This window comes from Tauraco erythrolophus, chromosome 1 (assembly GCF_009769465.1).
Source record: "Tauraco erythrolophus isolate bTauEry1 chromosome 1, bTauEry1.pri, whole genome shotgun sequence".
Classification (NCBI taxonomy): Eukaryota; Metazoa; Chordata; class Aves; order Musophagiformes; family Musophagidae; genus Tauraco; species Tauraco erythrolophus.
Window position 1 is genome coordinate 50,416,218 of NC_141465.1, and position 72,089 is coordinate 50,488,306.

At 41.2% G+C, this 72,089-nt stretch overlaps 2 protein-coding genes across 2 annotated transcripts; both read left to right on the forward strand.

The window, feature by feature from the left end:
- The first annotated feature begins 17,620 nt into the window (after nucleotides 1-17,620).
- VEGFD (vascular endothelial growth factor D) lies at nucleotides 17,621-47,328 on the forward strand. Its single transcript, XM_009989649.2, has 7 exons — nucleotides 17,621-17,710; nucleotides 35,425-35,635; nucleotides 39,135-39,325; nucleotides 41,646-41,794; nucleotides 43,064-43,161; nucleotides 45,513-45,708; nucleotides 47,202-47,328. Exons 1-7 carry the CDS (start codon nucleotides 17,621-17,623, stop codon nucleotides 47,326-47,328), a joined length of 1,062 nt encoding a protein of 353 aa, XP_009987951.1.
- Nucleotides 47,329-60,596: 13,268 nt separating this feature from the next.
- PIGA (phosphatidylinositol glycan anchor biosynthesis class A) lies at nucleotides 60,597-67,081 on the forward strand. The gene is made up of 5 exons (XM_086609259.1): nucleotides 60,597-61,221; nucleotides 61,786-61,918; nucleotides 63,056-63,188; nucleotides 64,832-65,038; nucleotides 66,771-67,081. Exons 1-5 carry the CDS (start codon nucleotides 60,612-60,614, stop codon nucleotides 67,029-67,031), a joined length of 1,344 nt encoding a protein of 447 aa, XP_086465385.1. The 5' UTR covers nucleotides 60,597-60,611; the 3' UTR covers nucleotides 67,032-67,081.
- Nucleotides 67,082-72,089: the final 5,008 nt, after the last annotated feature.

Genomic DNA, 72,089 nt, shown 5'->3' on the forward strand with positions numbered 1-72,089 from the left:
TGTTTGAAAAAAGCTCAGTGAGAACTGGTGCAATGTCTCACTTTAGCAAAGCCTGAAAAGAGAGTAAGGTTTGATTTAGCTGATAGTTTCTTATGAGATCTTTTTGCATATTTTAGCTAAAAATATTGTTATTTTGGTTGCAATGTCTTAAAAAGAAGTTGTATCCCAATTGTTCTTTGCATTGCAACTTTGCAGCATGGTGATTTTTTTTGTGTGTGTATTTAGTCTAAGTTTTCCCTGGGTGTTTTATCACTCTTGCAGTACTTTTGACACATTTGTTACTTTTGATGGTGGACCTGGTGTATTGAAGGGGAGAAGCATTTTGCTTTCCATTTGCCACAAACACTCTTCAGTGAACAATGTCCTGTAATTTCTAGTTCCAGGATTTGAGAGATTTCAAAAATAATTTCCTGAAATACCTAAAAGCACTGAACATGCTCTCATAAATTTAAAAAATTATGATGAGAAGACTTTCCTACCTCTTTGCAGTCAAAATATCATAGTTTGCAGTTAACTTATGATGATTTAAGATTGCAAATAACAAAAACACAAGTAAAAGCAAAACCAGATAAGGCTGATTTATTGTCATTGCTCAAGGTGAGAGAAATTCAAAACCATTAAGCAATCCCATGCAAAACAAGTATGTCAAGTCCTTTCAGTTTTCATAATCGACAGTGCTGTTCATTTGATAGGGAAGTTGGAATATGTTTCTTTAACCTGAAGTACCTTTCTAAGAATAAATCTTTTGGGAGGATGCGATACTGTTCTCTAGGGTAACACCATCCTTGGAGATCTGAGCTGACTTAACATTCTTCAGTCACTCTGGAGAATGGTATCAGCCAACTATACCAAGCCAAAACCAACAGTCTGCAGTTTGGCTTGAGGAGCAGATTATGTGGCATCCAAAGTCAATTTGTAAGGTAAGCATGAAAGAAGCGGGTGAGACCTGGTGTGAACAGATGTTCATAAATGAGGGGCTGGGTGAGGGATATAAAGTCTGTAGTGTTATTTAGGAATCAAGCCTTGATTTAGGAGCTAACTGCAGATGGAGATGTTATTTTGAAAGGGTCATGGAGGTTCCCCTAGTTATGTCTTTCTAGCCTTACAAGTATGAGAGTTGAAAAAGAACCCCATAAAATTACTGAGGTATACCCTTCATTTTTATAAGTTATTGAGTGGAAGCATAAAAGAATGGATGGAAGGGCTAAAAATAGGGATTTGGAAGGTACAGAATCAAAGAGATGACATTTGTGAGAATTTCAGAACTGAAGTACTTCACCTCTCTCCCCGCTGTCAGAGGTGATCACCAAGAACCAAACAATTCCTTGCACACAACAAGTGAAGAGAATGTAGAAAATGTGGTCAGTGTAATTTAGCAGGATTCCTATCAGCTGATTTACTGCAGATATACTCCTGATACAGTAGCTGCTCTCAAAAAGGAAATGTGATGTTGGTTAGCTTGTTAATAGTTAGTGAACATGTGTGTATTATTAACATATGAATGTTTCTCACTGTGGTAGTCATTGAAAATTTGACACACCAAAAGACCTTTTAGTGCAAAGTTATGATTTGATAGCAGTATTAGCTGGGCTGCATTGAAGAGTAAAGCATAGAACAACATGCAAAGGACACATCACACTTAAGAATTTGAATAATAATTGAAAAGAAAGTCCTTCTAATATTAGAAAACATACACCAGTTGTGGAGTATTGGAATTTAACGGATGTGTATGCAACATTCGGTATAGCATCTCCAGTGAGACTATTATATACCGCAGATAGTAAACCACATCTTCTATTAAATGTAATTACTTGTTACAGCAGTAGTGCAGCATAGACCAATACAGAACAAAAGCTGTTTCCTTGTTTGTAAGGTGCATGCAGCCTGCATGGTTAAGGTGTGACTGTGAAACAAGCATAGTTAATTAATAATGGAGAGAAGCTTTTAAAGATGTAAACAATGTGTTATTCTAAAAGACAGAGATTGACTCAAATTGCGAGTAAACTGATCTAGAGGGAAATCCTTTGCCCGAGGTTAATGCTGCATGATAGCAACTAAGGCAGAAAGTGGGGTTATTAGAAGTTATTTAAGAAACAAGAAGCATGTCTAAAAGCCTAAGGGACCTGCAGAAAATTTTGGAAGACCTCATTTCACCTTGAGGAAAGAAGGACACAGGGTTGACATACTTCAGTTCACATGAAGCAACAATCCCAGATGGGATACTTTGTGAATTCTGTAAGAAGTGGTAAGTCAACAGCTTATTTGGCATAATAATAACTTTTATTTCTAGGAAATTACCATTTTCCAGGAAGTATACGATAAGTAGAAGAAAAACGTATCTGGAAAACACTCTGATTTTACTACATGGCTAAGGACATCAGAAGGAGTTGCTTACAACACTGAAGACAGAATCCATCTGTACCTGATGGTCACCCTAGACTCACTGTAGAGTCAGTGGAGGCATTCTCAAGTTAGGGGAAATTAATCTAGTCATAGGGATCAGTAATTTCTTGGATATTGTGTGATTTAACTCAGTGCAAGGAGTTTCAGAGGTTAAGTTAGACTTCAGATTTTCAATATACAAGACTGCTAGGTTCCCCATAGCCAAAGCTGGAAATATTGCTTTGATATTTACTCTGGTGTACTTGTTTAGAGCATATGAATACATGTGCACATGGACATATACACATTAAAACGAGGAGCAGCATATACAGAGACCTGCAGTTCTCTGACAGAGCTTACACACAGGCATAGATTTACCCTTAACACTGCCTTTGAAAGAGGTGCTAGAGTCTCCTGGGGGAGCAGGTCATTGTCCGAAATTACCTCGCTGACTGTAAGCATGTTGTAAAGCAGCGTTAAGAATACTCTTGTGTCTTGTTACACTGCCTCGTTTGTGTCTGTGAGGTTGGAAGTCAAAAGACATCTCTGCAAATCTGCTCAGATGGCAACTGTACCTAAGGCTTACAGACGTGAACCAAAGAGGCATCTGTGCCTGAAGAGCTCACCATCCAAGTCTGTGAAACCCCTTGGTCCAGTTCCGTGCGGTCCTCTTGATACGTTTTTTAAAACTCTGTACACTAACCTTGATTTTTGTGTCTTACTGTATTTCAGTGCTGACACCCTTTATTCACATCAAGCCTGGCAGGGAAAATGTTGGTAAATCTCTGTATTCAACTCTCCTTAAGGCTTCCATGCAGTCTTTGGAAAATGGCATTCTGGCGAACAAGATTACAAGATTTGCAAACATGAGATATACTGCTCTTAATAAAAACAACAGAAGTCTGTGGTTGAGCAGAACAACTTGCCCGTGGATTGACAGCTCGCTGCTTTCATTTCCTCTTCAGCCTCTGAGTACCACTGACACTGCTGTGTTTTAAAGAAAAATGCCCACAGAACAGGTTTATATTACAAGATTATTATTTACATGCTCAGTGTCATCTCTCAGATCTGTTTTGCCATCTGCTGGAACTGATTTAGGACCCAAGGCTCTCCACCCTTTTATCTTGGTGGGGCTGCATGCCTGCACAGTGTTAGGGGAGCGCAGGGGCCACCCACAGAGAGCAACCTGCAGGGAAAAGCTGTGCCCCCGACAGCGTGCTTTCTAGCAGTGACCTAGATGTTGTGTTGCAGCACCTGACTGCTTAGCTCTCCTATACTCTCTATGTAGTAAATGGATGATTAGGATGATCAGAACACAGGGACACAGTTTTTCCGTGTCTGTGTCTGCGGTCTTAATTCCCTTGCTGAGAGATTTCGGGCAATCTATAAGTCTGCTCAGTGTTTCCAATCAAAAGAAGCAGCAGTAATCAGATCATATGCATGCTGGAGTTTAATTGGTCTGGTCTGTATGTCCCAAGATACTGGGAATTATTGCTTAATCCTCATCACTGGAAGAAGGGAAGCAGACCCAATGGGGATTAAATGCAGTAGCCAGTAAAAGTCATACTTTATGAAAATATTACAATTATAAATGAAAGACAGCTTTTCCGGATAGCTTTCCTTGTGCTTTTACAAATGTTTAGACAGTCTAATCTACCCACATATTTAGAACAGCTATTTTCAGTGAGACCCTTATGAACTGTACTGTTAGTTAGCATTCTTGGCCCAGGTTAGCAATGGAAAATATCCCTTATCTGATCTGGCTGTATTTATAAGTGAAAGACATGTAAAATGTATTTTGTCTTTTGAAACATTTTTGATTTACAAAAAATAACAGTGTCGTATCAGGGAAATTGTGAATCTGCATGTAATTGCCTTTGATGCTACTCTGCAACTCTTCTGTAAAACATTTTATCTATAAATAGCAACACATTTTACATATATAATCTAGGTTTATATAGCTAGTTTTCTGCAGCATTATAAACAGGTTTAAATGTTTGCAGATATAGTCAAAGCTCTGCTATTCAGCCATGAAGACGGAAATTGACAGACCAGCAACAGGCCCCAGGAGCTACATTTGTATTTATATGTAATTTGAAATGATCTTTCCCATGACAACATTGCTGTTTCCACCCATCCCTTAGAGGAGCAAGGAGAGGAAAAGGGATCCCATATAAAGCCAGAAGTTCAATATTTTGGCAAACTGGTGCTAGTGAATTACTGGTACTACTACGGGAAGTATATGTGTCCTTTATTAAAAGGGCACTATTGACACATCCAAATCGCAGATTACTTCATATAAAAATCCTGTATGTCGCTTTGGAAAATGGTATTCAAGCCTTAAATGAAGACAAAGTGACAGTGAGGACCTTGTGGGACAGTTCTGTGCAGACAATGAAATGTATGTCATAAGAATGTAAGGTCTTATTTGAACAGGACTATCCATCTTTTACAGACTGCTCTCCTTTGTATGTATCATCTTTGTCTTCATTTTAAAAGAGGTACTAGAGTATTTCAGCCATTTCTTATCCATAGTCCATGCAACAACAAAAGATTTTGAGCCATCCTTCATATCCAGTGTTTGAGAAAATCCGGGCTGCACAGATCTAGCTTGAAAATTGAGGAAAAAAGGCCTTGTTTCATGATAGAAACATTTTGGGTCAACACTGAGAAAGAGCGAATCTGAATGTATTCAAGAAAAAAATTCATTCTAAGGATTTTAAACTGATTTTAAGAGAAATACAAATATTTCTAAGCAAAGAAGTTTTCAGAAGTGCTTACAAATAACATCCAACTTGGTTCCTATAATTTCTTTTCATATTTAAATGTCTGTTTTATTCAAAAGTCCCAATGATACTAAATGAAAACTAGAACTTTACCATACAGTGTATAGTTTGATGGTGACTTTTCAATTTGAGAACAAGGTAGCTCTCCCCTAATAATTGCAGCCTGAAGGACGTTTCTTGATAAGACTTAAGATGAGAGGAGTTGACATTGTTGCCATAAGTCGTAACTGTGTGCTCATCACCTTCCTTACAGCTCCCTGCAGCCTTCAAAATATAAATTTACAAACATACTCTCAGAATTGTAGATCAGAAAATTATTAAATTTCCATAATGCTTGTGCTTTTATTAATTGGTCAAATTTTTCTTAATTTTCATGATACATGTCAATCCCTTAACCTCTGCATTGATTGCAAAGTTGGAATTGCAAAAGGGACCTTTACATTGATGCCAGCAGTCACACAGTTTCACCTGGGCGGATCATTACTTTTACATTTCTTTTATAATTCTAAAAATTAAACTATCCCATAAAAAAGTTTTTTTCCTGAAATAGGACAATACGACAACAATAACAGGCTTGTAGTTACATTTAACATGCTAACTATTCTCCATATGAGTTTGTCTTATGTTTTGCCAACTTTTCTAACCTTGGGGATCATCTGTGAGACTGTAATGGGGAGACAGAGTGTCTCTTTGGGGAAGCAAAGTAGACACCATAAGTCACTATGAGCCTTGATGAATTTACATCATGGTGAGATCCTCCCATCCTCTGTCTGTCTCATCTGATCTTTTGCTATGTTCTTCTTGCTTCCTCTTCTACTGAGTGCTTTTTATGGCATTCAGAAAATGGTGGGTGGGGTGGTACACATGCCAGAGAAACATTCTTAATGTGGAGTCCAGCTTGGCAGAAAGATTCATAGGTAATCAACTGTTGAAATGTGTTCACTGTACTTGCTTTTGTCCCTCCAGAGCAGAAGACAATTAAAATCAGGGAAGTAAACATTACTTGCATCAAAGGTCATAGAAGATGCAGATCTGCACAAAACATTCCTAATAGCATACATTTTCTAAGCCTCAGGTAGTCCCTTGGACAGGCCTTCTCCCCGAGGTCAGGAGACTTACATTCAAATTGCTTCAGGCCAACCCATCAGGCCAGTATTTATGAGCAAGTTGACTGAATCTGGGCTATGTAGTATTTGGACAGGCATCTCCTCTAAGCTCCATGTGATGTTCCTGTGGCTTTAGGTCATAATTATCCCTTTTATGACTTTTTAAACATCATTATCCTTAATGACTCAATTATTAGATCATAATTATGTATGTACCATGCCTTGGGGAACAGCAGGAAGACACTTGCGCATGTTTGAAGATGCAAAACCTGCTTGAAGACTATCGTACAGCTCTCGGTGAGGGGAATCAGGGAATTCCCTTGCTACAGCCTTGCTCATTGATAAAGAGATCTCTGGAATGAACTGTTATCAGAACCATGCCTGGGAGTTGCCTTGGAGTGAGCTAACCAGAGTGGTGCAAAACAGGGCCAGGGAGCAACGTAACCACCAATCAGAGTGGAGGAGCAGAGATCCAGTACTCAAAACTGTCTGTCTCTTTTACATTTAACAATCTAGAAGTATCCTCAGTTCGCAGTTAATCCTGAAAAAAATGGATTCAAGTCTGCTTATTGTATTAAAACCTGTTTCTTAGTGTCTGTTAGGGAGCACTGATAATTATTTTTTGAAATATTTTACTATATCTCCAGCTCTTTAAGATTTGGTACCTCTCAGATGAGGACTGATCTCATTCCTAAGAACTTTCTGTCAAAGTAAAGGCATCACAACAGCAAGAGTTGAAGATTTAGGTATAGATCATGTGGTTTTTTTTTTGCAATGTTTTAAAACTTGTTGAAAAATTGATATTAACTCTTGTTTTCTAACCTGTCACAGCAGTGATAGATTCACAGAAGTTTTTTAGCCAATGAAGGTTTAATTTCCTTTGGACTCATGTCTGCCTGTTTTCTTTGCCTTCTTTATTTCTCACTTTTAATAAGTAAATGCTATTTCAGAATCTAAATAGACTTCACTTTCTATATTAGAAATTCTTCTATCAAATTTCTCCACTGCATTTAAATATTAGCATAGCAGTTGATACAAACTTAAGAATATAATTTTTTTACTTGATTCTTGTCTTTTCCCTTTTCTTTTAAACAGTATAGATTTGCTTGCCGTTCCCTGACTGCCCTCCTGAGCCTAGAAGATTTTGTTATGAATAGCTTGGCCAAAAGGCAGTGCTAGAGGCTTAAGTTCATGGTGTATTCATCAAATACCACCAACAGAGTAATTCCCAGGTGGTTGAGGAGGTCTCTCAGAGCTGTCGTGACATTATAAAATACTCTGTGTAAAAATCTTATGGTTTATATGGTCAAATGAACTCTTCTACTTCACAACACTGTGACCGGTGGGCCATCCATCAGGCTTTCTGTGTGATCTGAACACAGTCACAGAATCCTACACTTGGGAGCAGATGTGCGGAACAGCCGGCAGCGATCTGATCCATAAAAAAATAGATTCACATTAGGTGTGAGACCAGCAGGCTCAGAGATGAATGAATGCCAGGGCACTATCTGAGCTGCTTCAGTACTCCTCTTGTCCTTTGAGAAGCGTTGATGGCAGCTGGCTTTCTGAACTCCGATGTCTGTAGTGGATGGACATTGGAGATATGTAAACAGATCGTTTCACACAGGTGACTGACCAGATGATGATGGATCTCAAGTGCTCATTTGATCTTGGTATGCAGGCAGACAGAGCTGGAGTAGCACTATCAACCTGGGGATGAAAACTCTTTACAAAAGCCAGGTGGCCAGGCCATCTTTTATTTTGTTTTCAATAGGAAATGCAGCGTGAGGTTGATAAACTGTTTATGTTTAGATATTATTGATAGTACTAGGATGTAACAGAGGCAGGAAACAGGTGGGTTCTTGGAAAAGCACAGAAGTGCTTGTGTTTTAAGTGTGAAAAAATCATCATATTAGAGCTAGAGATGAACTTTGTGATATACATACTTTTCAGCATACATTTACTTCTCTAAACATCCTCAAGAGAGATACCATTAATTTTCCCCTGCTGATGTCAGGAAGCTGATTTACCCTTTTATTGGCGTAGTGTTTGTGAACGTTAAAGCAGTGAAACCAAATATAAATAAAAAATATTTCATCCCCAAGCTTTAAGTTGCACCATATAGGTTTTATTTTCAGATTACTGATTTGTTACTCTAAAGTGCCCCCAAACAGGTACAAGTCCTGAAATTAACTTTTGGGGCTTTGCTGTCATTGTAAATCACCGTGTGCAAACTCTCAGGGAGTTCACTGCAGGGTCAATTATACTGAACCTTGTACTTGTTCTCAGACCATCTGTTATATATGCATATATTGCTCCGAGGGTGTTGCTTCACTGTGTTGCAGAAGTAAGCAGGGAAATCACTTGTAGAAAATAAATGTATAAATCCCTCTACCGTCACCCTCTTGCTGTCATATCTCCCACAATGCTGTTTCGATCTGCCTAGGACTTGTATCAAAATTTGCTCCTTCTGAACCTCTTTGCTTCTACTTCTCTGCTTGTTATGTTTGATCTATTAATTGCCTTTATTTCTGAAAATGTCTGTATGGGGAGTGGGAGTCTCAGTTCAGTAGAAATCATAGAATCATAGAATGGTTAGGGCTGGAAGGGACCTTCAAAGGTCATCTAGTCCAACCCCCCTGCAAGGAACCGGGATATCTCCAACTAGATCAGGTTGCTCAGGGCCTCGTCCAATCTGGCCTTGAACATCTCCAGGGATGGAGCATCCACCACCTCTCTGGGCAACCTGTTCCAGTGTTCTACAACTCTCATGGTAAAAAATTTTTTCCTAATATCCAACCTGAATCTACCTCCCTCTATTTTAAAACCATTACCCCTTGTCCTATCACAACAGGCCCTCCTGAACAGCCTCTCCCCATCTTTCCTGTAGGCCCCCTTAAGGTACTGGAAGACCGCTATAAGGTCACCCCGGAGCCTCCTCTTCTCCAGGCTGAACAGCCCCAACTCTTTCAGCCTGTCCTCATAGGAAAGGTGCTCCAGCCCTCTTATCATCTTCGTGGCCCTCCTCTGGACCCTCTCCAACTGGTCCATGTCCTTCTTATGTTGGGGGCTCCAGAACTGGACGCAGTACTCCAGGTGAGGTCTCACGAGGGCAGAGTAGAGGGGAAGAATCACCTCTCTCGACCTGCTGGCCACGCTCCTCTTGATGCAGCCCAGGACGCGGTTGGCCTTCTGGGCCGCAAGAGCACATTGCCGGCTCATATTGAGCTTCTCGTCCACCAGTACTCCCAAGTCCTTCTCCTCAGGGCTGCTCTCGATCCATTCTCCGCCCAGTCTGTATTTATGCCTGGGATTGCCACGACCCAGATGTAGGACCTTGCATTTGGCCTGGTTGAACTTCATGAGGTTGGTACGGGCCCACCTCTCCAGCCTGTCGAGGTCCCTCTGGATGGCATCCCTCCCTTCCAGCGTGTCGACGGCACCACACAGCTTGGTGTCATCGGCGAACTTGCTGAGGGTGCACTCCATGCCACTGTCCACGTCACCGACAAAGATGTTGAAGAGGGCCGAGCCCAACACGGACCCCTGAGGGACGCCACTCGTGACCGGTCTCCACTTGGACGTCGAGCCGTTGACCACTACTCTCTGAGTGCGGCCATTGAGCCAATTCCTTATCCACCGAGTGGTCCATCCATCAAACCCATAATGCTGAGTGAAGGCAGTCGTTCGAAGGAATTTTTGCTGCTGAAAGTTCCTGCAAAAAGCTGCTTTGTTTTTGATGAAGACGAGGAGGCAGGAAGGGTGAATACAGGTAGCTTTAAGCTGTCTTGTGTTTCTGGCTTGGCCTTGAAGTTCCTTGTTCACCTTGAGAGGCAGGATGTTTTCACAGTATACTCTGGCCATACCCACTAGGTCAAGAGTCTGGGACTTGGGCACAGAAATTGTCCCCAGGGAGTTGCTTCTGTTTATTTCAAGGCCTCGTTTCCCTGATAGGACATCAGAACTAGGAAGCAAGAAACAGGCCAGGCACTTGAACTTAAGGTATTCTGTATTACTTTTAACTAAGAACTTTTTTGAGTAGACTGGATATGACTAAAATGCCCAGAAAAAGGCCAAAGGCTAATTTACATTTTAGGTAAATGCATTTGGTTGTGAGACTATTTTTTTCTGTTGTCCTGTTACAATAGACTAAGTCATGCCTACGGTTCCACCGACTGCTTATGATGGCAAAGTCTAGCCTGATTTCTGAAGTGCAAAGATGAAAGTAATCTTGCATTTTCCACTTCTATCACAGAGCCTGCCTATCTCAAAGAAGTGTAGTGATGAATTAGGTGAAGCTTTCAGGTGATCCTGTGGTAAGGATCGCTTCAGAAAACATCCTTGCATGAATTCAGCTTTAACTGACCAGGCCTGTAATGTGTATGTATTTGACCTCCGAGAATGCAACAGTCACTAGACTTAAAGAGTATTTTCTCATCTAACAGATCTTTTATGACACTATTTTCATTATTATAAGGCTGTGTCAGATCTCCCTGATGTCTTGTAGCTGCTCTGCTGCCACCATCCGCCCTACAGCCGCTTCAATTATATTGCTGTAGGACTCTACAGTACTGGATGAGAAAAAAGGAAATGTTTAAAGCACAAGCTGTGCTGTTGCTCCTCCACATGGAAATATCTAACATCTTGTTCTGACCGAAGAGTAACTGCCAGCTGGTGCTACCTTGTCCGTTGCAGCAGGAGAACGGAAGCGTGTAGAGCAGGGGCAGGTAAGGCTCTTTAACTTGCTCAAGACATGAGCAGAGACCGCAAGGTTAGGGACATTGATGTCATCTGCAGTCACATCTTTCTCTTGAGAAATTCTAGGCTTGATGTGCATAATACAACAAACATCTATTCAGTTACACAAGTTGGTGCAAGCTGCACATACACATAAGTCCCAGGGTGATTTAGCAACTCACCGTGCTTTGCAGTTATATCTCCATTTCTTAGTGTACCGTAGCAGAGGATGAAGCATCAGATTTAATGTAGGCATCGAACTGTGGATGCTGAATCCATCCTCTTGGTTTCTGCTTCCTTCCTTGGCTTTGTGAGCTGCTTCAGACATCTGACTTGAACAGATAGCGATCCTCAGACACACTGAAACACCAGCCAGCCAGTGTTCTGCAGTCAGTCTGGAGGCAAGGCCCTTGCTACAATAATAGGCATGAAGGATGGCATCTGCTCCCTGGTCAGAGCTCTCCCTTTCCCTCCTCCTCTCTCTCCTTCTCCTCTCTCCTCTCTCCCCCACCCCTTTATTCTTTCTCTTTCTTCTTAACAGTGAGACCTCTTTTATCTTGCTGTTCAGCTTGCCTCATTTCCCTGTGGAAAGAAGTGAGGACTTATGAAAGTCATAAGCGAAATAAAGGCTTGTGAATGCTATTACATGCCTCTGTAATTAAAATTTGATTATCGTTCCAGTTGTGCCCTCATTAACGGTTATGTAAACACAGATGGATGTGAAGACAAGCAGACACAGAGCTCCCATTATTGTAGATAAATATGAATTACAGGAATCCAGAGAGATGTCTTGCTCTCTGGATCAGGGGCCACATAGGTTAGGCTCCTTAGAAATAGGAGTTGTACAAATAGATGCAAAGGAATCACTGGAACCAAAGAAACACCAGTTTCTTCATATTTGGGCTAGCTAAAGCTGTCGCTCAGCACAGCAGCCATCCCCACAGCGGTTTTCTGTCTTTCCAGGCATTAGGTATTACAAATGTGAACTAGGGAAGGGCAACAAGGCAGCTGCGCTCTTCATGAGGTTGGGGCAGAGCCTGTCAGAGACAGAGCAACTCAAAGGTGTGTTCACCACTCGAAAAAGTTCAACAAAAAATGTTTGTTTGTGATTTTTATCTGCCTTTTGCTGACAGCGCTCCTCCTGCGGCGCGCTGTTAACTACCGCGTCCCTCTGCTGAGCTGGGCTGCGGCGTCGCGTGGCTGAGAGATGAACCGGTGGAGACTGTGGTTCATGTTTGCTGAAGCTAAGAGTATGCCTGCCCTTCAGCCAAGGGTGTGTTTGTAGCTTGTGTAGACATTCCCGAGTGAACTTTAAGCTAGCTAGATGGGGTACAGATAGCAGGTTAGCCATGGCAGCCTGCAGCACGGTAGAGGCACAGCACCCAGCTGGGTTGGCCCACTTCTCCGGTAGATTTTTTAGCCTGCACCGAGCTCTAGGTTTGTTCCAGCAACTTGATAATTAGGTGATCTATTTTAAGGGTAGCTAAAGTGTAACCTCACGAGATGGAGCTGCGTTCTGGCTGGCGTGAGGGCTGGCTCAGGAGGCGGCTGGTTGGTGCTGGCCCCATTGCTCCACTTGAACAGCTTCGGCAGACTCTCATCATGCTCTGAGTCTGAGATTCTGCAGATTGGATTTTGCATATTTTTCTAAATTTTATCTGTTGAGCTCAGTGCTTAGTGTGATGTTTCAAATGTTTTGCTATTTGACAGAAATTTCTGATGCTAGTGCTGTTACAGTAAACATTGCTTTGTTTAAAAAATATTTTTAATTCAATAATCGCATGATAATTAATTTAATAATTTGCAATGAGTGACCTCAAATTGTCATATAATTGCTGTCATGAATGTCATATTAAATCTAAGTTAGATTTTTGTTTGCAATATTTGAGATAATTGACCCAATTTTAATTTTTCTATGTCATTTTCAAGAAAAAAAAAGTTCTTTTGTGAGTGGATTTCTTAGAGGGAATGTACAGATCTGCTTATAGAATCATCTTACAAATACCTACTTAATGACTGTCATTGGGAATTATGTTATTTTCCTGAACATTGCACCATGCAAAAACTTGAAATTGTGCAGAGTTCTCAAGTGTGAAGTATCTGGTGAAATAATACTTTATTTGAAATAAAGGCAGTGTACTCCCTTTATTGATCTTCAATTTTAACTTTGCAATCTAAGACTGACCCATTTAATTGAAGTTTATTTAGGGCATATCCTCACAACCTTTTGTGATCTGAGTAGTCCTATTAATTTATGGCTTACTTTTGTGTTAAAAGGCCTGAAATATCTTTCTTCCGTGTTTTGTTACCTTTATCCAAATGAAGATGTTTTTTGTTTGAGTTGTTTCCCTTTTAGTTTTGTCTGGCAAATAGTGACACTAGTCTGGACCTATCTGCGGGTGTAAGTTATTTTCAGATAGCTAAAGGAATTTACTGTCTCACCTGAAAGAATTTCAGCTTGAAAAATGTGAGTTGTTCAGCATTGTCAAGAAATTCTTCTGTTCCTTGGGTGTGTATGCATGCAAGAAATGCATAGGCTAGCTATGGTGCTGTTTTATGAGTTCCAGTCATATGTATTTGCCTTTTTTCTCTTTATTTGCTGTGATGCCCAAGGATAGAGCTTGCAACGCACCATAGTAAGTAGTTCTGCTAAATAAGCTGTAATTGGTCTGCATATTCTATCTTAAAAATGAGAAGGAAGTACCAAGAAAGTATGACTTATCTGTTCTTAGGAATATCTACCAAGTTCTGGGTCTTTCATATGTTGTCTTCTATCACAAAAATATAGTATGAGAATCAGTGAATCGGGGTTTCTGTACAATGCATGTGAGACTGTTACTTTAGAATAAAGACTCATATGGTTACAATATTACTGAATAAATTGTACACAACATTTGCAGATAAATAGATTTAAACTTCTTTTAATCTATATTGTTCATCCATTTGAGACATCAGTTTTGATCAATATTTGAAATAAGCTTAACTAAATTAGATTTTTAAACGCTTTTTGTGAAGAGCTGACTCATTGCCACAATATGAATCTATTAGCTGCTCACTCAAAGGTGACATAAATGTTTGAATTCTCAGGTCATTAGACAGTATTTAGCCTTGTTGATGTCAATGGAGCTTATTCAGCTACGAAAGAAGAGTCATGTAAATTTTATTTAAGTACTTTTTATACAGTGTAGATTTTAAAAGAAATACAAATCCGAGCCATGCATAGAACTGAGCAGGTGGTTCTGCAACAGAAAACTGAGATAAAACAAGAAACTACAATGTTAGTACTGTTAACTTGTGTTCAAATATTAAACAAAAACATAGGACATAGTCCTAGGAGGTGTCTGGTCAGACAGAAAGGCTGTTCACTGCTGTTGCAGGCAGTGTGCAGCATACTCTCAACATTCTGAGCTCCAACACAAAAGTATTTTAATTTTTCTCAATCCAGCTGTAGGCAGGAAAAATTGTAAGAAAGCTGTGTGAGGATCAGGGCTGAAATGGTGCTGGAGGGAGCACTGATTCGTATCCTGAATTGGAGAAGAGAGGCAAGAGCAATAGGGAAAGGGATGGGGACAGCGGTGCAGATGGTGAAAGCGCTGTTTCCCAAAAATCCATCATTAGATTTGCTTTGCTGTCCTATCAACTGATTTCTCTTGCTTTGCCTTTGCTTTCACTAACAACTCTAAGCTAGATTTAAAGTCCTCTGCAGCTAACAAAAGGTTTTTTTCCTTCTTTGCTAGTTTTTGTTTCTGAGTCATAAGGGAGAGACTAGGTATTTTTTGTCTTCTGCCTGCAGCATCTAACTTGCTCTTCTAAATGAGTTTGATTTAGTGCCTAAGGGTCAATTCAGTCTTCCTGCCAAAAAGCTCACTGGAACCAGAGGTGGGTGGACTTTTCTGATGACCAGTTTTCTTCAAGACAGATGCATGTTTGGTCTTTCCAAATGTATTTGTAATTCAGAGTTGAATTCTGTAAGTAGGAATGATGAACTAAAACACACACAAAGTATTACTGAGGTGTTTCCCTCCAACTATTCCAAAACAAACAGCCTTGACTTTTCAGTGCTAGACTGCTAAGAATGCCTGAAGTAAGGTTTGTGGTTCTTGCAAGAGCAGAAAGGCAATGACTGTCCTCACCGTGAGGCTGAGAGTGTGAGACCCCTTGGGTCTGAATCACTTTCCTTCTTGATTTAGAGAAGAGATCTGAGCTATCCTCTTGTTCTCAGAAATGTGCCTTGCTTGCTGATTTGCAGAACATACCACTGCAGGTGCGTTTCACTCTCCCCACCGAAGCTGTTTTGCTTCATGTAAGCAGTTAAACACTCGCTGGGCTGACGGGAGAAATTCCATAGCTGGTATTTAAAACCTCAGTGCTGTTCTTGGGCTTTCCCTTGCTTCTGCCAACTTATGAAGTGGAGAGGTGATGCCTGTGAGGACAGAAGCAGTCTGGCTGATGGCCGGGGGGAAGGCTTGCTGCAGGTGCATGGTCTGGTGGATGAAATTTTGCACCAGCCCTGCCAGGGGAACAGAGCAGTTCACCCCCAACTGTGCTGGAGACAGGCTGTATAAGCATCCCACTCACCAGGCTTCAGGGCATGAGGGCACGTATTGCCTCTTGCCCGTTTTGTGAATCTGGGTTTGTGTTTCAAATAATGATCCCATAAATGAGAGAGGTTGATGGCCAGGTGCGCCCCTCCAGTTAATTACAGGTCAATAGAAAGTTATTATCATGCAGTCCTGAGACTACAGCAGTTATTTTTCGTTTGACCCCTTAGGCTGAAGCATTGCATCTGAGGCTGGGGAGTATTCATTTAGTTTAGCAGGCTTTCAGTTCCTGCAAGGAGATGGATATCAGTATCAGGAGGGAAATGGAGACATGAAATGAGATTGAGGTGACTGCACATAAGCATTAGATAATATGTTAATTAAAAATGATGAATGAAATAGTTGAAGTATTTTAATGGTAAACTACAGTACAGACTCAGAATGTCCCTTGTAGCGTGGGGCCTGCGAAACTGCGTGAATATCTCTGGCAGCCCGGGTGCGGGGAAGGTACAAGGGGGAGAAGCAGGTACACAGAGAAGAGGAGCTTTTTCATGCCCAATTCAAAGAGGTGAAATTCCTGCTGTCCTTGAACGAATCAGTGTGAGTCAGGCGGGGGAGGAAGCCTCCAGCTAGAAAGAAAAAGGGGAATTTCACAAAACAAACAGCAAAAGACAAAGCTAAAAAAATAATACAGTTACGTATATGTTTTTAAAACATAATGGCTCAGTTAACTGACAACTGCTGGAAAGACTGGCTTCAAATAATTTTCTCTCCAATGTCTGTTTGTGCTGAATATTTAAGAAGAAATGATGCAAGCTAATGATAGTTACAGAAGTGTGACTTGTATGTAAGAGAGCTACTGCCTGGACATCAGAGGTAGGAAACCAGTGCTCTGAAATACTAGGTATGTGAGTGTTTTATGTTAACAACTGCAGAGTCTGATTTTGCAAATCCTAAGCCATATGAGAGTGGAACTACTCTCCGTGAACACAACATATTATATGAGTGTAGCAATATAGATTTAATATGTGTAATTATCAGAGCTTTTCTCTATGTTATAATTTCAAATGTTAGATCAGCATTTTGGCTTTAAACTGTGGAAATATACAGAGAAAATGCATGCACGTCTTGAGGCTGAAATAACCATTGTGTTCTGCTGCAATAAAAATAGATTTTTTTCCTTTTACATCTGTAGCTTTATGACTTTCACTAAAAAAATCAAAACTTTTCTTTTTAAAATCTATTCATAAAACCCTACTCCACATAAGACAGAACACATTAAAGAAAGTCAGTCTTTCTCTTTTTCTCTCCCTCCTCTTTTTTTTTTTTTTCAAGAAGTAACTTAAAATATGTGTGCTGGGTAAGAACGTGTGCTGAAGTTTCATGTTTCAGGTAATCTTCTTTAAAATAATGAGAGTCTAGATTGCATCAGTTAGTTTAAAAACTGCTATGCTATTGGTAGGGACAAAATGGGATTAGAGCCAAAATTTGGCTGTGTTACTGCCAAAGTCTGTATCAGATTTAAGACACATGCTTCTGCAAGCTTCCATGAAGGTTGTGAAAAAAGTTTTAATACAGAGTTGGATTACAGCTCTCAAGCTCAAAACATTGGCCATTACACTACCATCTGAAAAGGCTGCTGTAACACAGAGCACAGGATAGAGCAGATTTCTTACATTTTCTGGACCACAGATGGATTTTGAATGCCTCTTTGTGCCTTGATGGAAGATATATTAACTTCACTAACTGGAATCCACACCTGATCACTTGTGAGCGTGTACGTGTACACATACAGATATCTATCTGTTTAAACCCTTATCATGATTTTCTTTCAAGTGTATCTAAAATCTGCTCTAAGAAATGACATTCTCTAGATGAACTTACAATTGTTTAGAGCGGTAAAGAGCCAGATATTTACTCTCATATGTTGGAATCCTCTGTGAGTTTAAAAGAGAAATTCTGGCGGCTTTTCTTTTCTGTATTGTTGATAGAGAAATGCATTTCAAAACAGACGCCTGTAGCTGTATGACGACGACTGCGTAGTAACCTGTGGATTTTAAACATCAGAATGTTCAAGCCGTGGGCAACTGTGAATATTTTCATAGTTTCTTTTCTACATCTGCTGCAAGGATCCAACTATGAGAATGGATCTGTGAAGGTAGGTGATCTTACTGTCATTCTTAATAATTCGAATTGCCAGAATTACATACATTTAATGTGCAAGGTGGTGATCTTTTTGCTGTTTTGGTGTTTGAGTTTATTTTGTGATGGTTTAGTTGCACAGATGTTTAGCAGCCATAGAGGAAAGGAGGATCTATAAATAAGTTAAATCCATATTTGCTCTTTAATATTTTATGTCTTTTTACTAGTTACTGTTAAGGTACTTGTTGCAAACTTTGTTCTTAAGTTAAGCTTTCAGTATCAGTCATGCAAAATAAAAGAAAAATCTAAACAAAAATGCAAGTCAGAGCATTTAGAATACTTGTTAAATGCACTTCTTAATTTTTGGTATTTAGAACTGCAGGGATTAGTATCCTGGTATTCAAAATTTTCCTCTGAAAACACGTGTTCATCAGTTGTTCACTTGTTTGCCAGAAATCAGAGAAAAGTTTTTCTTTTGTTTTATTAAGAGATGTTATCCAGGACTTTAAAATAAGCAGCAACTAATAATACTAGAGCACGTTGCCTGGGAATTAACCTCTCTTCTGAATATAATACATGCAATAAAATTTAAGCTGAAGCCTCACCTTGAAAGTAGGATTTTTCAGATCTGACTTTCTGCGACAATGTGAGAACATCCAGGACAGTCATTTAGAAAAATCAAAACAAAAACTGGAACAAGTTCCTACATGTGCAGTGTGTCCAAAAATGATTAATTCAGTGTGTGGTCCAGAACAAATTATTTATTTTTCACTAACAGAGCAAAACAAGCTAACACATTTGTTTTCAGTTCAGAAAACCTCCCGCTTGCAAGAGATGACCACACACTAGTCTGTGAACTGCACTGCATGTCGACCCATGTTTTAGAAACGAAATGCTAAGTTCTGTGCTTAATTGCAGACTGCTGTTGCCAGCACAAGAAGTTAGCAGTAGTGAGCGATGTGCACCTCAGGATGACTAATGACTAACCCCTTTGCCTGCTCACCATTCACAAGCTTTTAATTTACAACCTCGACAATCAGTGCTTTGAAGGCATTAGGACCAGAGTCATCAGTCTTGTGTACATTACCTTTATGAACTGCATGACAAATCACTGGTTTCGTACATGTAGGAATCACTTTATTTAATTAAATAATCAGAAAGTGCTTTCTAATATAGAGTACTAACTATCGTATAATTGGCAGTGATGATAATTCTGTCCTCACATGGGACACAAGTTTATTCAACATAATAGTAAACCACTAGTTAGTCTTTAATTAAATTTTGAAACCATATCCACTTTGCCTAGGATAAATGCAAGAGCTTTTCTTGCTAATTTAAACTGGTTTATAGATTATTCACTGTGATAGCATTGTCCATCCAACATATGTACACCTGTAATTATTTCCATTGTAGTTTGGCTACCACTCTCAAGAAGCCAGCCTAGCCACAGAGTATTGTGTATAAACAAATCACTGTTAGTTTCAAAGACTATCCTGAAGGTATTGTGCAGATGACACTAAAAAGGGCTGTGTCCTTTGTCCATGAACTGGCCACTGATTGCCACAAGGAAAAGACTGGTTTTCCACTTGTTCTGTCTCTTTCTGTGTAGACAGAGATTTTCGGCTAAGCTGTTGAGTATTTTTCTTTTGATGTGTTACATAGTATGTTAAATTGCTGGGTTGTTTTAGCATCTATGACCTGTGGGCTTTTGTGTGCATGTATGTAGATATACCCCACAAAAAGTCCTTCACGGTACAGCATTTAATGCTACACAGGATTATGCCTATTCTTACCAATTGCACCTTAAATTGAATTTGCAGAACACAGAAATTATGTATTGCATTCACGTAGCATACCTTATTTTTTTTAAATTCTTTAAGATGAGTGGCAGTATTGCTGGTAATTGCCTGGATAAACAACATAAGGTAATACACAATTAATGAGACCCAAGAAGGGTTAGCCAACAGCAACCTGCTCTCCCCCCATTATATAAGTTCAAGTAGCAGAGCTCTGCCCAGGACACCTGAAGTTTTAAACCTGTTAATGGTTTAAACCATCAGCTGGCGTCAGCACAGTATAATGCAATAGAGTTTCAGAGGGCTAAGGATTTAAATACTCAACTCTCTTCCACAAATATTCTAATTAATGCTGTGAATGTTAAAATCTTATGTACGAGCTTCTGTGATTCAACAAGTATCTCCATTGTGCTTGGCTTGTACCAGACCTTCAGAAACACCAACCTCTTCTGGGTACAGGAGTCCCTTTCTCTGTCATGTGCACACCAAGGCTGGTTGTTTCCTGCTCATCAGGCCCAGCTCCTCCTTCCTTTCTCCATTCCTGACTTCATAGATTTCATAGATTTCTAGGTTGGAAAAGACCTTAGAGATCTTCCAGTTCAACCGTCCCTAATCCCCATTAAACCATATCCCTAAGTAGTGTTCCAGTCCCATTATTTGACCCGTGTTCCCTCACCTCCAGGACTCAGGGTCTCGGTTTCCCTACTGGGCTCCCGTTTGTCCTCTCTGTGTGCTGCCCTCCTTCCCACTTGCTTCCTTCTGGGCGGAGATGTCCTACTTCTCTCTCAAACCCTCAGGAGGTCTGTCCCAGTTCCTCAGAGACAGCTCTACCGGACCGTTTTGCTTTCCTGTCGTGTTTGATCATGATCTTCCCTTCCCTCCTCCATCCCTACCTTCTCGCTTTGTCTCTGGTCAGGACGTCCTGGCTTTCCTTTTCGTGACCCCAGTTTCTAGTTCTGGTCTACCCAGATGCTTTCAGCCTCCTCAGCCAGATCTTGCCCTCTTCCATCAGTATTCATCTCCTTCTCCTTCCACAGGCAAATGTGGCAGCTTCCTTTCCCTGGTTGCCTGACCCCTGCAGCTGAGAATGGACCCTGCGGTGGCCTGCACCCATGTCCTGCTCCACTCCTAGATGGAGCGGGGTCAGCACTAGTCCCATCTGCAGAGCGTCTGGCTGCTAAACCCTGGCACGTCTCTGCTGTTGCTCTCAGAGTTTTTTATGTTTGGGTAGATTTTTGCAGAGATAGTAGTAGACACATCTGGGCCAACAAAGGTTCCTCAGGTGTCAAAACTTCACATCTGTGATCCACAGTGGGGAAGCAGACGTTTGCAAAGACAAGGTTGCCAGAAAATGTTTTTGCACCCATAAAGAAGGAGCTTCACCCTCAGCTGTGATCAAGCCATTTTGACAGAGAAACCAAAAAATTATTAAAATTGTTTTGAGGCAGACATCCGGCACGGAAAGTTTCAGCCTGAGCATCTAAAGCCTGGCAGTGTTATAAACAACTGGAGAACATTCTCATGATGGGAAGCAGTGGGCAGCCTCAGACTGGGGCAGTGCCGATGTGCAGGTGCCAGGCAGGGCTCCCTCGCCAATCCCACACCAAGGCTGGCAGCCAGCCCTCTGCCTCGCAAGCCAGTTGCTTGGTTCAGGATGCCAGCCTGGACAGATGAAGTTCTCAGTGAATAATTAGGTTTCCACATGGGTTTTCTGAAGACAGAGTATTATTTTTTTTTTTTTTTTTTTTTTTCATCAGGAAACACTTAAAAATCTCTTTGTTGAAATTTTGTCCTGACAGTCTCTTACGTTTTGGAACCCCTCAGCTAGGGAACTGCAAACTTTGCTGTCTCTTTTCCTGTCTCTCCCCCACACATTTTTCCTCTCCTAGAGCAACAACAGACATAGGCTACTTTTTCCAGAATTTTAAAATTAGATGTGAAGAGCTACGTCCTATATTCATCAGAGCCGAGGCGATTTTTTTTGCCAAGAAAAGCCAATGATCTGTCAGAGCTGCTTCTGCCTTCCAACACTAAAACTGCCTCTCTATGAGGCTGCAAGACCTTCATCTCTGGGAATTTGAGTCTCAACACTCCCTGCCCTATTCTGCCCCTCACGTTACTAATAAAGTGTTAGGGGGAAGGCAAGGGAAAGGGACAACTGGTAATGTCCAAGTTATAACAGATTCGCACACTTTCCTTTTTGCAGAGGTCTTCTCCCCGTGATGAACCCTCCTTTGGTTCACTAGAGAGAAACCAAAACTAAACATTGATGATAGGCCTGAGGACTATCATTGAACTAGAAATCTGCTTTCTGATCAGAAGACTGAGGGATTAGATATGTTTAGCCCTGGAGGCAAACATGGCTGCTCTCTGCTACATGCAGTCCTTTTCCACAGCTAAACCTTTTTCACTTCTGTACTAAACATTAATACAGCCTTGAGTGGTCATTTTCGCTCTAGCAGATCTCTGATTGGAAAATCTCGTATTGCCACTGTGAGCTGGACAAAGGTGAAAGTCAATTTCCAAACACAGCTGGTACATATTTTTTGTCCACTGGTGAGGGTGAAATAGCACTTCTCAATGATCCTCAAGCCCTGGACCACCTAAGTAGAGAATTCCTTGCCCTTGGGAAGGCACAGAAACACTGGAGAGCCATCACACCCTGAGCGGAAGTAATCGGGAAGCTCTTTGCATCTCTCCCTTCCTAGAGCCAGCTGCAGTCTGTCTGTCTGTACAATCAAAACAGAGCTCTGCAAAGAAACCTGAGCAGCAGAGCTGGAAGCTTTTGTCTCTGTATTTAACACTGACATTGTTTTTCAGATAGATCTACATAGGTCTCTAATAACTGCTTGCAAATGTTGCCAGTTTCTAGAAAAGAGAGAGTCTCACCAATCTTCCCTCTCATGGGTTATCTTTGTCAAAGGCAGCTCCTGGAAATACAGCAAACTGCTCAACAGCTAGAAAAAAAGGCTAACACTAAAGGTTGTTGGAAAAAATTTCTCTATTTAAACTAGGCTTCTCATCCTCACATCCAGCTTCCTTTCAAAGTTAGCAAACCCTTTAAATAAAGATTATGAAATTGTGGGTTTCAGAAGTGTTTTCTTATCCCAGCTTTGTCATTGCTGCTTTCTGTTCTCTGTAATTACCATCTCTGATAGACACAATGAGCTAAAAAGATGATAAAATGTACTTGCTGCATTCCTACAGAAATTATTGTCTGTGGTTATCCTTCAGGAGTGGCAAGCTGTCAGGGAGGTTGTGAGGAAAGCCGATTTTTTCTGACTTATCTGCTACCGCCTTGACAAGGTACAGTGAAGGATAAGAGAACAATTTGGTATTGTTTTCGTGCCACATGGCATCTGTCCTTGGCTCTTGTCAATTTGGAAAGGAAACTACTAACACACTGCTACTTTACCAAGAGCAGTTCTCGCTCATGAGAAATAGCAAAAAAATCCTTCTCAGCTGCTGTTCCAGTCCTGTCCATCTCAGCTAGGGTTGTAACATCTGAGGAGAGAGCAGAGCTCTGAAAAGTACATCAGGCTGTTCAGATTAATCAGATGCAGCATTTGAGAAATTTATTCTGTTAGTCTGGTGTTTGAAATGAAGACAGCGCTAATTAAACTTTGACATCAGTCGTGGCTCACATCTGAAACTCTGTGAAACCAAAGCAAGGCAGGAAGGCAGATTCAGAGGGCAGTGGAGCAACTTTCTGCTAATTTGTGGTCACAAGGCAACCAAAACAAACGATTAGCTCAGCTTATTGAGTGATGCTTGTTTCTGCCCTGTGTAGCCTACTTGTGCTTTCTCCCTCACAGGCATTTGCATTGTTTCTAACCACTGATGTGGTGGTACCAATGCATGCTCCCACAGGAGGCAAACAGAGAAACTGCCTGTTTGAAAATGGAAAAAAGTCCTGGTGCAAACTCTGGCTTGTGAGACCTCTGCTGTTGTGTCTGCAAATTGTGTTCTGATCACTGCTGTCCGTACTCCACGCTAGAGCTGAGTAAGGTTTACTTGTGTCTTATCTCCTTTGGGAAAAATAAATAAGGTACAGTTGTTGTAGGTGATAACTAATTTATCCTTATTTCCATTAAACCCCTTGTATGGTAGTTTTAATAGTTATCACTAAATGACTGGGATCTGTGTTTCTTTTAGACCTTTCTCTCAGAGGAAGTAAGTCCAGTAACAAAACTGGCCATTGCTGTTTCTTGGGCTTGGCTTTGAGATGTAGTCCCAGGCTTTCCTAAGGGGAAAAAATGATCCAAGATATTTTGCAGCAGGGAAGTAAACTCAATATGATACTTTTCCTGAAGAAACTTTTATACCTTAACAATTCCTTATTCCTCCTGCTATGTGCCAGTCCCTTATCTGTTTCTCTGCTCCCTACCTCCCCAGCATGTTTTGGAAATCTTCATAATCCTTGTTGGGATTTGGGGATCAGGGACAAAATGCTATGTGTCCCCACTACAGCTGCAGAGACCCCATTTGCCTATGGGAAGATCAAGCAGAATTTGCTCTTTTTTTGCTGTCCTTGTGAAAGAGCTACATATGGGCTTCTGCATCAATGAATAGCAGAACAATTGAGCAGGGTATTTCAGTGTGCTTGCATTGAGAAAAATTCAGCTTCCTGAAGGACAACTGCATATTTTTTTCTATTTTTCCCCAAATGTGATTCAGCCAGTGGCAGAACACCATCTAGGGTCCTTGCCGCTTCAGCAGAGCTATACTGAGTACAACGGACGTGCAGCTGAACACATGGCATTTGGCAATCCAATGTGGGTGCCACATGGGTTTGGAAAGGGGTGACTGCTTTCCTTATTACCGGGATGTCAGAATGGCTTTGTCTGAGCCGTGCTTTCAGATGGGAAGCATGCTGGGTTAGTTTTGAGAAGTCATTGTCACCAACTGCAGTGTGGTCACTATTTGCACGTAGTTGGGGAGGGAATTCTATTTGAGTCGGATTGAATTGCAAAAAAGTTGCATCATGTTACTGTATCATATGTCACATTGCATGTAGAGAATGTGCCATACAAACAGGCAAAACTTTTCACTTTAATTAGCAATGTGACTCAGAAACCACGTTAGGATACTTTCCTGAACTGCTAGGGAAATATTACTTAAGAAAAACTACAATTCCAGGAAAATGTGTGCATGTGGTTGGGGTAACATAAGTTCATTCAGTGTTGGCAATGGCTTTGCTTTGTGAAGTGACATTTTGAAACCCGGCCGTCCAATTGGCTAGTCATACTTCCAAAACATTTCTTAAAGTGTCTTGGGGCAAACCCAGAAACTAATGAAAGTGCTAACTGAAGGAACCTTCATCACATTAAAAAATACTTTCAAGTATTAAAAGAATACATAGTCATCTGATTTCATTCAGGTCTCTGTTACAGAGACATTCCAAAATCACTGTCCAAAACCCAGTGACTTCCAAAGAATGGACAAATATCAAAAGAAAGTGACTATAGTCTGGACGTGCTCTTTGTAATCGCACAGAATATGTTAATTTTGACATATGTACCCTGTCATAGTGTTAGACTAGCACCTAACATCGTGTGTGATGAATTAAGTGCTGCGTAATGTTTCTAGCTGTGCTCTGTACTGAGCCTCGTGGCTGCCTGAACAAGCAGTGATCTAAAAGGAGGGACCTAAAGGTACACTCTCAATGTAGATGACTCGGCTTGAACAGGAAGAGACTCCATATCATAGTAGATCTACTCTTTTCTTCCATCTGCCCATCCAGCTTTTCCATCACTGCTGACAAATGATGCGCAGTGAAAGTTACTTTCCAAATCACACTTCAGCTGCTGTGAGGATGTTTCCCACGAGAGCCAAAAGACCTGGCTGTGGGAAGAAATATTTGTTTAATGAGAGTTGTAGTTGATTCTCAAAATATTTGCTGGCTGGAAAAAAAAACCTGCCTCATTTTGGTGTAAAGATCTAGCTGGCTAAAAGTATATAGTTATAAGAGATATTTTGATAATATATTATCAGTCTCTGTTTTGAATGTGAAAAAGAATATGAAATATTCTGAGATTTATGCTTTAACAAAATCACGTACAATTCTGATGTTTTCCATTCTTTGCTTCGAACGTTTTGGTTCATTCAAACCAAGAATACAGCAACCAAAATGTCTTGTCTCTGAGGATTTTGATAATGTGAACATGCTACTAAAGTGCAAGAAGTCTGATTTGTTTGCTGTAGCAGCACAAAAGATCTATTCTAGTTCAAAAGGCCATTCAAAATATAAAACAGCTGTTCTCTTGAAGCCATAGGGTAGCTAATATGATTTACTTATGAAAACATATCATCTTCAGCTAAAGTAGAAGCTGTTTTATCACCACCTTGACCACTAAGTTTAGGAAATGAGTAATTAAGTCTTCTGTCTTCACTGAAAGTAAGGCTGGAGCCCAAGAAGACAGGCTCCCAAGGAGGGGGGTCTGGAAGGGACCTTTTACCACACTGAACATCAGAGGTGGAGCAGTCTAGAAGCTGCATCTCCTCCAGTTTTGGGTCTTGGTTAGATGATGTACTGACAAGGTTTCAGCAAAAGCGGCCCTCAAACATCACACCTGTCTCAGAGACAAACGTGACAGTCTCAGATAAATGTCTACCTGTCAGCCCCCTGCCCCCTCACACAATACCTGGTCAAACTACTAGCTTTACCGTTTTACGTTCCTTCCAAATCCAGAAGTAACCTATCTGTCAGTCCTTCTTTCTGTGCTCTGGCAATTCACCACTGCTCTTCTCACAGTACAGGTCTCTATGCAGTTTCTCCTTCAGCAGCCATGACATGGAGGACTTCAGGATGAAATGGTGGGATCACACATCCACCCTTTCCCGAGAGGATGCATGGCCAAGGCCAACAGTTTAACTCTTGAGGCAGAGAGGGGAGATGCTTCGCCTAGGCTGTGGGTGGGGGAAGCAAAAATTTTTTCTCCTGTGCCTGCTCTTCAGTCCTTGAGCTTTTTCTGGGTGAGCAGGCACTGAGGAGGGTAGAGAGGTGACCTTCGGGCTGTCCACTCAGAGTACCATTTCTTTCTCCACAGGCATAGCAGGAGTAGCTGTCTGGGCATTACAGCCAGGCAATGCATGTCTGACACATACGTATTTTTGCTGGTGAGAATTATATGGAATCTTCCTTCAATGAAGTTACAGAAAATGCTGTAGTAGTGGGCATAGATGAAAACATTATCAAGCAAATCAAGGTATCAATTTACTGACGAGGCTTTGGAAAACAAAAAGTGCTGCCCTGGTACTTTGCCTCCGAGTCCCAAAACACAATTTCTTTGACTATCATATGCCTGATGCAACCCTAGGGTTTCCCAACTGTAACACAGTTCTTACTAATTTCATATTCAGGGAAAGAATGTTGAGGCCATTTTCAACCTCTTAAAGAAGAAATTCAGCCCAGTTGCATTTTTTTTGCTATATACTTGGACAATATATCTATACGATTTCAATACAATTTTCACTGGAGAAAGAACCTTTTTAAAAAAGTAACAGCTGGAAATCTGCCTCACAGGACCTAAATTTGCCCCCACCATAAGCAGCACATCCCTCCAGATTATTAATGCTGTAACTGTGATGATCAAGTGAATGTTCAGTCTGCACAGGCAGTGCACTGAGAGAGCCCAGACTTTTTTCTAAGAACAGACATGAGTATTTGTTTGAACAGTCACTATTTGAAGGTGGAATGAAGTACAGTATGCTTTTGAAACTTCATCCATGCTTCTGATAATGATGGCAAAGCCTCTAATAGTCACTGAAAAATCCCATGACAAGCCCATTTGTTTCACAGGGCAATATTAGTGGGAAGTCAAAATATCTCATTGTTTTGTCTCTCTGTGGTCATGGTCACTATAATTAAAAATAGCTTATTTGTGCACTAGTAATCATGCTTCCAGAGTGGATACAGTCAGGGATGGGACTTCATGTATCTGAAGTTCATAGCTGACAGAGGATCAAAATTCTGATTTTGTTGGAGCTGTTGAAAAGTAGATGTTCTTTCTCTCCTCAGAAATGAAATACAATGGTGACGATAAAATTAGTGCAAACTAGTGTCAGACATGTGGTAGAGTTAGATACCTCACACTAGATGTTTAGAGTGTGATGCAGTTGCTTGTTGATAAGGCAGTCACTCCTGCAAGTCTGATGTTTTCAAGCTGCAGAAGAGTCTTTCACTATTTTATTACCCACTGTGCAACACTCCAAGGATACAAGATGTTGTATTATAGACAATATTTGTTATGATAAAATTTGGCAATGGTTGAGCCTCTGCTTTCTCAAAATCATGGTCCATTACTCTGAGCAATATTTTCTGTGTTTCCTTGGTATTCCTCTTGGATGAATGCCTTCCTCTGTTTTCTCTCATCTTTTACTTTGGTCATAGACACCAGGCTAGGGATCGTCTCTTTATTTTATGTTTGAACCTGATCCCGTACTCCTAGGAGCCACAATAACGCTAAAAATACTACTAATAATGATGAAATTCCTCAAAAGGAGTTCCTCTTACTGCGGAGGCTCCACACAAGCTTGTCATCCTCACCAGAGAAATGCTCAAACAAGTGACCTTCAGACACCATGTAGATCTTTGTGTTGGCCTCACAACAGCAGGAGCTGCCCTGTTTTCCTGCCAAGAGAGAACAAGACTTTTCCACATAAACTCCCTTGCAGTTCCCTGGCCGCATCAGCTCACAGTCTGCGTGCTGTGAGCCACAGCACAGCTGGGCAACTACCCCACGGCTTTGGGGCTGGAAATGAAGCACTTTCCTCTGTCAAGGCAGCTGCCAGTGCTGGCCTCCAGCCAGTTCCAGGTCCTTCAGCCCTTGGTGCAGTTGCACTTCCTCATTGCTTGTGTTTTTGTACTTGAGAAAAATTGACCACTGTCCCTCATAAATGCTTGTGCTTTGGATAGAAGAGGGGATTTTGTCTGATTTGACTGCTCTCAGCTGAGTGGGATTCAGGTCACCTAACTACAGCTGAGCTAGCGACCTGCTGACTCCTTCTTCCATGTCAATGGAGAGAAAGAGGCAGTTTGGAGGCACAGTTTATCCAACAGACTTCAGAATGGGACGAATGTGCACTCAATGGACCTGTTTCTCTCCATTAACTATAATAGGAGTCTCAGATAACCCATAGAATCAGATTTTTTTTTTTTAATGATCGAGGGGTGGAAGGGAGCTGTAGGCACTCTCCCTCTCTAAGATGAGTCTGTAACTACAATCAGCTCACACATGGTTGTAAAAACACCTTTAGGAATGCATCACAGAAGAAAAGGAGGTTATTTTCAGGTGTATCATACATAGCAGCAAGTTCCTTGGTACTTTCATGCGGTGATGAATCACCTACCTAGTATTTAAACTGGTCGGAGTTTAGTTCTGAGAATAGCCTTTGAGCAGCACTGGAATGGGGGGAGTTCAACTTCTGGTTGTGTCAAGACTTTGTCTTCTACATAACTTCTCTTGAACTGAATGCAGCTGCTACTGCTGCATAAAGCACACAACACTCACATAAAGGTTCAAAATGTCCTCACATGCTGCCAGTACTCTTTGTTGATGTCCAAGTGCCCTCACTTTGTGATGAAACTCCCCCTCCAGATTGGTTAATTTTGAAACATTTAGTCTGAACTTAGTTTCAACCTGTTTGGCCATGTTTGTGATACCATGACATTAAGAGAATCATCACTCTCTGTTACGCAGCTACAATCTGCTTTCCCTGGCAAGGTAACGCTGTTAACTTCTTTTTATTTCTTATCCGCTGAGAGAATGGATCATAAAACAGTGCAAGGTTATTGAGAGGTTCTTTAATCATTTGTCCTGGCCCCAGACGCAGTGATAATGTTGAAGACTTCCACTGGTATTTATGTAGCACTTGCCACAATAGCATCTGTGACCCTAACTCAGAAAAATATTCTTTTTCAGAAGAGCTCTTACACACGTTTAGCTTTAAGCAGAGGTTGATGTCCCACTGTGGCTAAGGACTGCGAGGCCAGGGCTTAGAGAAAGTAGTCATCTGTGTAAGCTTTCAGGATGTATTTCCTGGGTCTATGGGTGGGCTTGAATATAGAGTGAAATGCAAGCAGGACTTTCCTCAGATTGAGCAAAATATGGATTTTGATGAACCTTTATTTTTCCTCCTCATGCACATAAAATATTATTCACCATGCATCTGTTTTCTTAAATAAAAATACTGATAGTTACTGATGGCCTTGAAAAGAATTAATTTTAGGTCCTATGCATGCATGTGCTATAGGTCCTGAAATAAATTTAGGACTTTAATGGGCCTTTCTTTTGTTGTCGTATTCTACACATCTTTCCTCTGTTGCTCAAAATACCTCCAGGAGATCCTGAAATACAGCACTAATGCAAAGACCACCTATGTCAGGCTGGATCGAGCAACACATGAGAAAAAAAGGGTTCTGCAAACGTGGGTTCTGCAAACGTGGATTCTGCTGACTCACTCAGACATCAGTTTGAAAAGGGTAGGGTATTTTTTCTTGGACAAGCAGCCTAGGAGCTTGTCAAGCATGGAGGAAAAGTGCAAACTGCTGAACTGCAGCACCTTATAGGAGATTGTCAATATGAATTCTGAAGAAGAGGCCCAGTTTCAACAGTGCAGACTATGTGTGGGATTATGCATCTGTATGACATGATGCATAAGCCAAATGTTTGACTAGCATAAATCAACAGGGTAATGAACTCAGTGTCTGATTCAAGCCAGTGTCCAAGGTGGGAAAGGCCACTGAATGTACCACTGCTTTTTCTCTTGTTCCTTTCCAATGCTAACTAATTTTAGGGTTTTTCTGGCATCTGAGATTGCTAGGAAGAAGATAGATAGCCCATTATGGTTTCTTTTGGAAGGACAAAAGTTGTAATTATCCAAAAATCACAATACTAACCCACGTTATCATTTCTTGATGTCAATGGTGTTGCTCATAGCCCAAATAGTGGAAAACAGATATTCCTCTTTGAGTTGAAGAATAGTTTTGGAACATATGAGAGGTCAGTGTTACAAAAACCATACAACTTAATTTAAATATGAATCTGATTTTTATCTCTGGGTATGGGATCCATTCTTAGATAAGATACTTAGAAAAATGATATTAAGAGCAGTGGTAAGATGAAGAGATAAGAATGACTTAAACCTACTACTTTGATGAGTTGTTATTGATGAGTTCTATGCAGGCATTTCTTGTAGGCGATAGCATTATGTATTTGGTTGACTACAGGGTGTACATTTATGGGTACTGAAAGTTTAGGACATTTGGAGCTTTCCAGTGATATGGCTCCATGGGTAATTTGTTCATTTTGGGAGCGTGTAAAGGACATTGCCCTGGCCCTTTGCCAAGGAGTCTTTCTCTACATTCTTTCTCTCTCATGCCTTAACGCACATTTTAAGCTTTCTGAGGAGAGAGATCATAATTTTACTACCTATGTGAACCACGCCAAGTGCACTGAAGTCCTGCTCCACTTGTAGGTTGCAGCCATTACAACCAACAAGTCCCACAATGGTGACAGCTCACCCCAGCTGACGACTAGAATCTGGGTCAAAGTAAGAGAATTGAAGTGAGGGTATGGCAGGGAGAAAAATGGATGTTCCTCTGCAGCAGGAAGCTGAACAACTCAGCCTGAGGTAGGTCTCTTTAGACTCGCTCCTGGCAGAATATGGGAAAAGGAATAAAAATAAACTACATAAAAGCACAGTGGGATTCAAGAGGAAGGAAGGACTGTAGTTATCAGAGAAAGCCTGAAAAAGGGAGGTAGGGGTATCTGAAGAGTGAGAAATAGCCTGTGCAGGTGACCACAGTCGGGAGAAGCAGACAGATGACAGCTCTGTGTCTCTTGTTTCTTGTGAGAAGCTGGTTCCCCCAAAAATGTCAGTGGAGGTTTGACCTCTCTGCATGCTTCCCCCTGCTCTATGGCTGAGTGGGGAGCCCTCCTCCTGTCCAAATGCTGATTTTAACTGCTGTTCACTTTATATCACTGTGTGAGGGGATAAAGTCTTTCATCATCACAAGAGGGGTAGGTTTGGGACACTGTTGAACCTAACACCTTGCTCCAGTTCCACATTTTGAAACATTTATTCACCTTTCTGTGCAAAACTACACTCTTCTAAGCGGGACTTTTCAGTTGGACAGAGTACATTTGTCTACATCTAAACAGCACATGAATTTAAACTGGTATATGAAAGAAGTTTCCACATCTGTGTGGTGCGAGCAGTCCTACAGCACATCATCTATGGTATTATCTGAGACTGTAAAAGGTGCTGTGTTTTCATTTGATGCTGATCTTTTCCAAACAGGATGCCCAGAAATGAATGATTTGAAAAGATTTTGTGATGACATGCTGCTGTGCCATAGCAAGAGGGTGCCTGACTGAAGCAGCTCCACCTGTGGTGCCCGAGGCCATAGAGATGTGCCCTGCTGGTGGGGCTGATGGCACCTCCCACCTTCTTTTCATTTTTTAAGCTTTTAGTTTTGAATGCCTTTAAGTTGTGGATAGCTACCTCTACAGTTAAAGTGTATAAGGATGAGGGATGTCTCTCTAGATGCTGAACAGTCTGTCTATGCTCTAGCAAGTGTTTACAAGAACATTTTAGGTGAGAGTATTGTAGCAGTCTCAAAGGAATCAAACCAAACACATCAGGTGGTATTCACTGTTTCTGTTTTGGTGCTTATGTAGATTGGAAAAAAAATAGATGCTTCTCTTCAGATGTTCTATACCTCAGATAGCTGCGGTGAGACTTGTTTGACCAAAGGTCCACCACACTGATATCTCTTGTGATCTGGTGAGCCTGGGCTTGCTGGGCAGCCAGCAGAAAGACTTTCAGTGTGATTTCAAATGAATCATGCTCTAAAAGTGTCTATATTTCTCTGTCATGGTTATAGAGGGAGATGAGACTGACTAGCTCACAGACAAAATAGATGGCCACACTGTAAAAACCTACAACTGTTCGGGATGCAGCCCTCCCTTAAAAGCTAGTCGTGCCTTCAGCTCACCATCTTACCTAGTATTGTACCATCTTGCATTGCTCAGGCAGAGACCGTACTTTATCTCAACACTGTTGTTACAGGAAGGGGCATCAGGAAATTCTGTACTGGGTAGGGATTCCTGTGAAGAAGTTATAAAGTCAGCTGTAAAATCTGTTCCTTCCAAGAAGAAGTCAAATATAAGAAGCAGGAAGACAATTATTCTGGCATTCTGATGGTAGGCAATCAGTGATCCCGTTCCTGCAGGGAACATGAAGAGAGTAGAGGCAATAGATTCACTTCAGGGTTGAATAGCCCAGGCAATGCTGAGCAGGGCTGGAGCTGGCAGAGAAGTGACAATGGGGTTCCAAGCACTCTGTGTGAGCTTTGGATGGTCATGGTTTAGTTAATGAGGATACAGTTCTGATTACTGCAGAGGGAGTTCTGAAATGAGCACAGCACCTTCCATTTCCTTTGGCCGTACTTGTCCAATTTCCAATATATGAAAACAAGTAAGAAAAGGAACAACCTGCATATATAGGCAGGATTTGTCAATACCACTACGATGCATCAATATCAGAGGTACATTTTTTTTAGTTACCAGAATTCAAATCCTATTGGATTTGCCTATATTCAAATCATATTTGGATTTTTATACCTATTGGTATAAAAATTATCTCTTCTACTATAACTTGTTCCCTTTTCCGTACAATAGTATTTGTGAAGGCATAAAGTTAGTTAACTTCTGTGTATTCAGTCCACATTAAGGAACTTGTATAGCTTTAAAAATACAAAAATCTTTAAAACAGTTCAAATTCTTGCTTTAGATTAACCTAGAGATTTTTGGTTACCATGAGGAGGCATGTGTACATTTTCTGTACTCTTTCATTCCAGGTTTAAAACTTATTTTGCTCATATAATAATAATTAATAAAAACTCTTGATATTTAAGTTAAAGAAATGGAAAAACTAGTCCCAAACTACTGACTCTTACAAGAAGTGCAGGGATATATCTTCTAATTTAAAGAACACCATCATCTCATTTTACAGGTTCTCTGTAAATTCAATCTAGTTTAGAAGTCTTGGATGCTGATTCAGCTAGAACATCTTTTTACCACAAAGAGATTAAAAAAAAGTCTTGTTAATGATTAAAAGAGTTCAGTTTTAATATATTTGGTCCTATCATCATGCCAGTGCTGGTCCTACACTCGCATGTTTTGCAAGGTCAAGGAGACAGTTTGTGAATGGGAGTGAATTTAAGCTGCAGTTCTTAGAACAAATAAGTCTTGACATGTTGACCTCAAGCTGAATTTCAGCTTTCCTAGATCAGCAAAATTCTGGGTAGCATGTTTGTAAAAGTATCTTGAAATTCATTTACTGGTGCTAAGTATTCACATTCCTTCTGAGGTAACAGTCTGTAAGTTTTGAGATGGGCTTTCAAGTTTTCACCACTCATGAAATGTATGAGAAATCATTCACCGATGAAAAACAGCCCTCTCTATAATGAAACATGGCAGCTTGCTAGAGCACAATTCAATATCCGTATGGGCATAAAAGAAGAGCAAGTAACTTATTCTGAGTTAAATATATAGGGAATTTTAGATCAGTGGAAGGTAATTACCCAAAACCGAACTTGGCCTGTATGTACAGGCTAACATCTGTATCATTGCAAAATAAATGCCACAGATGTTTTAATAACAAATAACAGATGTGCTCAGTGCCTGGGTTTCAGATCACATCTAAAAATGTTCCTCTTATAGGTGACCCTTTCCCCTACCCCTTCCCCAGTCCTATACAGCGCACTTGCTTGCTGCTGGTTGGGACCGCCGGCTGCTACAGACCTCATCGCCAGCTCCCTATAATTCACCTGTGCTTGTAAGAACTGGCATTTTATTTAAAGGAGCTGGCACTGCAGCCCTTTATTTGTAAGTCAAAAAGTGCAGTCAGCTGCATGACCAGAGAGTACAGCTGAGAGCACCAGCTCAGTGCAACACAGCCATTTGCAAAGACAACCTTTCACTTGGGTTGGAGGCAACAGTTTTCAGCAGATCTGGTGAGTCAGTGGAAATAAATACTCAATGCCTTGATAAAGGCACAAACACAGATGTTGGAAAGCTGCAGCCGAAGAAACCAGTATTGTTAAGGGGTGCTGTGCAATATTAAGTTTCTGTTAAATAGGTATTTTTTTAAGTGAATAACAAGTTAAAACTGATGGAGGAGGCCTTTGTAGGGAGCATTCTCCCCTGGGAGCCGAGAATGGTCACATACATCTACGCAGGTCGAAGATGTCATGACTGTGCCAACACTGCTGTGCAGGCACAGTGCTGAGGCTGGACTTGAGGCAACTTTGACTGACTTGGGCACAACCCAAATGGTAGTCAGGAGGGGAAATGGCAGATATCTCCTGCACTTTTCAGCGCATTGAATGTTGTGTTTGCCCGCCACGTGGATGGGCCCTTGTACTTAGGGCAGCTTCCAGCTGTATGACCTGCCCTGCAGTGGTGTCTCGTAGCTGGCAGCAGAGTTTTGGCACCCGAGGTGGCTTGCTGCAAAGGCACACGGGTTGTGCTCACCAGCTGAACTCATACAAGTTGTCTATAGGGGTCACCCCAGCTAGGGTGGCTGGCCAGCGTAGGCACAGCAGTGATGCCATCAGCATCTGCCAGGTTTCCTGTATCCCAGGGATACAGTAAAGTCTGAATTTGTCAAATAGCTCCGAGAGCAGCGGTGGAAAGGGTGAGGAAGTGGTTATCTCCCCGTCTCAATTTATATGATCACAAATCCTGCAGATCAATTTGGTGCCAGGCACTGTCAAAGCCCAGGACATCTCTGTGCTCTCCTGTTTTCCCAGGTACTCTCAGCTGTCCTCAGTAATGTCCTGCCTTTTTGTGCAAGTGCTCCATGTGCTGCACTGGGGACAGGCTGTAAAGGTGCTGGCTTTCTGACTTGCCCCCTTCCCTTCCAGAGGACATCTCTGTCAGCGTTGGAGCGGTCAGAACAGCAGATCAGGAGAGCATCCAGCCTGGAAGAGCTGCTTCGCATCACTCACTCTGAGGACTGGAAGCTGTGGAAGTGCAGGCTAAAACTGAAGAGTCTGGCCAATTTAGACTCCCGCTCTGCATCACATCGCTCCACCAGATTTGCTGCTGCTTTCTATGATATCGATACACTGAAAGGTAGGTGCAGGTTTGCGGCTGAGTTTGACCTCAGCTTCAGGACCGCTGATTCTTTTGCAGTAAAGCATTAAGTACCAGGGCTTTCCTAGAATACACTTGTACTGGAGACAAACACCAGGCAACAGCCTGAGTACGCCTCCCTGTTTCATGGCCAAATCAGCCTTATTGTTCTTTGTGTACTCTCCAAAGGGAAGATGTACTATGTATGAATTTGTTGGTCCACAGAAAGGAGGGAAAGTCAACATGCAAAGAACAGGTGGGAATGACTGGCTGAGAGGTCAGCCAGTGGCATTGTGCTAAATCTCAGAATTTGCTTGCAGGCAGAAACAAACAAGCTTTAACACAGGCAGAGAAATCCCCTTTTTTTTTTTTTATTATGTGTGGTCTGATATAAGGCACGGCATCAGTAGCAGTGTCTGGGTGGGAATTGCAGAGGAAGGAGGTACTGCCCTAATCTCTATCTATTTGAGAAAGTCTCTCCAGAGAGAAGAAGTAGATCTTGAAACAATCGACCAACATCTGAATGTGGGGAATCACAATCTATTCCCTCATGTGGACCAAAAATGAATATTGTTCCTTGTAGGTGAGAGACTCAAGAGGCATTTTATGTTCATAGATGTAAAATAAAGGATCAGTTACTATACTTCGGTCTAGCAAATGGATATCCTACAGCAAAGCTACACTGCAGCCTAACGAAGGACAGAACAAGCTAGTCTTTTTTGTTCAGTCTTTACCTGACGTGATATGATCATACCACTTTCCTTCTGGGAAATCAGATATTGCTGATCCTCTTCCAGTATCACTTTTACAATAACCACAGCCACATTTACACACTATTACTCAGCTAAATTATGGCTTCTCTGAGCCACAGAATAGAAATGCAAACATGACTGCCAGTTAAAAAGAATTTTCATATCACAGGCATGATTTTAAACTTCTCATAGAAATTTTGTACAGAAAAAAGCTAAATGCAATACACACTGGAAGAACAATTAAGAAGGCTTTAATTAGTGATAAAAATTTGGTTTACATACCTTTACAAGTCTACACAGCAACATTAACAATTCATAGAGTAGAAGTAGTATTCAGTGTCAAACGCTGTAATTCTCTACTCACTATTGCTCATTTAGTGAGCAACAGCTTTTCTGAAAAATTAAAATATTCCTTTTGTCAAAACAGCCTGACAACAGAGGATGTGATCAGCTGTTACTGAGGCAGTACATATTGCACTGGGCTTTTTTCAACGGCAGTATAATGCAACTGTTTAGGTAAAAGTCAGATGACTATAGTCATACAGATGTGATTTTCTGCTTGGAACAGCTGTTAGGTTGCTTTCTACTTTTCCTTTAGAAGTATAACTCTAGATGCAGAGATGTCAGCTTTCTCATTCAAAGTCAAGGCACAGAAATTTAAGTTAAAAAAGCCTATTGGGTCATCTTCTCCATTCTTCCATCCAAAGTGGAATTATCCCAGGACAGAAATTACTTTTCTTCCAATATCTTAATATGTTCAAGGTACTAAAGCTCCTTTTAAAAAAACCAAGCCTATAAACATTTACTTTTTTCCCACACCCTTTTCAGTCCTTAAGCACTGACCCTTCTGCCAAGGGCATCTGTTTTGGTTCAGTGAAGTGTTTTGACAAGAAGGCTGGGTCAAGGCTCCTTGTTCTTTCACTGCTAGACCATCTTCCAGAGCACCTCAAACTCTAGCAGGGTGCATTCAGCACTTTGGTCCTCCTTTCTAGAACTTTAACAATGAATTCACTGAAAGCTTATGCCACCTCATCTGACCACAGCCTCCCCCGAGCAACTCAGCTCACCTAGGACTGCAGCGCTTTCAAGCTGGAGTCTGTATTGGAGCCAAATGTCTCAGCAGCTGCCCTGTGCTTGCTCACAGAAAAGATCAGGGAACCACGGTGCTTCTAGATGAAATGTGATGCCCACTTCTTTGACCACCCCTTCCTATAACAGCCCTTCTGCTAAAGAAGTGGTTAATAAAGTGAGGATGTATGCAGTTGGAAAGGTCATCACTGCTTACACTCATTGAAGTGACAACTGAAGTGATTGCGTGCACATACCTTAATGAGTTTGGCCCACATTTTATTTTCTATTTTAAGGCCTAGGCTTAGATTGCTGTTTTGATAGACTAATATTACTCTAGAAAATTCTATCAATTTTAGTGATTCTTCTCTTAATTTATGCTTAAAATCAGAATTTGGACCCCAAGCTCTAATTTCTCACACTTTTTGCATGACTGGAAAGTGGAGTGAATCAACTCTGGAGAAGGACTATGCAGGAATAGACAAACTGATTTAAATATACACAGTCAGTTGAAGAAAAAGTTAAAAACAATAAAAGGAAAGTCAGGTAGGAAAGAGAGAAATACATGCTCATCTGAATAAAAAGTATAGTATGTATATTAAAAGCATTCCAGAATTTTTATTTTTTATTTCAGAACTTTCCTGTAAACGTATGCACTGCTTGCACAATAGTAGGGAGGTGAACTGCACTGGAAGAAAGAGCAATTTCCTCAATAGTATAGAAGTTGCTTGTGATCTTTCAGAAGCTTGTTGGAGGGGGGCAGAAAGGAAAAATGTTTTTCATCATTTTAAGAAGGACTTAAAGCATAAGCGTTTATGACTCTCAAGTAATTTCATAACTTGAATCAGGTAAGCAAAAGCCAAAAAAAGCAGGGCCACCTCTTAACAAGACTTGAGATAATATTATGCAAATGTCCCTGTTTTCTCCCTCTGGTTCAGTCAGTTAGTGCATTATTCCTTCTCACGGTATGAATCTGACAGATCAGTCTAAAATAAATTACTAGTCTACAACAATTTGGTATTTGAAAGATGCCACAGTGTTTTGAATAGATAAATCATGCTTGAATTCATATGCCTGTTATTCAAACTCGAAACCCCTGATGGTACTGAGATGTGAGAGTGTTTGTCTTGGATTTCCTTAGACATTTTGGAAACGGTGCTCGCTGGCTGACATCCAGTAGGAGTATTAATACCCTCTGATCAGAATCTGTTAATCATTAATGTGCTTTTGCAGTCAGGCCCAGGCTCTGCCGAGTCTGCGGTGGGGTACACTCAAAGAGAGGATAAAATGACAACAAGGAGGTCTACCCTGGACAAAAGGAGAACAGGGTGTGGGCCAGCTTTGTCAGATAGGTATTGTGGAGCTGACTCTCAGCTAGGGGAAATCAATGCAGCTCTACTTAACCCACTGGAATTAACAGAGATTTGGGTCATCCACGTTGAAAGCTAAAGGCGGATAAATGCAATGACCTCTCTGCCAGTGCAGCTGGTGTAAGTTACTGGGATAATTTTGCACTCAGACTCTCTCTGGTCCTTAGATCGATCCAAGTAAGTGCAAATCGATCCAAGTAAGTGGAAATGGCCTGCCAGCACTTCATTTTTATTTATATAATGCTTCTGCCTCACTAATCAGCGGTTTAACTTTGCCACGATTGCTCATAAAAACGGTGTTTTCTCCAGTCATAGATGAGGAATGGCAAAAGACTCAATGCGTGCCAAGGGAAACCTGCGTGGAAGTTGCCAAAGAGCTGGGTACAACCACCAACAAATTTTTCAAGCCTCCCTGTGTGAACGTGTTCAGATGCGGAGGCTGCTGCAACGAGGAGAGTCTGAGTTGCATGAATACAAGTACAACTTACGTGTCGAAAACGGTAAATGAGGCTATTCGTCTGCTTTCTTTTTACCCTGGCTCTCCAAGAAGGGAGGGGAAGGAGGATGTTTGGTTTCTGAGATCCTGTTATGAAAGATCTGTCTGCATTATCATAACGAACAGAAGACTTAATTTTTTATCCATACAGAGTGAATGCAGGCATGTGCAATAGCATTTTACATTCATGTTGCATTATTAAAAGTGGATATATATGTGTAGAGATGGAAAATCAGGCACTGAGAAAGCCACTGCAGGTTCACATGATGTTAAGGTGTTTAATCCTTTTTTAATGTATTGTTACTTGGACCTAGGACCTCTTGAGAGTATTGGCTCACAGGAGTCATCTGCACCAAAGGATTAAGAGAGACTCCAGGAAATTTTGCTGGGGAAGGCTGCGAGTCCAAGCGCTGCATTTTCAAAATTGCTGTCAGTGCCAAAAAGACTGGCTAATAATTTTGGATGTGCAGTTTTGCGAGCCTGAAAAGGAGGTATTTTGAGTGGGATAGACCAGATGCTCTCAATTTGAATGCCTCAGGATCTGAATGTCCCAAACCACAAGTCACTTTGGGAAAGAAAGGCTTAAACCAGCAGTCAATTGCTGCTTAGATGCAACAGGTGACAAATACCTGAGTTTTAATGACCAGTGCCAAAAAGTGAGCATAAAGAGAGTAGCCGGAGAGCTTCTTTCTGTAGAGTCCCTCTAGTGTCTATGTACAGAGGTACCTTGCTCCAGTGGGTGACTGAACAGAGCTCCAAGTCAATCAGCTCTATGGATAAATCCATTTGTGTTCATACCTACAGAAGGAGCACAGGAGATTGGTCCTACTTTATTAATCTTCACCTTGTTTATCCCTACTTACCCTTATCAACCCTTAAGGTTGATAACACCTTCTGACTTCGAGTAATATATTAAATTCTACTTATGAAAAAAGGCTTTTCTTTAAATCAGAACAAAGATCGAGGGCAGTTGTTCTGAAAAGAAAACTGAAGTCCTCACAGGGAGCAGGTCCAATTCACTTCTGTATTTGTTTCAGGTTTGTTGGCATGCAATTCCACTGTGTCTGGTTGTACTGGAATATTGCTGGAGTAAAATAAATCAGGGCCTGTCCTTCTTGCGTCAATGTTCATTAATTACTTTCATTCCACAGAAGGCGAAAGCTGTTATAAGCTGTTGGCCACACACAAAAGACATCCGATCAGCTCAGGGAGCTAGGTCAGGCTAAAAAGTATTTATTTATTTATGTGTTTTTCGAGCAGCAGTTCATAAGTTTGTTGAAAAACTGCAGTTCTGCAGACTGTAACATTCCTCTGGCGTCCTTCAAAATGCCATTTCCTCAAAAGCCCCCAGCTAAGTTCCACTCCTGGATACACCACTGTCAGTCCAGATTTACTCCTCTAAAATGAATGGAATTACTCTTATACTAGTGACAGCATTTTTTTTCCTGGTGTAAAATATTCACTGAAGTATATTCATGCCACCTAAAGGTAGACACTGAGACACCTAAATTTAAATGTCTAAACAGTCAAGCTTAGGAATATTTCTTAGCCCCTGAACATGGATGCAGCATTAAGCCAAGACATGCTGGCATGCAAAGATGAACCTTATGTTTTGGTTTCCATGGGAAGGAAGCTAGCTTGGGAGGGGCGAAGGGGGTGTGGGTCACTTGAACAGCTCCCACGCGTCACTGGCCAAGGAACCAAGGCTTCCACAAGGCTACTCAGATCACTCTAAACAATTTGGATGCACTGAAGGTAGGCTGCTTTGTTCCTTAGGCTCTTGCAATAGTCAATGGAGAGATGTTTCCAGAATGATTACCTGCAGGAACTGAGCTGAAGAGGAATGAACTCTCCTCTATTTATTTCTGTTTCTTCCCTCTCTGAGGGGGCTATGGGGATTAAGTTAGGCCCCTAAAGATGCATGCTGTGATTATATCCTAGGACAGTTAAACAGCTGTCTCCATAAGTGGCTGATGTAACAGAACACAAAGTACCCAGCACCTATATCTTTTCCATTTGGCTCTAACATCCAGAAGCGGCTTTTGAGTGTGTTTGCAAAAAATTTTTAATGGTCTTGGGTGTTAACAGCTGGTAATACAGCACTGGGACCACCGTTTTTGCGAGTTCTTACCTTAGTGGACCTTGCCTATTCTTCTCTTCAAAACCCTCAGTGCTCACATGATCATTTATAGCTATGGTAACTATCTCTAGAAAAGAGCAAGGATAGGGCAAATGGTGGGAAAGGATAAGAGCTTTTGATTTAGAACTCCAAATATTAATTGTATAATGGAAACTGAAAAATAAATATTATTTCACCCACCTAGCTCTTTGAGATCTCGGTTCCCTTGACAAGTGTTCCTGAGCCCGTGCCAATCAAAATTGCCAATCACACAGGCTGTAAGTGTTTATCAAATACCCAGCGCCACCAGTACACCATCATACGAAGATCTGTCCAGTATCCAGAAGAAGATGGGTAAGTTCCCTCATTTACAAACTTCTACACATGTTGTGTAGTCCAAAGTATGGAAATTATTTTGTTCTCATTTGGTCATTCTAATGGTCCACTCACTTTCTGTTATCCCAACAGTTTTTCCAAATAACTTGATTATCATTCAGGGTTAGAAAGTTTCAGCTAAACCTGGTGAATTGTAAGTGAATGGACACCAGAATCCAAAAAACAGCAGGCTAGTTCAGCAGCATCTGGAGTCATTAAGACATTTAGGTGCATTAGTGGGGACTCAAAGCGCACATACCAGCACCATGCTCCACTGGAGTTATTTGGGTACGCGTGCATAGACTTTCTCAACCCGACACGATCAACTTTGCTCGTGCATTATTTAGCCAGAGCACACAGAGCGCTGTGCTCAAGCTAAAGTCAAGTCAGAATCAATGTGAATCATGACTCTTCACCTCCTTGTCCGGTCCTGGTTTGCATCTGTCAGGCTCATTGGCTCAAGAAAAGTGATCTAACTCCAAAATATAGTGTAAAATACCTATAGTCCTGGTAAGAAGAGGATACATTAATTTAACAAAGACTCTAGAAACATAGCCCGAGTGACTCATTGGAAGTCAGCTCAGATGTCTCTGTCTAGGCCTGCACGTAGACTCGTCCTCATAACTGCCCTTCAGTTAGATATCTGGGCTGGAGGAGAGGTGGCATGTCAGCAAAACCACTCCAGCCTTCACTCAGTGTGCTGCCTACTCTGAATGCTCTTCTTCCACAAATACAGAAATACTGGGAAAAACTCACTCAGCTTGTGAGTTTTTCTCTCAGAGCAAGGTACCTAAAAGTCAAACTGGCCCCTTTGACCTTGAAAACAGTCCACTGTACATCCTTAAGCATGGGCAAATTTAAAGGGGAGCTGCACTTTCTGGCAGCATGGCAAAATTCAATACAGTTACATGGCACAAATACTGTAAGACAAAGACTACCTTGGGTGGGATAGAGCTGTTTTATGGAAAAGTGGAGCTGCGAAATTATAGCTGTTTCCTAAGGATGTAATCTGAAATATGTGCTGCACCTACTCCTTCTTGTTGCTGGGAGCCAGACGGCTCAGCCCTATCAGCAAAACCATCCAGTCCTGAGGTTTTCCGTTTGCAGCAGTATTACACACAGATGCTGTGCCTTCACGTAGTGCAAGTGGCAGACCCAGCATACCAGCAGGCTCATTTTGCCAAATGACTACACCGATACTGATAATTTTTTTCTTTAATTGCCATCTTTCTTTTTTTTGTCTTCTAGATGCCCCTTTACCAACAAACTTTGCCATAATGGATGGGTCTGGGATAGTGACAAATGTGAATGTGTTATAGATGTACAGCACCCTAGCAGACGAGAAGGTAAAGATGAAATTACAAATGGACATTTTTGCCTACTATCTCTAGGCTGCGTGTGCTTCATTTTGGTTTTGTCCCATTTTTTCATGGAGAGAGTTACAGTTTTGATTTCACATTCCTACATAGACTTGGCTTATAGTGTTGAAACTCACCTGAAAATAAACACTGGTATGTGCTTATCCCCATCTCATGCTTTTTGCTTGGATGTTTTACTCCCTTTATATTAGCAACCTGAACAGGAAATAGGAAAGTATTACAAAGAGTTAGCGAAGTAGGCAACCTTGGTAAATTTTTATTTACATGTGCTTTAAATTATATGATGGGCATCAGGGAAAACTTTTTAACTGTGGAAAAAAATATGCCCTGGAATATATTGCATGGGGAAGGTGCTGAATCTTTATTGTGAGAAATTCTTAAGAGCAGACTTACTCAGGAATAAGATAGGCAAAATCAGTCCTATTACCTGTAGTTAGTGAAAAAGATTATATGACCTTTCAGAGTATTTGACTACTTTTATTATAATATCAAGGTATTTAGGAAGCTTTCAAACTGATATGCCATACATACTAAGGAATACACATGCATGCCCCTTGAGGTCTGTGGAAGGAAATTAAAGGGGATAAAATTCATAGAAGTGTACAGTACTTCCCTTCTCCCTCCGCTTTTTTTGGAAAACTTCAATCTGTCAAAGAAATTTGGAGGAAATATTCTGAGGGGTAACTGTGTAAATCTAAAGATACTTTCTAGCAGTAAACATTAGGAGAAGTTAAAATTTCTCCAAGCCCTGTATAAGGTTTTTAAAAAGTGTTGTAGTGATCAAAATAAAACTGTCATAGCATGAGAGCAGACGGACACAGAAGGAAGCCTTGCAAGCAAAAGAATAAGCCATCCAAGGCAACAATAAAAGCAAGCTGGCAAGCAATTCCTAGGCTAGCAAGACAAAATAAAACTAAATAACCTCTTAAACTGGTCTGTTGATTACAATCTCCCAATGTTAACAAGCAAGAGATCAGTTGCATAGTGGTTTCTCTAGGATCTGTTCTCTCTCTGGATCAGGTCGTCTGACCATTAGGTTAGGTAGTTAAGCTCAAGTTAGACTTTTCACTCAAGAAAGGAATAGTACTCTATATTTCAGAGTAAGTTCAAAGGACTGTGAATAGCCAGAGTTCTCTTAACTCAGCCTTTTGCAAGGTCAGCTTGGAGCATTGTGGCTTGTTGAGTTATAGCTTTTGTTGACACAGACTCAGTATTTCCTCAGATAAAATATCATTCTCTGAAGTACATTGTGTTTGGCAGTGGCTGGGACAAAATAACTTAAAATCTGACTTCGAGGTTGAAACAAAGTGAGACTGAAACACTCTACACCACTTCACACATGCCAAGCTTTATCACCCCAAGGAAGGGGTTTGTCTTCCAAGAATTTGGGGCAGATTCCTTCTTCCCTTCCAACAGGACTTGGGTTTTATTCTGTCTGGATATTGGTTTTTCAGCATTAAGTAAATAATAATGAAGGTTTCTTTCAAGTAATGTGCAAGCCTTTTCTGGCCACTAAGATCAGAGCTCAGGTTGCAGAGGTCGTGGATGCAGGTTACATTCCACATTCCAAAGGTTAAATCCAAGAGCTAATTGTAAAACTACAGGAAATTACCTTCCCAATGACACATTATATGCCATGACCTTTAACCGGAGATGTGCTGCTAGAATTTTAATAAAGCTTTCACAAAACGTGTTCCCTTTTTGCTAGGATTAGCTTCATATTGTACTCCAGATGTGTATTTTGAGGGAAGATAGATGAGGTATTAGACAGTGTGTTCACTTGGCTGAGGTTTTCTTTCTGAATCAAAGTATTTTCTTCTAGCTTTAACTGACAAGTGTGCATATGCTCCTTATTGAAGCACTAGACCAGCTCGCACCTTACCAGACAGCATTACTTCTGCAAAATTTCCGCAGTACGTGGACAGTGAAGTACGTTGAGCGCTGAGTGTGACATTTTGTGTGGATGTGCATTTTTGTCATTGTCTCAAAAATCCTTTTTGAGATTTTATTTTTAAACCTGCTGTCCAGTAAAGATTTTTGCCTTTCAAAATCTAATAATAGGCTCTTTTAATACACAGCTCTAAAATAAAGTACTTTTTATGCAGAGTTCCACCCAAAAGAAATAGCAGTATTAGAGTAAGTGAAATAATCAACCCAATCCTCTCAAGTCCTTTTCAGTCTTTTTCAGTTACAATAGAAATTCTGAAGACTAGAATCTATCAATACATGTGTGAGTCCCGGTGACAGCAAAGAGTCTCTTCAAAAGCAGGATTTAGACACAGGATACTTATTGCTAAAAGATGTACGTGCCATTGCAGGACTCCCTCCTCTTGCTGAGCTGGCTATGTGTGGACAACATATGGAATTTGATGAAGAAAACTGCGAATGCATCTGTAGACAGAAGTGTCCCACAGATTTCTTTCAAAGTAAAGAGAACTGCAGCTGCTATTTGTGTAGGGAGAGCCAGGAGAGCTGTGCTCTAAAACACAAGATATTTCATGCTGAAACCTGCAGGTAAGTGTTCCTTGTCATTCAGTGTCTATGCAGCAAGATCTGAATCAACTTGCATGAGCAAGTGCAGAATTAGCTAGGAGGTCCACCTGGGATAAAACACCTTGCTGCAGTTAGGAAGGTAATAATAATAAAGATAATATACAATACTTGCCTCATAGAAAGAGTCTAAAGTTTATTTAATTAACATGTTTTAAAGAAATCTGGACAAGGATTCAATATATATGAATATATTCATATTCAACTACCAATACTTTTTACTTTTTATTTTCCCTAATCTTAAGGGAATGATGGTTAAAATTGTGCTACATCTGAAATTACTGTGTGACACAGGGGATTTACAGTGAGATACCAAGTCTTCCATTTGTCGGTAGGCAGAACCCATTCCGTGTTCTCTGTGACAGCTGAATGCAGTCTCACGGACGTCTAGGGACAAAGGTTCACTAAGCTGGCACCCACACCACACAGCACATTACTTATTCACTTTGTTCTCAGAGCAAGTGATATTCTAGATCTGTTGCAATTATGTATGCATACGAGCCCTCTCAATCAGCTCTGATTCCACTGAGAAGCAGGAAAATCATTCTGGGGCCGCAATACTCCATGCATTTCCCTAATCCTTTTGTTAAACTAGTATTGAGGTTTCTTTGCCAAAACTTAGATAGAAAATGCCCTCTTAAAATACCCATTTTCATGCATTAGTTTATTTTTTTTAATTTCTCAGAAAGCCTTGGTCCCATATAGACACCCAGGAGCCTGCAGTAGCTCAGTCTGAAAGTTTATTTAAGGACAGTCAGCATCCAGTTTCCCTGGGTACCTTAGCAGAGCTGCAGTTCACTGAATGGTCACCCACAGGGTCCATTCTCATAGACTTCATAGGTTCATTGATGGAGAAGAAGCTGTGGAAGAAGTAACCTTTGTATCTTTATGTTCAGCTTTGAACATATGGACAAGCATAAAATAGTTGACAAGTATAAAAACAGCTAAAAGAATCAGCAGAGACAAAAGTAAGCATGAGAGACTTGGTCACTTACGTGTTTCAGATAGGTGAGAGGGGATCAATGCAATCATTTGTTTACTTGAGTTTGGCTTCTAGAAATTACTAGAATCTGGACGTAGGACTTTTATGCCAGACTTTTATGCCCAGTATTCCTGGAGGACCAAAGCAGAAGCGTCAGGTGAGCTAAGGTACTTCGCAGAATTTCAGGGCAACACCATTCAGTGCTGACACTCTGGACTTCACTGCTCTCAAGAAATGAAAGCATTACTTCGGTCATGACTACGGACAAATGGACAACAGCAAGACGTGTTGCTGTAGACAAGAACTGCCAGGCAGCAAAGCCTTCTCTGCCTGTATCGTAGCATGTTGACACATTCCCAAATGTCTAGAGAGTATTGCAGTGTTCAATGATGGAAAAGTTGAGGAATGTCACAGTGAAGAATTATCACGTTACAATGCTTCTCTCTTTTTGCTTTTTTTCTCCTTTATCAAACAGCTGTGAGGACAAATGTCCATCCCAACCCAGAACATGCCCAACTGCAAAACCAACGTGTCCTAGGCATTGTCGTTGTCCGAAGGAGAAGAGAGGTTCTCATGGGTCCCAAAGCAAAGAAACTCCTTGACTGAGCTTTCCCTATTCTCCGAAAATCCACTGCTTTGCAAAGTAGCTGTCACTGACTTTCAAACAATAGTGAACATGAACATCTTCCACATTAATACCAGAAGAATGAATCCAGTCTGCAATTATTTATTAGAGCAATCACTAACTGCGGATGAATCCTCTGGGACATTGGTAATTGTTCTCTAAGAAGTAACAACAACTGATGAATTGCTGGCTGCATGGAAGAAAGAGTGGAAAGGGCCAGTTCAATGTTACGTTATGGAAGATAAAGCTGGTATATTGGTAATAGAGTCACAGTCACCTGCCAATCTTTCAGAAATTGAGACTAGATAATCTTAGCCTCTGAATCCTTAGCTAATGCAGCTCCTGGATGAAACTTTCTTCAGAAATTCAGTGTACAGGATTTGGCTTCTAATAGGTTCAGCACTGAGTTATTTGATCTACTGTCCAGCTTTGATTATTGTTTTGAGTTTATTGTACAACTACTGTCAGATGTGCCATATTTAAGTGTATATAAGAAAATAAATACATCAGTTATTCGAGTGGTTTTGATTTTTCTCTGTTATTTTAAAACTCTGCCCAACAAAAAGAAAATAAGCAAAAACGCAAAGCCATCTCAAGTACAGCCTTCTTATGTTTGTCCCACTGGGACTGGCTTCTGCCCAAATCCAGGCCGAAACAAGGTCACTGATCCAATAGTTTCAGTAAAGAAGAATAATTTTTCCCACGTCTGCCCGACAGCCACGCGTGATTTATTTATTTGTTCCTGGTGTAGTGTGTTAATCTCCCTAAGGGGAAAACATTCACACTAGCACTAACTCTTCACTGATTTTTGGAAAGGCACGGTTCACTAAAAGATGGTTTTCCTTTTGGGTTACCATGCTATGAAAACATCTCCTTTGCACTGAAATTCCTTTCACCAGTGTGAGGCCTGGGTAACAGAGTTTCAACCAAATCAAGTATAAGGAAAGCATTATTTTCTGAGCCACTGAAGTCTGGACTGATCCAGTCCAGAGAAAATATTGTGAGCAATAATCCTGAACTGGAAGTGATAGTCTTGACGACTGAATCATTTTTTCCCCTTTGCTGAATTCTCCAATTCTACACTGCACTGTGAATTAAGGGAACAGAGCAAATGAAACAACTGCTACAGAGATGGAAAGCCTGACACAACACAGGAAATAGGAAATGGCTTTTTGATGTGCATCTGAGATTTTTTTATTTTTATGTAGGGAAAAAAATAGATTGCTTTAAAATAAAATCAGAGGCAAATCCTCTAAGACTGATTGAATTGTTGGACAAAGCACCAAACAATGTGTCTTTTGTCTGAGTAAGGCATTCAGGATTCAACCCTGGACGACAGACAGCTCTGAGTGCCTCCTAAGTCGTCTCCGATTTAGGTTTGTGCAAACATCCTGGCAGGCTGTTTTTGTTATCTGTGCTGGGAACTGGCCTGGGATGTTCTGAGGGAGCAACATGGCCTGACCTGTGAGTGTACTGGGTGGAGCCCTGCAACAGGGTGACTTACCACACTGTGCTGGGCTTGCTTGCTGAGGGTTTTCCTCCAAAGCAAAGGCCACATGCAGGCAGCATGAATAAGAAGGGGAACGTGACCCCAGTGCAAAACTCAGGTGGACCAGCTTGGCAGCAGCAGCTCCTCTGAGAGGCTATAAATTCAGACAGGTGTACAAGGTGAGTGAAGTCCCTGAGCTATACAAGGGTCCACAAAAGGAATGAACAGCCCCATCACTTCTCACCTAGCTCAGTCACGGACACCTTGACCTCGTGGCTGAGTTGCCAATAGGCTACACCATTAATGCATTCCTCAGAAATCCAGGGAGCTGCAAAGGCAAAGCAAACACTTAACTGGTGGCACCAGAGTGAAAATGGTAATATGGAGTAAAAATACACCTTTGTGCAAAACTATACAACAGTATTTGTACAGTTAAATTATGTGGAAAGAGTTTTCATAGATTTCATAGATTTCATAGATTTCTAGGTTGGAAAAGACCTTAGAGATCATCGAGTCCAACCGTCCCTAATCCCCATTAAACCACATCCCTAAGTAGATCATCCACCCTATTCTTAAACACATCCAGGGATGGGGACTCAACCACCTCCCTGGGCAGCCTATTCCAGTGGCTGACAACCCTTTCAGAGAAGAAATACTTTCTAACATCCAACCTGAATCTCCCCTGACTAAGCTTATACCCATTTCCTCTTGTTCTATCACCCATCACTAATGTAAAGAGCCCTTCCCCTTCCTCCCCACCATCCCTTCTCAAGTATTTGTAGGCTGTAATCAGGTCTCCCTGGTTTTAAGTTTTTGCATTTCCTAGCTTTTCTTAAATTGAAGATTAGCAACTGAAACCCTGTGTTAATTATGCCTGGGTCTCATCAGTATTGATCTGTAGAGGCTTCCTCAATTTTCTGTTCTGAACTGTGAATATAATAACTTTTTTTTTACAAACCAGAATGGCTCAAACCTGAGAGACAAATAAGTCTGCTTCAACTCCAGAAGGCTCTTAGATAAAGCTGTCACTGAGGGGCTGAAAACCACATTTAAAAGCTTTTCTCACTGAAGCAGAGAGGGATCTGAACATGAGCCACCTAACCTCCAGGAGAGTGCAAAAGCCATTAGGATACCCAGGCTAGAAAGGCACCATCACTGACCACTACCAGGAATCGTGCTCTGAGGTTTTCATGCCTTCCTAGACCACTGAAAAACAGACCTGTGCCTGTAGGTCTCTAACTCAGGAATGAAGATCCCAATGGGAAGGAGTGAGATATTGCCATGTCCACTGTGATAGTTTGATGGGGGGGGTGTTCTGGTGGCAGGGGAGGGGATTTGCTCCCTGTGCCACCAGATCTGAGTCCCATCCCCCCCCGGGGGAGGTTGAGCCAAATTGGCGCCTCTGCGAATTGCCCTATTTAAGTTGGGACAAAGGGACGGGAAAAGGGCTTTTTGCTCAGGAGCGAGGAGAGAGCAGGAGGGCGCTGCCCTCACTCCCGGCTCCCGGCCGGGCGACTGCCCGGGCCCGGGCCGGCGCCATGTGCTCAAGATGGTGCCGGGGGAGCCGCATGGGGGACTCGGTAAGCGCCCCGCTCCCGGGGTGCCCGCCGGGCCGAGCTCCCCCAGAGAGGATTAAGAGCTAAGAGAAGACAACCACAACGACCGGGTCAGTCAAGATGGAGCAGGAGGAGGGGTACTGGAGCTGAAGTTTTCCCTTGCAAATCGGTGTGAAGATGGCAGGCGGCCCCCTGCAGCCAGGGTGTACTCGGCGGAGCAGAGACCCACTCGTGGCCCGTGGAGAAACCCACGTCGGGGAAGAGATGCCTGAGCCCAGGAGAGGTCGTGGAGCAGGGAATACATGACCAGGTACTGTTAATAATGGGGCATGGAATGCACGACGAGGTCGTGGAGGCATCTGGAATCCGTGGGACGACCCACGCCGACGCGAGTGGCAGCAGCTCCCTAAGAGGCCGAGACTGGTAAAGCCCGAACTGGTACAATCCATGGGGAAGGATTGCAATCCTGCGGGCAGGACTCACGTTGGAAAAGTTTGGGGACTTTTTTTCTTCATGAGTAGGGGATCCACCGAAGCAAGGGAAAAATGGTGTAAAGACTCCTCCTCCTTTAAGAAAGGAGCGGCAGTGAACAACATGGATGAACTGACCTGCACTCCCCATTCCCTGTCCCCCTGCGCCGCCGGGGGGGAGGTTGAGCCAGGAACGAAAGGAAACGGGGTGGGGAGGTGTTGTTTTAAGATCTGGCCTTGTTTTCTCTTTTCTCCTCTCAAGTAACCGGTTTCGTTCCCTTATGTCTCCTGTTAAGTAACTGTTAATAAATTGTTTTGTTTTATGAAGAAAGCCTGAGTCATGTTTTGCCCGGGACCATAGTTGGTGGGGTGCTCCCTCTCGGTTCTTGTCTCGACCCTCAGTCCAAAAACCACGACATCCACAAGCTTCGTTCAGCTTAAGCCTCTGGGTGAATTTAACCCTTAACCTCAAAATTTTGTGCTTACCTCTTGCATATCACTTTGTGAAATGCTTAGGTAAATATTTTTGATAGAAACATGCTCGAACAATGGAGAATGTGTGATCACCAAAAACACATCTGAAAGTCAACGTAAATTTCAGCCTTATTTTCACATTTAATCCCCTACAGCTTCTTTTACCTGTGAGGGATTTCCATTTTGCAGCGAAGATGTGCCAGAAAGCTTGTGAAACCTGAACAGGTCTTAGGCTTTACCATGAAGGTGGAAAAGGAATCTGATTGTGGTGGCATTCACTAACAAGAGTGGCCTAAGCAGCCAGCACACTTAAATATTTATCTAGTTTTTAACTTCCATGTTCCTTAGAGGTTCTTAGCCCTAATTTCCAGAAGGCTTATAAATGTACTTCTTTGTGCTTCAAATAGGATTGTCAACTCTGGTACACAAAGTTGAAACTCACACTCAAACCTTTGCAGGATAACAGACTTGGTGTGGGTGTGCATGCGTGCACACATGTGAGTACGTGCACACTGACTTCGCTCTCAGCTCTTTCCCCCCTGGTGCAGCACAGGACCTTCACCCTACTCCTTCTCTCTCCATTAAGCCATTAATCTGTCACCCAACTGCCTCTGGCACACCAGGTCACACCATGAGCAGGAGACGAGTACCCACACTGTGTCAGAGCTGACAGAAGGGGATGCCTCTTGCCTGTGTCCTGTACTCGAGGACGCCACACACATCAGGACATCACTGCAGTCCTGTAGCCTTCCCCTGCAACTCAATATGATGGATCCATCCCCTCTTGCTTCACCTAACGCATGGCACTGTCCTGGGCAGGAAAGCAGAGACGTCTAAGAGCTCTGAACTGACCAGATTCAGATTTACCTGCGCAGGAACACGAAAACATGTTTCCCTAGCCCTACAAACCAATTGCCTGAGTATGAGCATTGCCCACCCTTCCCTTCCCGTTGACTCCTGTAGAAGAAAGGCCCTTCCACCTTCTGAAGTCTTGTCCCACCTACCTTTTGTACTGCACTCGTGCACTACTGCATTTGCAGCACAGGGATTGTACAGCTTCTTTTCTTTACAATAAACTCCCTTCCTAGCAGATCATGTTCTCCTAAGGCCCTGTGCCAATCTTGGCATTGCAGGGTGCCGCTCTTTTCCATCCTGCTTTTCTGTATGGTTAGAAAATGACGAAAGCTAGAGCATATACTGCATATTTGCAACATTCACTGAAATACTATGTGAGAAAGCTCAAGAGTTTAAGCTCAATGCTGTAAATGCCAGTGCTGCGTGATGGTCTTCATTGCCACAGCCCCAAGAAGATCCGGATGTCGCTAATACTGTGGCACAGCCCTAAATCCTTTACATGGAAAACCATGACTAAAAGGAGGCTCTGGGTGGAGACGGAAACACAAGCAGATGATTAGAATTGGATGAGGATTTATGAAATCTCATAATGTTATTTTATTTGAGAATTTCTGGATTCTTTAACCCATTTATAAATATTCAACAAACTTCAAAATAGAAAGCTTTATGTTATCTTTCATATCGGTACATCAGAATTTAATAACAGAGATTTAATATAACAATTCAGCACTCTTAAATGAGGTATGCAAAATTCATAGCAGATCTGTTTTTTGACTGATGTCATTAGCTTTTAACCTATGACTAAATGACCTTCTCAGAGGGAAGGTTATTGAGCAGAGGAACGTTCTCTTTGAAGTTTGAAATGCCTTTTATTACTGTGTTCAGCATGACTTGCTTTTTAAGCATATGGACATGATTTACAGATTTCATAGCCAGAATAATAATGCTAAAACTTCCTGTTACAGTGTGTCCTAATTTTTATATAGTGAGGGAGGCCTTTAATGTGATATTTGGATTATGGTCTCTACATATTCATGTGTATAATAGGAATGAGAATACTTAAATAATAATTGTTAATTCTAAATAAATGTTTCTGAAAACAACAGTTTTTATGAGTAGCTAGCTTTCACTTGCATGTGTTTTTTGCAGGGAGGGGGTAAGGGAAAAGGCTGAATGAGAAAATAGCAAAATATGCACACTGCATTTGAAACAGTGAGGAAATTTTAATCTACTTTCAAAAAACCTACGTGACTTCTAGGAGAACAGAGGTATTTGTGATCTTACATAACGCCGGTGACACTGAAGAAATTCAAGCAGATCTTGAAAGTACTGCTATCATTCACTTTGAAAGCCATTGTATGTCATGAGCTGTGACATTGCTGATAGCAAGCATTAGTCATAGGAAGGTTGACAGACCATATACAAGTCCTGTCATACTCATATATATTGCAAAAATATACATCTATATGTATCCTTTGGGCATCAACTTCAGCTGACCCTTAAGGTCCCTTCCTGTTTTCCAGCGAAAAAAACCCAAAGTGAATCTGCTTGGGCTTTTTTTTGTTTTCTTGTACCACAGTAAGCCAGGAGTTAAGTCATTTAAATCAAAAGTTATTTTGCTTTACAGTAGTGTAAAAAAAAAAAGGAAAGGAAAATCTTGAAAACTCAAAACAAAATTCGTGGAAGCTCCTTCAGCTGCCAGTTTCCTTCGTATTTTCTAAATAATTGATAGATGCATTTCAACTTTAAAATATCAAAGTGGTTATCACCTTCTAATTTTGGACTCATGGAATGAATTGGTCTCTGTGGAACTATAAGGTGGTTACCAGGACAAGTGAATCTATATTCTCATTTCGTACATTCTACATTAAAAAACAAACAAGTCAGGGGTTACAAATGATGTACTGTCATTCATTTTATTTCTGTCAGACTCTTACATCAGCAGTTACTCAAAAACTTCAACAACAACTTTTCAGGCAGGGGGAAGAAATTTTGTTTTAAGTTAAGTTAAAAGGAAACAGCTCCTTTAGCTAATAAAGCAAAATGACTACATAAAAGGATGCTGTCAGGGCTTGGTCTGTATTTTGACTTCTATGCCATTAACACTCTTCTGTTTCCACTTTTATCGTACTTCACAATATTACTCAATGTGAAAGGTCCTCCCAGGTTGAGAGCATTGAGGATCCATGACTTAGTGTGAACTGCTTCATTTTTTAAATGTCAAAAGCTACCTTTAAAATGCTTATGGCTGAACAATCAATGATTTAATTCTAGTCTGCGTAGTTATATGCTATATATTTAAAAATATAACAGTGGTTGTATAAAAATATCCAGTTATTGATCATAATTACAAATTAGCGTCAAGAAAATAAGATAACAAAATAGGAAGTATTTCACTTATTCTTATGCCCCACTTGTTTTGCTAAGTGGAATTTTCTGTTGATGAAGACTGGCTCTAACGTGTGGCTTAGTATCACAGGTCGAGCTGAAAGAGTGATGCAAGATACCCAGACGAACCCATCAGTTTCTGTTAGGTGACTCACTGGCAAAGCATTTATCCAAAACTTTCCTTTGACCCCAGATCCTGCTGTCTAAGCAGACTCATGTGTCTCCTTTGCTGTTCTTTCTTGGGAAAGTGTTTCTTGCTCCCTACGAATGGGCTAACTGTTCGGAATTGTGTTTGAACACTCAAATATGGTTGCATAGTGGCTACTTAGTTTCACTCTTCAGAATAAAATAACCAATACGAGTGATGAAACACAAGGAAAAGCTCAACATATTCGCAAGAACTATGCAACACTTATTATCAATATTGTCTCCATAATAAACCACAATATTTTCCCTTGGCTCAGCTACGAAGGCATACCATGAAAGTCCCTTTAAAGTCATCCGATCTCTCTCTGATCTGCCATTTCCCTGCGCATCCCATTTTAAAACTACCCATAGCTCATTCCTAAAGATTTTCATAGCTAATAATGCCTATGCCCCTCTACCTGTCCCCTGGAGGCCAATCACCTTACCACTTTGCTTTGCTCCACGTTAATTAAATTAAACTCAGAGCACTTGTTCCCAGCCTGCACAAAGCTTGAAATCTGTGGCTTCCGTTTCAAAGCTCAGGAAAGGTTTGTGTGCCTGGAAGCCTCTCTGAGTCTTGCCAGTTCTAACAGTCAAATAAATATTACTGCTTCCTCCACGGACCTTACCTTGCTTTTATCTCTAGATATTCAAGGCAACAACAACACTATCAACTTAAAGAAACCCTTGTTTCATTTCATGGATTTTAAAGTCTAATTACAATGAATTATTCTTGCTTTATTGTTTAAGTCTGGATATAAACTAATAAAATATTGCATAGTTCCTGTTTAGTTTTTATAAGAAACTTAGTTTTCTTTTAGTTCAAACTATAGAAAGCAGGCAGGTACTACATTAATGGGTATCATTAGCACAGAAAGCAGTGCTGATAATATTCTGAAGCATATGTGTGGTGGCAGCATTAGTAGTAGGAAATAACACATACCAGGTGCAGGTTCTTCAGCTTTGCATAGAATATTTTGCGGTCCCACCAGGCCGAGCACATTTTAAGTTTCCAATAGCTCCATCTGCTGTTGCCACTGCACCTTTTTTCTCTCCATCAAAAAATCCTTACACTTGTTTAACTTTCAGTTGAACCCATTTTGTTAGCATATTAATATGCAAACCCATCTGAGAGTTCTGGCACTTCAGTTTGTATTGACTCTACGACATAAATTCCCAGGATTTTTTAAGAGTTGGTCAAGTACAGTCTTAAAGATACTAAGATAAGACCTCTAAGACAGGCCTTCTCTTCTAACTCAGCTGATGCACGAATGCTAAAGCATTTTGACATGGCCTGAAGGCTGCAGAAACAGCAATTTAAATATGCAACTAAATAGTCCGTAAAATCTAGTAAAGCTGAGAAAAAGAAGTTAAACCAAGTCTAGTCTGGTTCGCAAGCTGTGGCTTTGTAATAACTGATACCGGACCTGTGTGTTACTGCGTCTCATTTGATCCTGATCAGACACAGGCAGAGTCGCGTTTCTGTCAAATTAGTCAGATGACTTTTTAGGGAGTCAGTGCTGGTTGTACTCTGGCTGCAGGACGGATATCCCTTAGGACTGCCAGTACAAAGGTAACTAGTCCTTCTGACGGATTTCAAACGCCAGGGAGACTACAGCCCTTGCTTTGCATTCCATGCCCAGGAATTTTTTCTACCTCATTTGGAGAGCCCTTAAGCTGGATCTCTGACTCGGCTGAGAAGGCAGAAGACAGTCAGCACCCAGGGCTTTGTTTGTGATGACTGTTCCTGCTAGGGACAGGTAAGGACTCTGAGACTAGGTGCTCAGGTGCCGAAATGGTCCCTGCATGGAAGTGGTGAACCACTTACACCTAGGTGGTGTAAAAGAGGATTATTCGCAGCAACTGTCAATGCACTGGCCAAACCAACCTTTCTGAGGTACTACAGAAACCTGTTAGATCCTGTTGTTAATTCTTAGCACCAAAACCAATTGCTGAGGCAGATAGTTGAGCCCTCACTCCCCCTTCGCAGGAGTCTTAGGAGAACTGACAGGCTCTCCAGCCTTACCATATAAAAGTAAACACAATAGGAGGACAGTTTGTCCTTTCCTTCAAGACAAAGATTCCAAATATTGCTTTCCTCCTTGTTTTGGAGCATATTTAATTCCAGCAGGATCAGAAACTGAAAACACTGTGTTTTTTCAAACAGGGTGTTGGGCTGACTATGGCTCTGTCCTGCTTGGTTTCGCTAATCAATCTCGCTCAATGCTTTCATCTATACACCACGATTCTCTATCCAGCAGTACTATTTTTCACTAACGTTCTCCATTTGGAGCTTCCAACAGTTTCCACTTTCTTGAATCCATGGAAAGAAAGCACCCTTCCCTGTAAGCTAGTTGTGCACTCTCACACCACTATTCCATGTCACAAGACTTCTTTTCCGGAAGCACTATGGCTCCCTCACCATGGCATCAGGCTCTAGAGCATCACCGCTTTGCAGCTGTGTTGAGAACTACTTTGTGAACAATTGATGGCCTGTTTTTGTCAGTTACTAATGTTTTGAAATAATAAATGTGCATGCTTTAGGCATATTCAGGGTAAATAAACGCATTAATTTAACACATCAGCTTATTACACACAGCAAAGCAACTTCACCAAATAGTGATAGTTTTTGTGCAACTGACATGCAATGAACGCAATGTTGTCCACCAGGCTGGGGACAGAGCAGCAAATTGAGCCTAAGAGATGACAGAGCAAAGTATCAGGTAGAAAGTTTTCTTGTGTTTTCAAGAACACCGAAGTGGTTTCCTTGAGGCAAGACGGCATCTGCTACCAGAACAAAGCCACAGGAGTCTCTTTAAGTGTCCTCCATCTTCTCTCTCCATTAACTCGATTTATGAGGGCGCTCTAGGGAGCATTCAAGGACCAGGTTTGGAAGCAGTAATTAATTACTCTGCTGTCACTGGTTTAACGTCTTTACTCTCTACTTTACATATCCCACAGTCTTACTCTGCCCTTGTACGTGCTTTAAATGAAGGAGTGAGTGCATTGAGTTCAGGCATCCAGAACAGAAGAAAATTTGATTCTCTCTTCAGCTGTTGGGCCCTTCACAATGGCTTCACCTCAGATTAGGGCAGGACAGACTCTGGATCTGCCCAGGATCAGTGACAATTTTATGAATAAACAACACAGGAAGACTGCCAGTGAACTGTGGCACTCCATCCTTGTGAACCAGCTGCAGATAGAAAATTTAGCAGCACCTTTGCCAGCTTCACAGTGGCAAAGATTGCTGTCCTTTCCATTAAGGTTTTTCCTAGGCTCCTTGGCAGACAAATTTTTCAAGGTCGTTTGAACATTGCAATGGAAGGAGGCTGCTGATACAGGGGGATTGAGTTGGACCACTGACAGCTATGGCATTAAGCACAACTAGACACATTTAATGAAGAACACGGATGTCACACCACCAAAGCTAACATGCCAGGCCAAAGGCAGGAAGGCTTGGCCTCAATACTGCTCCTGCCTGACCTCAGAAAGACGTTCAGAGCCTACGGCCAGCTGCTGGGAAAGCACTAAGTCCTCTTCGATGTTTAGATAAATTTAGAAGGACAAAAAATCAGAACTGCTGTGGAATAAAAAGAGGTTTCTGAGATTAAGTGCATCTGCACTGTGGAAGGTTTCGTAGGTCAGTGCCAGTATTGTGGTTTTGCACAGTGGATGGTCAGCATCAGTTTATGGAACACATCAAATCCCACTTCTTTCACTGAAGAGAGAAGCTGCTTTGTTGTATACCTGTTATGATCTCTCTTTGGATTTTTTAAGCTTGCATACCAAGAATGGCAACTTCTCTAGATAGCACACAAGAAGAACTAGTCTAAAAAAGAATAAATCATTTTCCAAATAGTTAAAACCGTAAGCATTGTTTTTCTTACAGCTAAAATTGGAGTGACTAGTACAGCTTGACTCTTCAGTGCAGCCTGACACCAAAGGAGGTCACCACCACTATTTACCAGGGATCACATCATGGAGTGCTGCAGTGGAGAACCTCCAAGCACTTTCTTCCTTCTCCTGGCACTACTTTTTTTTTTTTCCTAGATGTAATTTAAAGCAACTGCTTTACACCTAGGCTGAAGTTTCTTCAGAGAACTAGGATCACTACGGACCTTGGTTCCCAGTCTCTTTGACAGCAAGATACCTGCTGCTGCAGGTTAGAAACCTCCCCTCTTCTGGCCTCATACTCAGCGTCTCATCCTGAAATTCAGGTTCTTGCCACCCCAGAGGAGCACCTGATGATGAAGTCTGATTTGCCAATACTGGTCTCGCCTTTCTGAACACATGAGAAAAATTCAGACAATGAGCAATGATTTTCTTATTCAGCACACTAACGTCTTTCACGTCTTTCAGTTCCTGGAATGAAGTGCCTGATTTCCTCCTTGGTCTTTCTTGGGATCAGCACCTCCAAATCATGTCTGTCCGAGCTTCAACCTAACCAGGAATCCAGCCAGCACTGGAGCCTAGGTCAGCTTGTACTGTCACTCATGACACACATATTTGCGTAAGAGTGATGACAAAATAAAACCTGGCGAGATTTGTATCAGAAATCTTGGCAAGGAGAAGTAGCTGCCAAACATAATTTGGGGAACATATAGGAAAGGCATGAACAACATCATCCTGGTGAGGTAACATCCTTCCTGGCAGTCAGCAGCAGCCAGGCTGGTGCTGGAGCTGCTAACAGCTGATTGCAAAAGCTCCCTGAGAAGAGCAGAAATACACAGCCCAGCGATGCCAGCCTGGGGTATCAGAGCACAACTCACACAACCCAGTGACGTTTCTCAAAGTCCGAGCTCCTGGACTGCCTGTAAAAATCACGGTATTCTTAATTTCACGTAGAGGGAGCCAAGAGCTTCCAGCACTTGGGGCAAATGAGTTCAGAACATTTCGGGAGTTCTGGCTGTCAGTGAGCCAAACAGTACACCAGAGCAGCTTCTCCACCGGGGACAGGGCAAAGCCTTTGAAGGCAATTCTGTCACTTTACAGCTTGCGGCTCAACTTTTTTTATCACTTTGATAAAAAAAAAAACATGCTTTTTTTTTGTGTACAAGCTCTGTATTTTGCCAGCAACTGGCCGAGGCGGGCCTTCCACCACAGCAAGGGGAAGGCTGCTGCGGGAGAGCGAACACGGCGCTGCCCGGGGCCATGGAGTAAAGCCAAAGGACCCGCAGGAGGCCCGGGCTCCCGGGCGCCCACGCTCCCGGCCGCTCCGCAGCCCGCCGCGCGTGGAGCCCACCCCGCCCCCGCCGCGCCGCTTGTCCCCGCCGCGCGCTCGGCGTCCTCCGGCCGCTCTGATTGGCGCCTTCTTTTCCCGCGTGGCACAGCGCCGGGCGGCGATTGGCTGCGGCACCGCGGCGGGGCTGGAGGCGGGAGCGCTGGGTTACGGGGAGGGGTAATAAATCGTGCGGTCGCCGTGGCGACCGGGCGGCCGTTCCCGGAAATGGGAGGGCGCCGGGAAGCGCCGAGGGAGCGCCGGCGGCCGGCAGGTACGTGCGCGCGCGCGAGCGCGCGGACGTACGCGCCCCCCGCCCCCCCCCCCCGCTCTTCACCACCTCCCCACCCCCCCTCCCTCGAGGCGGCCGCTGGTTGCCGGGGCGATCGCCATCTTAAAGGGCCCGCGGCGGCCGCCCGTCCGTGCGCGTCGCTGGCGCTGGCGGGGCCCGCGGTGCGGCCTGCGCAGGAGGGATGGTCGGGCCCGGCGGGGACGTCGGCAGTGAGGGGGCCGGGGGTCCTGGCAGGCGGCCGGCGGCGAGTGATGGCGCCTTGTGGTTCCCCCGGCAGGAGCGGGCCCGGGATGGCGGCCGGGGGCCCGGCGGGGGGGGCGCACAGCGTCTGCATGGTGTCGGACTTCTTCTACCCCAACATGGGGGGCGTGGAGAGCCACGTGTACCAGCTGTCGCAGTGCCTCATCGAGCGGGGCCACAAGGTCCTGGTGGTCACCCACGCCTACGGCCGCCGGAAGGGCGTCCGCTACCTCACCAACGGGCTGAAGGTCTACTACTTGCCCCTGAAGGTGATGTACAACCAGTCCACGGCGACGACGCTCTTCCACAGCCTGCCCCTGCTCAGGTACATATTCGTGCGGGAGAGGGTCACCGTCGTCCACGCCCACAGCTCCTTCTCTGCCATGGCCCACGACGCCCTCTTCCACGCCAAGACCATGGGACTGCGGACCGTGTTCACGGACCACTCCCTCTTCGGGTTTGCGGATGTCAGCTCGGTGCTTACCAACAAACTTCTGACGGTGTCCCTGTGTGACACGAACCACATCATCTGTGTCTCCTACACGAGTAAGGAAAACACGGTGCTGCGAGCAGCTTTGGACCCTCGAATAGTCTCTGTCATCCCCAACGCTGTCGATCCCACCGACTTCACTCCAGACCCGTCAAGAAGGGATGACAGTGCAATAACAATTGTTGTCGTCAGCAGACTTGTTTACAGAAAAGGTAATGGGGGATAAAATGTAAGTTTATTTTGTTGTTGTGGGTTTTTTGTTTGTTTTGGTTTTTTTTAGAATATAGTAAGAAAGGTCTTGGTTAGGTATCCTTTATGCTGTATCTGTGGTATGGTCTGGATTTTAAATGGCAGTTGTAAGGTAATGGTGTTCTGAGCTTTTGTGTCTGTGCATTCAAGAAAAAAATGTACATTTCAGTTCCCTTATGTTGGGTTCAGAGGAGTATTTCTTGTGTGATACTGAAGATATTGAAAATTGAAATTTGTCAAATTGAATGTTTGGCTGATATCTGGGACATGATTTAGGCCCTAATCTAGATGTTCTGTTAGAAAGGTTTCAACTATTTTCTATTAATCAAGCAACAGCAACTTAAGTGGTTATTTTTTTCTATATTTGTCTTCTAATAGATCACAAGTTGTCGTTTTTCAGAATTTTGTGTTCAACAATGTAACTGTCTTCAAAAGACTTTTTTTTCTCTTCTCTTGACTAGGGTTATAAGTTTTTAAGTTCTAAATTCAAATACAATAACGGCTTGCCCTAAATTTTCTACTCTTAGGTATAGATTTGCTTAGTGGTATAATTCCAGAGCTCTGTCAGAAATATCCAGAGTTACATTTCTTAGTTGGAGGAGAAGGACCAAAACGAATTGTACTGGAAGAAGTCCGGGAAAGATACCAGCTACATGACAGGTTTGTTCTATGCATGTCTATCACCCTTCGATATACTTTAGGGATGGGGAAGACAAGAACAATAACAATTCTGTCTGCCCTCCTCTCCCAAAAAAAAAACCCAAAAAACTTGAGGCTGGAGAAGATGGGAACTGTTGCAGGCAAGGCAGACAGACCAGACACTAACTGAAAACTTATGGAGTTGGACTGTGATCCTGCAAGTTAATTCATAAAAATAAATAGACCCTGTCTGAACCTTCGCTTGAGTCAGAGAAAAGCTGACTTAGACATAAATTTATCATATTCCTCTCTGAACCTATTGGATCACATGTTACCATATGGCATAAGGTGTTAGAGAACTAGTTTGTCACTGCTACTTGTGAGGATGACTGCTAGTAATTTACTTTATTATTTGAGATAAAACTCTTCAGGTTAGTGCTTATCTAGTATGTGTTCTTGTGATACTACAAACATGTTCCCTGATGCTGCTGTATTACCAAGATGTTTCTGTGATGCATATGCATTTATGTAGTTCTTTGTGGTTTTCTTGTTCCAAGACAGTTTTATGTGGCAGGGACAAGGTTCTTAATTTTCCATTTCTTTGTTTTTTGTTGCCAGTTCTGTACTTCAGTCATTGATTTCTCTGATAAAATTGTTTGTTAGTATCATTCTTATTTTGCCCTTTTTGTATTTCCCAGTATCTCTTCAAAATAATAGATCATTGTATCCTAAGTACTTTTCCCTCCACTGACTTTGAGATTAATCAGACCTCACATTAAAAATTCAGATAATACATCTAAACAAAGAAAGGATGACAAATCTTAATTGTTAACTGCATGAAGCCATGTTCTCTGACAGAACTAGAAAGCTCAGTAGCCATGTTTTGAAGGCAGCTGCTGTTAAAACAAACAGAGCAACTTTGCCCCTCAACTTTATTTTCAGAAGTTTCTTTTAGTGTGAAAATAAGGGTCTTCTATTTCTTCATTGCTGGAAAAAAATAGAGAAAATGGAACAATGGTGTCAGTGTTCCTTCCCTCTCCAAAGTGTGAACCAGAATGTATTTTTTCAGAATATATGTAATACTGTACAGTATTGTAACAGTCCAAATCTAGTCTTTATCTTTCTTTTTCTTTTTTTTTTTCTTCTCCTTATATGCAGAGTACGTCTCCTAGGAGCCTTAGAACACCAGGATGTTAGAAACGTTCTAGTCCAGGGGCACATTTTTCTCAACACTTCCCTCACTGAGGCCTTTTGTATGGCAATTGTGGAAGCAGCAAGCTGTGGTTTACAGGTAAAAAAAAAAACAAAAAAAAAAAACAAACCCCAAAAAAACAGAAAACAAATTATATCAACTGTCTAAAATGCATGTATCCATTTTAAACAAAGTTCATGATTAAATAGTATGTGCTTGTAAAATTTGATTTCATCTGAGACTCTGTCTTTACAAAGGTGAGCAAATATTAACCCCATTTCCAGATCACCTGGAAGCTGAGACAGAAGGGTTAACCAAAACTGCTTAAGCTCCCAGAAGAAACCTGTGCAGAATTGGGAATAACATGTAGATTTGCTAACTCTCAGTACTCTGAACTAACCAGACTGCCTCTCCAAAATGCTATTTTGCGTGTACTCCTTTACAGAGTTTCAGGGTAGTTGATGTTCACGAAGGTTTACTTTGACAGTACTTTAAGAGGAGCTGCAGAAAAATGGCTCATGAGCATGGGTGACTGGTCTGTCAGGCACATTGAATTATCGGACTGAACAGTTGTACGAGAACTGTTTTCTTCCTGCTCCAAGAACTGACATTCATTGTCTTATATTAACTGAGGATGTATTTGCCTTACCATGTAGGGATTCAAGATAAGAGTTGGAGAGAGAGAAAACAGTAAAAGCCCTTTCTTGCTAATTTACAACTCAGATTGACAACTCGAAAAAAGTTAAATCAACAGCCATAAAGAACTTATATTCTCACATTAAAATATGAAGAAACTTTTCTAAAGAGACAGACTAATAAGAGTATCTAATATACAAGACATATAGAAAATGTGAGGGACTTTTTTTTTGATTTTTACTCCAATATCCTTTGACAGTAGTTACTACCTAGTTGTGGTAGTTGTTCCCTTGTCATCTGTTTTCCTTTCTAGAGGTGAGGAAGTTCTGCAGTTTTCTTACTGTTGCCTGCTGTTTAGAGATGATCACCTAACGTGAGTCTTAGTAGTTTCCAGTTTCACTTTAAAAACAGTAATTCAGATTAAAATTACTGAACTTCTAAATAAATTCTTGTAGGTGTTCAGTAGCCTAGAAAGCGTAAACTGAAGACAGATATGGTAAAACTGTCTTCTCCAAGTAGAGATGACCGTTTTCATGAGGGACTATGGAGAGAAAGTCCAAAATCTGGTGACGCAGATTTAATTGTATACTGAGACAAATACCTTTATGAAAGATGTCTCATAAACCACTGAGTAGACCAAGTCTTCTGTTTTATCACGCTACCAGAGAATCATTCTGAACATCCTTAAAGGTCATCTACTATGCTAGGCCTTTTCTAAGGCCTAGACCTTTAGTTTGCCTACAGAACCTTTAGTTTGCCAAGAGAAGCTGTAGACGCCCATCCCTGGAAGTGTTCAAGGCCAGCTTGGATGAGGCTTTGGGCAAAAAAAGTGGAGGGTTTTCCTGCCCATAGCAGGGGGGTTGGAACTAGATGGTCTTTGAGGTCTCTTCCAACTCTAACCATTCAATGATTCTGTGATTCTATAAAATTTCCAAAGCATGATATTGGTCTTTGCCTTCATGGTAACCACTCATTGTAGGTTTTTTTTTCTTTTCTTCTGAAGTGCTGCATCTAAACAGTGTAATAGCAGTGTCATCACCTATTTTATTGTTATGCAGCGTATGTGCAATATACAATATGTGCAATTTCTTTTATTTCTTTCAAAGGTGGTGAGTACAAGAGTTGGTGGGATTCCTGAGGTGCTTCCGGAAGATCTCATTATTTTATGTGAACCCTCTGTGAAATCTTTGTGTGATGGATTAGAAAAAGCTATGGCCCAGCTCAGATCAGGAACACTACCATCTCCAGAAACTGTTCACAGTAAAGTAAAGACATTTTATACATGGAGGAATGTTGCAGAGAGAACCGAGAAAGTGCGTATAACTGCTTCTTTTAAATTCTCTTAATAGTATGTTTCTGAAACAACTGTTTCTTTGAAACATTACTATGTATGTTCTCTATGTAATCTTTCAGTGTAACTTTTCAGTGTGTTTCCTGTCAAACATACATGGTTTAAAAAGGTTCAGAAAATACTTTTTCCCCCTCAATACATGCCTAGATAGGTGTTTTTTTTTTTCTATTTGCATTTTTTTATGCCATAACTGCTGATAAATATTCTGAAGATCAGCCTAGATCTTTAGTTACATTTCTACTCATATATTTTTTCCAGTCTTCACATTAAGTAATTTTTCTGGCATAACTGAAAAACATCCTGTATAAGATGTATGAAAAGGAAAAGATAGAATTCGTGACAGAGTTTTGTCTGCCACGTGCTAACAAGCGGTTTAAAATTACGAGAGGTAGTTCAGTGCCAATAGGCTGAACATAGCTGAATTTACATAAGCTATGGATGTAATGAAAACAAATTATCACACTTTCTAAATTGTGTTTCAGAATTAGAACTGCGCTTCAGCGTAAAAACTCTGCCGTTAGTGAAGAACGTTAATGGCAATAATGTTATAAATGCCTGTGGAGACCTGTCACTTCTGACTTGAGCCACTACATTTTAGGCAGGAGGGCAGCTGAATCACTTGCCTCTTACTTGCACTGTAGTGCACTTGGGTATATATCTACTACAAGTCTCCTTGAAGTATCATGTACAAACAGTTTATTTTATAATTTCAAAGTACTGTCAATACAATTCATTTTATGATGTTGTAACTGCAAGCAACACTTCAAGTGCAAAGTTTTTATAGAAGTTAGTCTAGATTTCAGTTTCCTTTATAGCCCTTTCTTAAAAAAAAAAAAACCCAGCGAACTTCTGTGAAGGAAAATGTTAGCATAATTAGAAGAGTTATGCATGGAACTTACGTTATACAAAAGACAGTTGTTTGTTAGCTCATTGTTAAGTTACCCATAGGATGAAGTCTGTAATGTTCTCAAGGAAAAACACTGCTGTATGTTTTAAGCCTTTTTTGAGTTGTGTGTAGTGCGTATTTATGTTTCTGTTCTGTGAAACACAGGACCATATTTATTTATTTATTTTTAGTGGTTGTAGTTAATATGTGTATTAAGTCACTAGTAGCGTGTATTTGCTTTTCATGTTCATTGAATTTTAAGGATTTTACTAAGAATTACTAGTATTTCTTTAAGTAAAAATCAGTATCCTGTTATCATTTGCTTGATTGTTCAGTACAGAGATTTGGAAGATTGCCATCTATGGCTCATCTATGAGTTCATCCATCTTTGTGTTGAAAATCTAGTAATTGCGTGTTCAGACTCCTCCTATGACGGGTGTGAATATGAATTTAGAACCCATTCAATTAATTAAAAAACCCCAACCCTCTCTATAATATTCTATGAGAGACAAATTATGCAGCGTTCCTGTTTATTGAAATACTCTTGAGGTCTGTCAAAAAAATAGAACATTTCTTTTCCTTTTTCCCCTTAAATTAATGAAATGTCTAGAATAGTGCTCATAAATCAAAATTTAGAATTTGCAAAGCTTTTTTGGGGTTATATTTGTCCCATGTAGTAGTTAGGAATAGATAATTTATTTTGCACACTGACAACAAAGTACTGCCTGATTATTTTTTTTTATTATTTTTTTTTTAGGTGGAAGCAACATTGTTTTAAGATCTTACTTTCTGTCTCTCCTCCATTTAGGTGTATGACAGGGTTGCAGATGAAGTGGTTTTACCAATGGATGAGCGACTTAACAGACTCATGTCTCACTGTGGCCCAGTAACTGGGTATATTTTTGCTCTTCTTGCTGTTCTGAACTTCCTTTTTTTGGTGTTTCTGAGGTGGATGACTCCAGATTCTATTATTGATGTTGCAATGGATGCCACAGGACCTAAAGGTGCATGGACTAAACAGTATTTTCTTGGGAAAAAAGGAAGAGTTAAAGAACTTCCAAGCTCCTAAAATGCTCAAATGGAGAGGAAAGAACGCATCAGTCACTAAAGGTCTTAGGGCTTGGTGATAGAGACATTGCTCTTAAAATTCTTCAGTTTCTTTCTGAAGTTCTTGGAAAGAAACGTCGTTCCATGTGCTACCTCAATTTAGGATGATGTTTTAATTTAGTTTTGGATTCATGCAAATTTATGGACATGTCTTTTGCACTTCAAGCCGGGAGGAGAACATGGGTTTTTATATGTGTCAAAAGCCTTTGAAACAAAAATACAAGATTTTTCTTGACAACTTGAATATTACAGAAAGTGACTGTAAACTTTAATGGTATTTGGGAAAGCAGAACAAAAAAATCATTAGCTTACAGTAGTCCCTGCTGATTCCTCATATTTACTATGGTTTTTATTTTGAGACCTATTTACAAATATTTAATTAAAAACCCAACAAAGCACACCTTTTCTTTCCTGTGATGAAAATGACACTTGAAAGTAGTCATGAAGTCCATTACCATGGAAATTTCAGAGACTTAGTTCTAGCAGCTGTGTCCCAGTAACAGTGTTTTGCCTACATAGCATTATTATTTTGAAGTTCTTCCCTAGTCAAAACTGGATCACTCTGTTGCTAAATCAAAACTCCATAATGATTTTTTTTATTTTCAGAGGTGCTAACATTGTCCTGTTCACTTACGTATGTGAAAGTGATGTAAAGCTTATGATGTCTTTTTTTTTAAGGCACATAGGTGAAGAAATTGTGTTATTTAGAGATAATACAGCCTTCAGAAACAGCTCAGGCCTGAAAACTCCTCCAGCAGACTATGCCAAAGTGTGAAGTGACGTGTGTGTACGCGCACGTGAAGGGCTTAACAAGCACCTTCGTGCTCCCTCTCTCGTTCTCCCCTCCCACTCCCCCCTTCTTTTTCTTTTTTTTTTTTTTTTTTTTTCCTTTTCCCTTCCCCTTTCTTGTGACCGAAATGGCATTGCAGTCCATCTCTGGGAGGGACAGTGTTAGTGTGCATGATTTCACCTAGGCCACCTCAGAGACGCTGTCAGACAGGTTCTGCAAGTGAAATCTTGGGAAGATATCTCTTAAATGGAAATAACCAATAGGTATGCTTTTCATGGAGGTGAGGGGTGGGGTAGAAAAGGAAGTGGCTTTTTGCATCTCTTAGCATTCCTAAGTAATCTATACCTGGGACAATAGGTGGCACCACATACGAATGTGTGAGAGGAGGCATTTATCTCGTTTATGTCAACCACCTCTAGAACTCCCCCCTGCCTCATGCACTGGGTTCGTTTCTTTTTCAAGCATCACTGAAGACCGAAAATCATAGGATTTTATGACTCTGAGTACTACATAGCATTGGACGCTGTATTAATATTAAAACTGTGCAATATGAAAATGGTGTTTCCAAACCCTTGACAGGCAGTATTTAAAACACAACTTCTGTCAATATCATCTTGTTTGTATGGAGATGTAGTTACCCTAACATCTGACATTTTGTAATTTCATTGAACGTATTTTCATGAATCACAGAAACATAATGTGAAATAAACCCCATATACAAAGTCTGTCTTCTTTTACTGGAATTTTTAGCCTTTGATATGTAGCGTACCATATGCATTGTATTACAGTTTGAATTTTTCAAACTCTACGTTAAAAGTGGAGGTCAGCTAAAATGGTGCCACACATATTATGGCTAAATAGGTGGATTAAGGTAGTATTTTACTTTCCAAAGTTATTTGTGGGGTTTTTTTTAATAACATTCCAGTTTCTAACAACTTTTGAAAAATACTGGTTATCATTCCAGGGAAATGTTACATATATTTTTTAGCAATATTTTGTTGATTCTGGTTTATTTCTTTTTGGTTTCCTGCAACATCTACAAACAGAAATAAAATTTTCAACAGGACTGTGAGAATCTATTCAAAATGCTTCTCACTTTTCTTTTGCAGAACATTATATACTTATGAATAACATAGTAAAACCTTGCTATAGTCTTGTTTACAAGACAAATTTACAGTTTATCTAAAAGTTTATTTACTTCCCATAAAACTGGATATTTTTTATTAACATGTGGGAACATACAACTAGAAAGTACAGAAATATACTCCATATTGCTGCTTCCCATCACTGGTGGTCGGACTTCTTAGGAGAGAGGTGATGATTAAAAAACATTTGACGCAAGCTGCCACAAAAATTTAATCCATAACTGGTTTAACTACAACTATGCTGTTTCTCAAGTAATGCAACTTATATTGCACATAACTCCTTGCAGGACTGATTCACTTACCAGCCTTGTGCAGTGAAGTAAGGGATGATGTCACTGAATCATTCACAGTTTTTAAAAACATCAGTGGGTGAAATGAAAAAGATTAAATAAAATAACCACAATAATAAAAAAAAAAAAAAAACAGGTAATGAGTGTATTTTAGGAATATCTATTTAGAAATGAATAAAATAACTATTTTAAAAAATCTAAAATGTTTTCAGTTGCGCTTGTTGGTGACCTTTGATCATTGTGAAATACTAAGGAAGTGTTACCAAAGAGCGAGCGATACCGAGTTATGTCTTGCATAGAGCAGAGCCTCCTGTGTGGAGGGGAAGGGAGCACCCGAAAAACCACCTATATAGAAGGTCTCCCCCTTTCATAGAAGGGGACCACTGATCTGCAATGACATTTCATCCCACAGGCGCAAGGAAAAATTGTGTTTCCAATACATTGTATGCTGACACTGTGAATTAAGGTGTAGACAGCGTGTTGATAATTGAAAATTGTGTGTTGAACCTGAAGAAGTGTCAAGTAAAGTATGAATGTAAGATTCATCTTTCAAATTGTGTTTTAGGAAAGACCTGTAAGAAGGTAACTACACTGTAATGTACTTATTTTTGTGGCCAAGTTTTTCTGCATCTTTTTGAAATAAACTTATTTTTCCCCTTTTGATGTTTATTTTTCTTCACTGGTCCTTCTTTTCATATATGCTTAGGCTTATAGACAAATAATTGTAAAATTGCATCTGTTTGATGCTGGGGTAAAGTACAGACTTCATGTAAATAGATATAAGAACAATCAATCACAAAAAAAATGTTTTTACAAACTTTTTAAAAATTATTTAAATATTTTAATGTTTGATTTGCTATCATTAAGCTAGTCTCAGTGTATTTGCTGTACATCTTTTATGACACTCAGTAGTATGTGGACTTCCACAGTTTTTCTTAATTACTTTTAACATTGACCTGGTCTGATAAAGGTGGATGTTTTTTGTTAAGGGAAGAAAACTAAAGGCAAGGTGGTTATACATCTGAATTTGCCATTGTACTGAAAATAGGCATTTTTCTTGTCAATTTAACAGATAGATTGGATTGTTTTCGGATTCTGACTTGCTTCAACATCAGCATAACTCTGGAAATTATATTCGTGTGGAATTCACTGAACTTTAACTGTGCATAAGCTGGTTGTCTAATCCACAGTAGTTCTTTAAGCTAGCTGTTTAATTGAGAGGGACTGGTGGATGCACCTAGAGAAGGAGCCATCCATCCCCTGCTAGTGGAGGCGCTGGAGGCAAAAAGGGGAAAATTAATTACCTGCTGGAATTTGCCATCTTCCTGCCCAGGCAGCAGCAGGAGTTGAGGTAACCAGACCTTACGTGGTGCCATGGGCGGTGGGTAGGTGAGGTGAATCCCACGTCTGCTTGTCTGTGAGCAAGCAGTGAGTCACTATACGCATCCCTTTTTAAAAGCAGGAGTGTTGTAAGTGTGCTGACCTAAGGATGCAAATGAGGCAAAGCTTGTTTGGGAAATAGTGTCATTTATTAGATCAAACTGATAGAAAAGAAATAGGCTCTCCGTGTGTCTTGTTCTGATCTCTTCCCTTCGAGATAAAGGGCTTCTGTCTCCTTTTTTCCCCTAGTTGTCTTTCTTTGGTTGAATATATACACGTTAGGAATACACTGCTGTAATTGAAAGAGCGTCTGGCATAAGAATAGACCGATACCTGTTTTAATATCCTTGAGAAGAGGATCCATCTAATCTTTATTTCCTTGCCAAATTCTTCAGGTCACATCTAACATTTCTCACTCTTGACTAAGGTTAAGGTGAACCATAGTAAAAATGAGTTGTCTTTTAAGATGGACTGCCTTTTCTTTTGTGCTTATTCCTTGCATATTTGCAAACTAAGGATATATAAACGTTAGCTTTTCAGTTCTTTGGAGGATCTAGCTAAACTACTTGCATTCATTCACCATCTCATGACAATTTTATTGAAGGATTAATATATTTGCTGGATATTTTGATTTGACAATTTGACAATCCTAGAGTAGTTTGGGCGTCCTGCAGAAGTTCTCAACATGGCATGTATTTTCTGCGGAGGGCTGACTTGTTCCCTCTAGTCTATCGATGGAGTTGCATAATCCATCTCATTCAACTCACAGCGATGCTGCCTGAGACAGCAAGGGAGGAAAGATGAGATTACTGTTTCGCATTGTTGTTGCTCATCCATTGTGTTACATCTGCTTTCATGCCTGTGTTACGTTGCTCACCTTTCTTTAGTTTCCAAGTGATCACACCAGAACTTGCTACGGCTTGCCTGACTACCACCTTCACCACTATTAATACTTCCCACCACGCTGTTCAGCTGTCTTACTGCTGGTGATGTTTTTCAATCCACCGCAGTAATTTTCCTAGTGTTCTTGTACACTAAGAGCAGATTAAGAGATTACATGAGCTTTTCTCACATGACTCCGTCATTTAACTAAAAATCTTCAGGTGTCCTGTTCTGAAGCCAGGAGGATGATTTTGCTACTACACAAACGGTGCTTGTCCTTCTGAAAGAGTCACAATCCTGTGACTGCTTCCAAGTGGTCAAACTTTCTTAAGGTTTTTTAGACCACCTAGAGAGCTCTTCAGTGTTACTGGAATTTCACCTTCCTTGAGGGATAAGTGAATTTCAGTGGAAATCACCTGATCTCCAGTTTCTTGTATTTTTGAGGGTTGTGGACTTGCACAATTCTACCTACTATCTGTCAGGCCGATTGTGAAGGAAGACCAGTGGATCTCCTTTGCAACCAAAAGTTTGTT

Coding starts and splice junctions, on each gene's coding strand:
- PIGA (XM_086609259.1), top strand. CDS start 60,612: ATGGTGTCGGACTTCTTCTACCCCAACATGGGGGGCGTGGAGAGCCAC. Junction 61,222..61,785: donor CAGACTTGTTTACAGAAAAG/GTAATGGGGGAT, acceptor TTCTACTCTTAG/GTATAGATTTGCTTAGTGGT. Junction 65,039..66,770: donor TTGCAGAGAGAACCGAGAAA/GTGCGTATAACT, acceptor TCCTCCATTTAG/GTGTATGACAGGGTTGCAGA.
- VEGFD (XM_009989649.2), top strand. CDS start 17,621: ATGTTCAAGCCGTGGGCAACTGTGAATATTTTCATAGTTTCTTTTCTA. Junction 17,711..35,424: donor ATGAGAATGGATCTGTGAAG/GTAGGTGATCTT, acceptor CTTCCCTTCCAG/AGGACATCTCTGTCAGCGTT. Junction 45,709..47,201: donor TTTCATGCTGAAACCTGCAG/GTAAGTGTTCCT, acceptor TTTATCAAACAG/CTGTGAGGACAAATGTCCAT.